This window comes from Panulirus ornatus, chromosome 9 (assembly GCF_036320965.1).
Source record: "Panulirus ornatus isolate Po-2019 chromosome 9, ASM3632096v1, whole genome shotgun sequence".
Classification (NCBI taxonomy): Eukaryota; Metazoa; Arthropoda; class Malacostraca; order Decapoda; family Palinuridae; genus Panulirus; species Panulirus ornatus.
The window spans coordinates 40,773,897-40,843,265 of NC_092232.1; the positions used below are offsets into that span (position 1 = coordinate 40,773,897).

The window sequence follows — 69,369 nt, forward strand, 5'->3', positions numbered from 1 at the left end:
CTCAAAAGAAAGTTAACCACCTTCCAACACCAAGATACTGGGGATGGTGTCGGCTTCCCAAAGTATGACGAAACGTAGTCAACACAGTAATTGTCTCGTGGTCAAAGAAAGCGAATCAGTGATGAGAAACGCTCAGTTACGTGCTAACGTTGTCTCCAACCAGGACAAAAGGCTAATGTGTCCTTACATAACCGACTCATTCTCACGTGAGCCTTGACCAAAACAAACGCAGTCAACCACACATGGCATCACAGCCTCGGTCGTTACAATTCTGCCGACCGAGTCATAATTTCCTCCGATCAGACAGACTGACTGACCTTCACCCGCTCGCGCCCAGCAGCACCAAACGTGTTCATATCATAGGAGCGCTAGACATACTTCAGTAGACTGCCGAGCCTTAGCTAGACAGACTACATCTTACTCAGGTTTATTGTCGTATTATCAACAGTGATAATCTCCTTCTCATGACAGAACTCTACATCATAAAGAACTTAGGGCATTTTTGTTCTTTGGCATCTCTTCACGTTAAAAGTTTCGATTAGTGGCTTCTTTTCAGGATAAGCCTATCACAATCTTTCTAGACAGCGGCGCGGAAGCAGATATTCATTATGATTTTATTCAGCCATTAATGTGCACCCGTCTTGTTCAATGCTCGGACTTTTACCCATCCCTTTAAAGTATCTCGAATGAAAATCTCGATGTAAGAGGTACTTTTCAAATGAGCATTCGCATAGGCGACTCGGTCATTACAATAACCCCTTACATTGTTCGTGGTGTAACTTTTCCTGCTGACTTGTCACACTAGGACACCACTCAATGGCACAACACAAGATCTGTCCTATTTATCATGTAAATGTTGTTTGCATTGATGATACTTTCCTCCCATAGTCCAAGAAACTCGCTCCGTGTCATTATTACATCTCCCACGCTCTGCTTCACGGTAGACAATACACATCATTTCTACATTTCCACTCATTGCCCTGGTAAACTGAAAACAAACATGACTTTGCATGGTGACACGTTAAACGAAGGTTCCAATCACCTTCTCGAACTTAGATGCATGACCACGGACTCGGACATGTCAGGGTAATCTCACTTACTGTCAAGGGACTATCGATGGACGCCTCTGCTCATGAGACTGCAGATAGAAAGGCCACCATATACATTGCCAATACGCGATCCACTCCTGTCCGTCTCCCCAGAAGTACTAAGCTTGTGGATTCTTCGTTTGATGTCGGGAATTCAAGACTGTTTGCAATGAGTTTAACATCGCTTAGTCCCAGGTTCAACTGATCCTCTACCACCTACTCCTACTCGTGGCTCGGCAGTACACGATTCGAAATCACACCTTACATACTTTCTAAGGTAGGATTAACCAAGCAAATGTTGACCAGTTAAGACTTAATTATTCAGTATAGGTCTACTACTGCCTTATCAGGAGAACCTCTCGGCAGAACTCATTTGGATGCTCACGCTATTAACTTAAGAGAAAGGAACACATCCCATTTACGTCCCAGCCTATCTGTTGACACACGCGCGCAGAGACGTACCAAACTTGTTCAGGACATGTTGAAAGATAATGTTATAGAGGAATCACGATCACCATGAAATTCACCACTTGTGATCGTTCCGAAAAAGGACGGAACTTTTAAACCATCATAGATTTTAGAAAAGTTAACAAGGTCACTTTGAAAGATTGTTTCCCATTACCAGTGGTATCAGAGCTTCTTCATAGCCTCGGTAACAATAAGATCTTTTCAACTGGATATATTGAGCAGTTTTGGCAGATTTCGTCGTCAGGAAAGCCTCCCCTGACTGCGTTCAGTACGTCATATGCATCATGCTCTTTGGTCTTCATTCCTCACCGATGGTCACCTCCTCAAGCTTAATGACTAACATTTTTCGTCACATGCTGGGCAAAGAAGTATTGGTTTATCTTGATACAATTGTCATGTCTCCGGACATTCCTTCTCATTTCAAAAGTCTTGGAGTATTCCTACGACTCAAGGATGCGGACCTAAGAATGAAGTTATCCAAATGCTTCTTTCTACAAACAAGAATTAATTGATTAGGTCACACCGTTGATGAAAACGGTGTTCAACCTAATGCAGATAAAGTAAAAACAATTGTAGAAAGGCCAGTTCCTTCCACAGTAGATAGTCAAATCCTTCCTTGGTTTAGAAAGATATTATCGAAGACTAATCGGTAATTTCACGAAGATCGCACACCCATTCCTTTTGAAACGGAGTTAGATTCCAGTGGACTACAGCGCAAGACAAGGCGTTTAACTTACTCAAGCAACACTTGATCGAGGCGCCTATCCTTCGATTCCCCAACTTTGAGAAGCCCTTCACTTTGCACACAGATGCTTGTAAACAGGGTCTTGGGCTGTACTTATGCAGGAGTACCATAGCTTATGCGAGTCGTTCATGTTCAGAGAGAATCGAGATGCTCAATAATCGAGTTCGAAGGCCTTGCAAAAGTTTGGGCACTCAAGCATTTTAGAGAATATATATATATATATATATATATATATATATATATATATATATATATATATATATATATATATATATATATATATATATGGTTACCTTATCTCAGTTTATACAGACCACAGAGCATTGTTAATCATTTTCCAACAGTATCCAACCGTCTGATGGAACAATTATTTGAGGCAGATTATCATTTAGTTCGTCTGAGTAACTGCCTGGCTTGGCAATATTCACTAGGTGAGCATGAATATTGCATGTGAATGTTTGTATGCGTTTCCGCAGCAATAAGATTGTTGTCTGATTTGTTGGGTTTTAGTTCATGTTGGCGTTTGTGCTTTTCTCTGCATCTTGTCACCTAATGTTTAAGATGAGTTCCTTTCTCTTGGGGCATCTCATGGCAATTGTCATATGATCTTTGAAGTTGAGGCAGTGTATCTCATTTGAGGAACAGTACGTCCAGATGTAACCTTCTTCCCGCATTCAGAGCGTCTCTAGTTGGTAACATTCATACTGGTCTTAGTATTGTAAAATAAATCTTTTTTGATGTATGATAGAATGCTCGTGGAAAATGGGAGTAATCCGTTTTCTTTTGCCATCTTGGCGATATCTGATTTGTAGAATGATTTTAATGATATTTGACTTTAGGGAATTTCAAGATATCTACAATTTTCCCTTGTGTGTATTTGTTTTGCCTCTTCTTCCTCGTGGTTATAAATGTGCTTGTCCACGGTGAAGACGACCACCGACCTGTTTGCTTTTAGTTCAGGTGGATTTTGTGGGAAGAAGCTTTCCTGTTCTAGTTCTACTTAGCTTTTTTCATATTTTTTTTTCTCCATCTCGATTCGTTGTTGGTGGTAGTGATGAAGGAATCAGGGATGGGGATGACGCGTTTCAAATGTCATTTCTGGCGAGCACTTCTAAAAGTTTGTCTCTCCTATACTTGGTTTTACCAGATTTACTCGACTCTATCTATCTTTACTCCTTACAGAACGAAAGATATTCGTACAAGGGGCCGGGGCCCGACTTTGCGTCAGCTTAATAGGGGTTGGCCTCCTTCCTACTGCCATCCTTTTCTAAAGTATGAGCCCGGCTGCTAACAGGCATCGCAACCCACAGAACAGCTTCCTAACCCTATCATCTAAACCTTGGATGCTATTCACTAGCCCTTCTAAGGGCCCCCATTGTGCGCCACTGGCCCAGGGTTCGACTTCAGGACTATTCCAAAGGGACTCTAATTGATGACCACAGACATGGGAGGTGGTGTGATGGGGTGGGTGTCGGGTGGTTGGCCGCCGTAAAGGAGGACGGTCACCCGGAAGTGAGCGTCCCAGTATACAGGTGGGGCGAATGTCGCGCCAAGAATGACTTCAGTTACGAGAGTGAGCACTGGCTACGGTAGGTGCGCGCGAGCAAGCCCACAGCAGCAGCCAACTAACAGTGCGATAGGCATCTGACACCGCGATCAGCAAATATGGTAGTAAAAACGGTGGCTGGGCTATGTAAAGGTCGTCAGTGACTCGGTGACTAGAGAGCGATCGACGAATCTGGCCAAAGAATTGACGTTTTAAGATCGTCGGACCTCTGCTTGGTCCGACACGGGCCTTTGCGCGTTGGTATGTCAGTGTCTTGTGTGTGTTCAAGGTCTTCTGAGATGCAGGCAACCTCTTTTGGAGATTGTGCTGGACGCGCTATTTTCATGTAGGGGTGGTTGAGTATTCAGCTATGGTCGGGAGCAGGTGTTCCATTTGGTTCTTTCAGCTCTTGTAAGTAGTGAGGCCGCTGATATTACATGGTCTTCCTCATTGACGTCTGGGACTCTTGCTTGGAGACTTCATGTCACTTGCCAGTCCAGCAAGTAGTGTTCCAGTGGTGCATTGACGGCTCCTGACAGTAGACGCAGTCTCTAATGACGACGTCAATTTTTTGCCAGCTACATTAGTACCCCAGTCGTAGACGGTGTAGATTTACTAAGGCTAGCCTTCTTATTCCTCTGTTGTTATGTGGTGGCTCCAATAACGTGGTCACCATGTACCACTTGGCTGACGGATCCGGCATTGTAGGCGTCCGGAGCCTTGCTTCTTTCTGTAGCTGGTGTTAGACCTTATGGAGGGTCAATCTAACGTGCACCTGGATATTGCTAGAGCGTATAGCTGCTTTAGCTCCCTCGTCTGCTGTCTCGTTCCCTACGTGGCTGGGGATCCAGTGTATGGTGACGGGACCTTCCTGTCGCTGTAGCTCTTCAAGTTGAGCGAGGATCGAGGTGAGAAGTTTAATGTCTTTTGGGCGCCTGTGTTGCAGCGCTTGCGCTGATGACTTGGTGTCCGTGTGTATTATCACGGGCTTTCAGTGCGTGGTGGTTGCGTGTTCCAGAGCTTTGGAGATGGTTACCAGCTCCGTCTGTAGCGTGAAGCAGCCATCTGACAGCCTCCAAAGGCGAGTATGAACTTGGGTGTGAGGGGCCGCCCCCGACCTTCCCTCATCTGTCTGGTCCACTGTGCCGTCTGTGAAATGCGCTACAGCTTCAGCAGATGTCTCCGGGCAACAGACTGGGGCCAACTTTTCTGTCCAAGTTGTATTACCTGTAGACTGTCCGCTCCTTACCTGAATACTGAGCTCCAGCTTTAACCATGGTTGACGAACATTAAAACGAGAAGCTTGAAAAATAGGAAATCAGGCCTTGAGGGCCGTGCATGGTGCTTCAGTGTGGACGAAATAATTAAACATGGATGGAAACAAGGATGTCCTTAGTATCCTTCAGAATCGACTAAATGAGACATGTCACCCTCAGGAACTGCCAACACAACACAGATGTCGCCAGTATCCGTCAGAACCAGCAGATGGTTGCGGACCAGCTAAGACATGCTTCTATCTTAAAAGCTTCCACGTGAGTAATAGAATTTTTGCACCACTTGGAGACCCTTCAAACACAACTCTCGGGTACTAAGAGCAGTTGCTTGAGCATGTGGCACAGCAGTACACTGGACGGGTCATGCTGGCTGTTGGAAACTGTCTTTGCCCTTCAGGCGGATTTTTTTTTTTTTTTTTACGCCATTTTGAAAGTTTTTGTTCCGTCAGATCATTGGTCAGATACACCGACTCATTCATCACTTGAACGACTGCGGTGCGTCAGTCCCAGGTACAACATCTGCCTGATAACCGCCAATTTGTCCTTTACAAAGCCTCCATATACAAGGTAGACCAGTCGTCATTCGCTTGATAACCATCCAATCACTTGGGAAGCAGGATGAAGATTCACCTGAAGAGGAAGCCGAACAAGCTTGCCTCCCCGAAACAAACTATAGATGTGGCGATTTCTGAGTCTCGGTCAGATGGAGGCCATCATCAGGTGTGGTGATAGGAGGAGAGTCCTCCAGCAGCAGTGTGTCACCAGATCCTCAGCTAGATGGAGGCCAAAATACAGAAACTTCTCAAAAACAACACGAAACATAAGGACCCGGTAAGCCCCCGCAATTATCACCTAAACGAAACGAAATTAAATAACTAAGACAAATGATGATTACATAAGATGGGGTAAGCAACCAGAAACAAGGACCTGGGAAGCACCCCATCCCCTCCCCACCACCACCACCACAAGAACAAACATCAATAAAGAACTACAAAATATTCAGCAACAGAAACTTATAAGTTACTTCCCTCGAGCAACGGAAATATCTGGTAATGTCCACTAATTGGGAAGAATGGCAACATGTACTAGCCTCTGTTCACACACATTCCTGGACCTGTGGTAACGGACCTCATGAAAGGGTTGCAGTTATGGTAGGTCAGGACACATTACCTACCAGCATACATATACCTTCCTTCAACTCATCTGGACATTGTGAGTTTGGTGAATGTGTTGGAGCAGCTATCGCTATCTACTCTTGGGCGATTTGAATGGCCGCCTCATTTGAGAGGCCACTGCAATCATGGCCAGAGGAAGTTTTGTGATCATACTTGTTGATAACATGAGGAACTGTACTCATCACCGGTTCAACTCATTTCTACATCCAAACTGGAACTCCCTCCAACATGGTCAACTGACGCTGAGCTGTACTTGACATTGCAAGTCATGGAAGACCTACATGGAAGCGACCATTTTCCCATCCCTGTAGAGAAGGTACATAGCATTCCAGAAAGTGGTATAGAGTGTTGGCGACTGGACTATACCGACTGAACTTGCTTGGCGCGTCTTGCTGTCATGCAGGACTTTGTCCACATTTTAAGTCTGCTTAAGAAGCCGTCGACCGCCTGACAGCAGACTCCTCGGGGAGATATCGTCAACCTTCTGTACCTTGGTGGTTGTGTGTCTACAAACTGTTAGAACAAGAAAAGCTGCATCAAGGGAGATGGAACGATGCCCTATCGATATCACTTTGGTTCATTTCTAAAGAACCCGTACCAAGCAAGGCAAGGTGGGTGGGTGGGTACTCAAGGAGGCCAGACGCGCTTCATGGATTTAATACATGTCCTCCATAAACTCTGAAATCGTAGGGAGATCATCGGCAAGCGTCCCGTACTGCATGAGTTTGATATTGCAAATAAAACTTGACTCCATGACAGATCTCTGGAACGTCGTAATCAGACGGTCCAGAGATCTGTCATGGAGTCGGAGAGTTTATGTGCCAGATTAGCCACCCAGAAGACAAGAACGAAAACCGGTTACCTTAGTTCCAAGATGGGATCAACACAACTCCCATACAACCTACGCTTTACCAAGAGGGAGATGGATTCTGCATTATGCAGCTGCCGCAAGACTGATGCAGGAGTTGATGATATTCCCAAGTGATTGATATCACATTCACCGGAGAACTCCCGGGACTACTGCTTGTTTCTGAGTAACGTGATTTTCCCGGAGGACGCAGTGGCAACAACATGGGAGAAACTACTGTTGTCTTCGTTCCAAGGCTGGCCAGGATGCTGCACTGACACACAACTGCAAACCCTCACGAGCTGTATCTGCAAACTCCATGAAGTAATGGTCAATATTAGGCTGATGTGGTTCGTAGAGAAAGCTGTCTCCATTCCGAATTAGATTTTGGAAAAATGAGATCTCTAACTGACGCCCTTTTTACATTAGAAGTTCAGACGAGAAGCTCCGTTCAACGGTATCACCCGTGGCAGTTTACTTAGACGTGGAAAAACTATTTGATACCACATGGAAGCATTTTGAGGGCGCTACGTGGTATTAGCTTGCTAGAGGCATTTCCTGCAGAGATTCCTTGCATGCGGGAAGTTCTGGGTTCGGGTGGGAACAGCATCTCGAACTAGACAGAATGGGTCCAGCAGGGATCTTTCCTACTCTTGCCAACGACAACACCGTCAAGGCTGTACCAAAGGGCGTCTCGTGCTATCTGTATGTAGATGACTTTACGCTATATTGCTCAGGAGGAAGTTTAGGTTGCGTACAAGAACGATCACAGTAAATCCAGTATCTCGCTGGGCCACGGTTGCAAGTTCTCTTCAGACGAAACTGTGACAGTTGTAATGTGACTGTTGTAATGTGACTGTTGTAATGTGACCGTTATAATGTGACTGTTGTAATGTGACTGTTGTAATGTGACTGTTATAATGTGACTGTTGTAATGCGACAGTTGTAATGTGATTGTTGTAATGTGACTGTTATAATGTGACTGTTGTAATGCGACTGTTGTAATGTGACTGTTATAATGTGACTGTTGTAATGCGACTGTTGTAATGTGACTGTTGTAATGCGACAGTTGTAATGTGATTGTTGTAATGTGACTGTTGTAATGCGTCAGTTGTAATGTGACAGTTGCTGTGACAGTTGTAATGTGATTGTTGTAATGTGACAGTTGTAATGTGACAGTTGTGATGTGACAGTTGCTGTGACAGTTGTAATGTGACTGTTGTAATGCGTCAGTTGTAATGTGACAGTTGCTGTGACAGTTGTAATGTGACTGTTGTAATGTGACAGTTGTAATGTGACAGTTGTGATGTGACAGTTGCAATGTGACTGTTGTAATGTGACTGTTGTAAAGTGACTGTTGTAATGTGACAGTTGTAATGTGACAGTTGTGATGTCATGAAATGAGGTATTTCCAGCCAACCATCTTAGGACCGGATCCTCTGTAGTTCGTTTAGGAGGTCAAGTTTTTGAGTGTAATATTTGATCGAAAACTAAATTGGCTGCTTCATATCTAAATTGGCTGCTTCATATCTAAATTGGCTGTTTCATATCTAAATTGGCTGCTTCATATCTAAATTGGCTGCCTCATATCTAAATTGGCTGCTTCATATCTAAATTGGCCGCTTCATATCCAAAAACTTGAAGGTCACACAAGCGCTCTGAACCCTGTGGCTACTTCTTCCCACAATGTGGAGGGCAGACCACACTATGTTCCTAAACCAAGCGCTAATCCGTAGCAACATGGAATATGGATGTCAGGTATTTTCGTCGTCGTTATCCATATTCCTCAGTATGTTGGATCCTGTACACAACGAAGCTCCAAAGATCTGCACTGGGGTCTTGCGATCTTCTCCAGCACAATCCTTAGGTATACAGAGTGGAGAACCACCTCCACAACTGCAATGTGAACTTGATTTACAATGATAAGTTAGAGATTCTTATTCTTCCGCTTGTAAGGCTGCGATCGACTTTAGAACGGATGCACTACTTTGGAGGGAGTATGTGTACTGTCTTAGGATTTTAATAGTGAGAAAGTCTCGGATCCCAACAAAGACCAATCTGGTGCAGACACACTGCACTGGAGGAGGGAAAACACGGAAGTGAAAATTGGGCAGAGATTCCTAGAACACATTTCAAAGCAGCAAGGTTCACTAAACTGAACAATGTGGAGGCTGTTCCAGGTAGCCTACCTCCTTCTCCATCGCTGAGAATTATGCCGTAATCTCACCTGTAAAGACAACCGAGGTATAAGATCACCAATATATAGTTATCTAGTCTGATTCTCGCAGTGTTATGCAACCCATCGACACATTAAACTGACCTCATCCAGTGGTGACGAAGCTGCACGTGTTCGTCGCGACACCAGAAGATATCTCAATGCTCGGTCGCTACTCGTGTTTGTGGGAGACGAATGAGTAGACCAGGAAGCAAAGGCGGCTGTAGCTACTTGCTGGGATGCTCGTTTTCCTCTCCAGCACAGCAGTATGAAGCCCCACCGTAGATGGAGAAAGACAACAAATTGCGAAGAATTATTAGCAGACCTTGGCAGCTGTGTGAAGAGGGTACTCTGCAGGCGACTAATGGAAGTGGGTCAAGCAAGGCTAAGGATGGTACACACAAGATTAACTCCTGGGCAACCAACCTACACTTGGTGAGGAGTGTCAGTTACCATTAACAATGGCTCATGTTGTGTGATGTTCGTAGCCTTAAGAAAATGTTCAACTTTTCCCTTGACACGAAAAATGTAATTAGTATAAGACTGTAACATTTTAAATTTGATTTTGCTGAAGGAAACCAAAATTTTACTCAAAGTATGAATAATTTTGAGTGGAATTCACCATTTCATTGTATTAAGACAAGATCGTGTCTTACATTAGAAGGGCTCAAGCTACAATCATAGTTTGATATTTTGAGGTTCATATTTGAATCCTCGCTGATTATCTTGTACATGTATGTCAGTGGCAGCCGAACAACACAGCTGTAATAACGTAACCCTAACAGTAACAATTCGTCAAAAAATGTAACTGCGATGTCTTTGTGGGAAGGTAAATTCAGACAATTATACAGAGAAAGAAACAGACTTATCATTGTTTATATTCTTTATGAAGGATTTTTCTTTTTTTGTTTAGGTTATATATATTAATAACGTTCTGTCTAAATGATACTGTGTGATGTAAAGATTCGCCAAGACTAAGCCTGGCACGGGTTTTCGGATGTGCCATAACTGGCACAGGTCTAGTGTGTGTGTGTGTGTGTGTGTGTGTGTGTGTGTGTGTGTGTGCGGGGCTGGCACAGGTAAGATGTGAGTGCTCGGAGTACCTTTACTGGCACAGGTCGGTCATGTGTTTTCTTGAATGTGACTAATTGCTTCATCCCAGATCAACTGTGATCAGTTCTGATGTTATGTAATGTATTGTTTAAGAAAAGACATAAAGAATATGTATAATATGTAAGATGTGATTGATATGTATAGACACGGAGCAGTTGATCGCTTACGTCACTGGGGATGAAGCTTTTCATATTATACATAGCACACATCATGCACACAACTGCCGTTTCAGTAATGGCACCACGAACACACACACACACACACACACACACACACACACCTGACCTCCGATAGTAATGGCACACCCGAGAAAGAGCGATCATTGACAAGAGGCCGCGCTGAGCTTAGTCTGGGTGAATCTCTGAACACACACGTGTGGGATGTGGGAAATCATTCCTGCTTATAAAACCATAAAATGGATAATGTGCTTAGGTGTATGTAGAATATAGTGACTTTTAGAAAATACTCTCACTAAACTTAAACTTGCATAAATAAGGAGGATCCCTGCCACCGCCAAGATCCAGCAGGGTCTCCACGCTCACCATCCTCCCACGTCTGTATAGGAAAGAGTCTGTTTTAGAGGGTATTTTCGTAAATATGACAGATCCCTGCGAGGTTTAGACCCTGCAAATCTTTCTACACATGGGACAAGATTGTCACCATACACTGGATCCCCAGCTACGTTGGGATCGAGGGCAACGAGACAGCAGACGAGGCAGCTAAAGCTTTAGCGATATCCAGGCGCATGTTCCAGTGAGCCTTCAAGTTAATCACCAGCTACAGAAAGCAGCAAGGCTCCGGACCAAGAGGAATCTCCAGGATGCCTACAATGCCGGATCCCTGTCAGCCAAGTGGTACATGGTGGCCACGTTATTGGAGCCACCATATAACGACAGAGACATGAGGTACTAATGTAGCTGGCAAAACATTGACAGCGTCATCAGAGACTGCGTCTACTGTCAGGAGCCGTCAGTGCACCACTGGAACACTACTTGGTGGACTGCCAAGTGACACAGTCTCCGCGCAAGAGTCCCTGATCTCAGTGAGGAAGACTATGTAATACCAGCGGCCCCACTACTTCACAAGATCCAAAAGAACCAAATGGAACACCTGCTCCAGGTCATAGCTGGATACCCACCACCTCCCCTTCCCACATGAAAACAGCGTGCCCAGCACCATCTCCAAAAGACACTTCCTGCATCTCGGAAGACCTTAAACACAGACACCGACATACCATGCTTTTACATAAAAACTAAGGAACGGGCCGCCAACAGGCAGAGGCCCGTGTCGGACCAAGCAGAGGTCCGACAGTCTTAAGAAAAAAAGAAAAAAAAATTGTGATGAGACGAAACTCCTGCAACAGCACTGTGTCACCAGAGCCTCTGCCAGACGGAGGCCATCATCAGGACAATGTATGGTGACGAGACGAGTCTTACACCAGCAGTCTCACCAAAGATACAGTGTCTGCCCTGGTACACTAAGCCACTCCCACACCAACGGCTGTACCAGTCAACCTTCTCTGACTTCGCTTGAATGTGCGTGTGCAACTGACGGTAATGTAATTCAGGAATGATTTTTTTGTTTGAGATGAAGCAGTTATTCCCACTTTACACAACACATACGTGTACCTAAAAGAACCCATTACTCTACATTTATACACAGGCCGACCTGGGCCGGCAATAGTATCCCCACGAGCTGTGTCAGTAATGGCAACCCGAGCTGGGCCAATAATGAAACCTCGAGCTCAAACACACCGACTAGAGGCTACATGATCCTAGTCAGGTCACACATTCCATGCATAGAGGTCGAGCACCTGATGCCTTGTGGCCAGGACGTTGAAGCGCAATCCATAAGAGTCACCCTGCAAGACCGTGACATCATCATCTATAACATCTACAAGAGCTAGAGGGGCCCTCTAAATGTCACGGAATTATTTGCATCGGCTGCGCACAACGCCACGCAGGAGATTTCAACGATCACCATCCCTTCCTCAATTCAGCAAACGCCACTAATGAAGACGGGCTGCACCTCTACCACACAATGCTTGACACGCCTGATATTACCCTCCTCAACAACGGCGACCCAACTCACATAAGGGGAGGGAGACTCGATCTTGCCTTCCTCTCCCGCTTCCTGAAAGATTCAGCTCGCTGGCAGCTGCACCCTTCACTCACCAGCGACTCTATCGGTCAACAAGCTCCCTCCGCCTCCACCACCGAGATGGAGATATAACACCGAAAAAGCAACTAGGAGCTCTTCAGAAACAAGATCCAAGCCTGGCAAGACGAGCAACAACAGCAGGTGGGCATCACTCACGGACGTAAATCGTCTTCACGAGGAGCTAGCCCGAGCCCTTCAGGAGGCTGCAGATCTGGCCATCCCCAAGACCAAGCCCTCAACCAGACGACACCAAGACCATTGGTACTATTGCAGCAGAGTGAAGGAGCTCAACAACAAGGTCAACAGGGCTAGAAAGAACCGATGCAAATAGACACCTCCTACAGGACACAATCCGGTACGCCAGAGAAGAGACCAGAAGCATCAGGAGAGCAAGCTGGCTCAAATGGTGCTCCGGGCTTAACGCGCACACCTCCCTCGGCGGGATGTGGGCCTAGATCAAGAGAGCATCTGGGACGACGGTACCGCCACCACCTGCCCACCCAAATCCCAGAGAGGAGGCAGAGAGGCTCGCGGGTCTCTTCTCCGAGCGAGCAGCCACAAACAACCTATCCATGCAGGCGGAAGATACACAGAAAAGACTTAAACAGGGGAGGACAGCACGCATAAGGGAGGCAAGCAGCAGGCAAGACACAACGGACAGGGCCTTCACTAAACAAGAATAGGAAAAGGCAATGAAAGGGAGGTAGGGACACGGCACCAGGGGCCGACAGAATAACCTATCCCATGCTGCGCCACGCTGGACACGAGGCACTGCTGCAGGTCATCAACACCTCGTGGACACCACAGAAACTTCCACCGGAATGGGAAATGGCAGACATCCAACCCATTCCCAAGCCCAGAAAGCCAGAGAAACCACGACCCATCTCCCTCCTTAGTTGCATCAACAAGACGGCTGAGAGGATGGTTCTCAACAGGCTCCAGTGGAAAGTCGGTTCCATTCATCCCCTTATCTTCGCCTACACAGAGAACACCAGGACAGTTACCAACATAGTGGAGATACTAATCATAATTGACAGCAAACGGGCTGTAGTCGTCTTCCTGGATCTAGAAAAAGCCTTCGAGCTCGCCAGTCCGCTGGGGATACTAGAGACTCTAGCTGAGAAGGGAGTCCAGGGCAGGCTCATCGGGTGGATTCAGGACTACCTGATGCATCGCGTGGAACGAGTACGATTCCAAGAAGTCGCCTCGTCGTACAAGCCCCTCGAGAATGGCACCCCACAAGGAGGCATCCTCAGCCCAACACTTCAATCAACATCCTGATGGAGAACCTTGTGAAGCTCCCCTTCAGGCCTACAGCTAAGCTCCTCTACTACGCTGATGATCTCCAGCTGATAGTGCGAGGGCGCAGGAGAGTCAATAACGCCCAACAGGCGCTTAAGCTGATTGAAAATGAGTGCAACAGACTGGGGCTCAAGATCAACCCCAACGAGACAAGGGCGATGGCCTTCTGCTCCACGAGACCAGACAGGATGCTTTCTCTTCAGGAAACGCCGGTAACCTGGGCCGACACCCACCAGTGTCTTGGAGTGTGGTTTGACTAAAAACTCTGTTTCAGGACGCAGCTTTAGTATCTCCGACAGAGAACGAGAAAGAGAAAACCTAATGAGGTCGCTGACTAGCCTAGCCGCTGAGGCAAACATGGAGGTGCTCAGGACCTGCTACACCGCCGCCATCAGATCTCCGGTAGACCACTGTGATCCAGCACTCATTGACCTGAGGGATGACCAAGTGACCAACATGGAGCTCATCCAAAATGCTCTCAAGACCATGCTGGGAGCTCCCTTGTGGACCAGGATCTGCAACCTACAGATTGAAACTGGACTGCCACCCCTAGCAGCAAGAGTCAAACAGATAACAGTGGCGACTCTAGCCAGGATCTGCAGGTCGAGCAAGCCCTCCACCACGAAAGTCAAAATTCGGGCCGCCTATCACCGAGACCAAAGGACGCGAGGAACCTCCTGGTCGCACGTGGCGGCCAGTATCATCCACGCCTACCGAGCGGAGACATCCACACTGCAGACGGAAGACGCACCACACCATTGGTAAAGTTTACCACCTCCATGGGACCCTCCACCAGCCACCTTCGCAGTCACTGTATTAGGAGACAAAATGTCTAGCCTCCAGCAGGAAGACATCTGAAGACCGAGTCTGAGAGCCATGACCACTGAGACGCCTGCTGGAGCTGTGGCATACTTCACAGACGGATCAGTGGCTAGACATATGAGGGAAGGTCGGGAGCGGCCTTCCACACACAAGGTCATACTCGCCTCTGGAGGCTGTGAGATGGCTGCTCCGCACTACAAACGGAGCCAACAGCCATCTCCAAAGCCCTGGATCATGCAGCCACCACGCACTCGAAGCCCGTGATAATACACACGGACTCCAAGTCATCAGTTCAAGCGCTGCAACACAGCCGCCCAAAGGACATCAAGCTTGTCACCTCGATCCTCGCTCAACTCCAAGAGCTGCAGCGACAGGGACGCCCCGTCACTATACACTGGATCCACAATCACGTGGGGGTCGAGGGTAACGAGACAGCAGACGAGGCAGCTAAAGCAGCTACACGCTTCAAAAACATCCAGGTGCACAATCCAGTGAGCCTGCAACAAATGAAGCACCAGCTACAAAAAGCAGCAAGGCTCCGGATCAAGAAGAATCTCCTAGACGCCTACAATGCCTGATCCATGTCAGCCAAGTGGCACATGGTGGCCACGTCATTGGAGCCACCATATAACGACAGACATGAGCAGGAATACCCTAGTCATTCTACACCGTCTACGACTGGAGTACCAATGCAGCTGGCAAAGAACTGAAGGCGTCATCAAGGACTGCGTCTACTGCCAGGAGCCGTTAACGCGCCCACTGGAACTGTCAAGTGACACAAAGTCTCCGTGAAAGAGTCCCTGATTTCAGTGAGGAAGACCACATACTACCAGCGGCCTCACTATTTCAGAGGATTCAAAGAAACCATGAGACACCTACAACAGACCATAAGGGAATTCCCACCTCCCAAGTGAGAATAAATCAAGACTAGAAACTAGGGAACGGGCCTCCAATAGGCAAAGGCCCGTGTCGGACCAACAGGTCCGACGATCTTCACAACAACAACCCGATCTGGGCCAGTAATGGCACTCTGACCACGTACATACGACCCATGCCAGTAATGGGCCACCCGAGAACAGGGTGTCATTATAAAAGCCCATATGCCAAGCTTGGTCCTGGTCAATTTTTCACACCTTGTAATTATCTTTGTGTACCAACATATTCCCTGTAGCATTACGCCTTGGCGTGCACAGCTGCACTGAGAGAATATACAGTATAGCAGGTTATTAGTGGCACTGTGAAGCTGTTGCTGTTATGAAGGTACCCTGCTGACAAAAGCTGGATCGTCTACAGAGCATCATCATTCTCCACGTTGATGAGGACAACTTCAATAAGAGGTCTATGACGGCAGATGTTTCTGATGACTATGAAAGTGTTCCGTGCCAAGCAGGGCGTCCTGCCTCTTGTAACAAACTTGATATAGCCATCCTGTACGTGATAACCCGCTGGGCCAAGAATATAATACATGCAGATCACCATCCTGCTACGCAAGTACCTGGAAAGACGCTTAAAATGAGCAATATAGAAGATAGTAGTAACTACCATGCCAGTAACACAAGGACCTGGCTGGGCTTTCCCGCAATGGAATCGTCCTCGAATACATATATATATATATATATATATATATATATATATATATATATATCTATATCTATATATATATATATATATATATGAATTTCTGAAATAGAATATTTTAATGTGTATTAAGAGCACTGAATAACCTTAGAAGCTGCAGTGCTTGACTTATAAGCCTAAATTCTATAATCCAATCCAGAAGCAGACTCGAATTGTGTCAGCAGTGACACACTAGGGAAAATGAGTTCACATCCAGAGAACTGTCGGACTATGACCTTATCTTCTCGCTCTCTGAATTTTTCCCTGATCTTGAAATGCAATTGATATGCATTCCTGAGATAGTTGCATTATGTAGTGCTTATTTGGTTCCTTTTAACACTTGAGATATTATCGTTATTAACTTGCAAATAGTTTTTGAAAACTTGAAAATACAATTGGCGTGTGTTTGTGAAGACTGGCCTGAACTAAGCCTTTCACGTGCTGTTGTTAAATACAACCCTTTCCCAGGGTGTTATAACTGGCATAAGTGGTACGTGTGTTATTACTAGCACAGGGAAGGTGTGTGCTTTCGCGTTGCCTTTACTGGCACAGACCAGGTGTGTGTTCTCAAGTTGTCAGTGCTTACATCTGGTCGTGTGTGTTTTCGAGTTACACAGGTCGGCTTTTGTAGTGTATCAGTCTCCTTAAGTTGGTTTACAAATATTTAATTTCAATATTGCAGTAAAGTTAGATTTATTAATATTAATGACTTTTGATATACGCATAGAAATAATTTCGAATTTATATTTTTACAGCTTAATTAATTAAGTATTTACATAAAAGTTCAGAATAAAATTAATGGTCATCAGTATAGCGTGGTGTGGGTGATGGTGTATGATGGCGAAGCATACTTACCTGGCACAGGAGATACCATGATCACGAAGGTGGTTCTCCCAGGGCGAGGCTCACCATTGCACTACGGTGGTGCTGACCCTTGCGATTAACCCAAAAGTGGTTAACTCGAGTGTGTAATTTTTACAGTCGGGGGACTGCGTTCGCGCTATCCCCCTTAATAAGAATCTCTGAATATTCACAGGGGTGAATCGTGTAGGAGATTTAATTGGCGAGGATGTTGTACTTAGGGGTGATATGGATGATGCTAGTGGGCTGCATCATAGCTTATGAAGCGGTCAGGGGAAACCACAGAAAGGTGTGGTGGGGATTGGCTGTGGATAAGAGCCTCTGGTGTCTGCATTATCCATGGCACCAGAGCAGTGATTCTCAACCCTTCCTCTATCATTGACCCCCTCGGCTTGATGCAAATTATAACAGCCAGCATAAATGCACGGAAAAAGATGGAAACACCTTTATTGGTAAAGTTTTGCATGAAACAAACTTTGATAAAGGAAACAAATATACAGTCGACTTATATCAAACAAGAACAACCAGAAATACCAGAATCATGATCAATGTGAACTCTGTCCAGTCATTATATCAACCAGTTTATATATTTAGAGAACCTGTTGATGACTACGCTACCTACTCTCAGGTCGTCATCGGCTACTCGAGTAGAGAAACCAGATTCACATAAATATGTGGTGACAGAGGCAACAAGCTCTGTGAGGGTACGCTCAGTAGGAATGAATCTGAGTATCATCCAGAGATCAACACCAACTCTCAAATTCTTCCTGAAGACCACTAGAGGACTGAAGATCAATCAACTCCTCTTTTACCGGGCCATCATCATATCTGACAGTGTTAAAAGGTCTTAATGTCCGTATTTGTGTACGAATCATGTCTTCTGGCAGGTAGACAGTGAAGTGATGCTTCTGTGTGTTAGCATGTTCTGTGATGATGATGACGGATATAAATCAAGATAGATGTCACGCATTTTTTAAATGTTTCTCTGAAGCTTTGTAACTCTTTACCCTGTCATGTCTTTCCCAGTAACTATGAGCTGGCTCATTCTAAGAGACAGGTTTTTCGTTTCAATCCCCCCCAACACACACACACACACACACACACACACACCACCTCCTTTCATTAACGTCTGTGTTTCAATTACACCTCCTTTCATTAACGTCTGTGTTTCAATTAAGGTCAGATGAAATACAGAGAAGAGGAAAATCAGTCCTAGGGTTTGTGAGGAAATTCATTAATTCATGCATTTGTTGGGTTTAACTGCCTGCAACCCTTGTTGATTTTTGACTGAATATAGTTCCTACATAATATCATAAGTGCCGTCTAAACCTATAGGGGGGAAAATGATAAGTAAATGACAATAAAAGATAAAAGATATAGATATTGGAATAAAAAGTAGGTAAGTGGGTATTGTGTCAACGTGACAGCAAACACCACCCAGTCGGAACAACATTCACTGGTGCAGCTGCCAGGACTGCGAAAAAGGTAGGATAGATTAGAGATAGTCCTTCACCATAGCATGAAATACATACATAAGTTAGTAATATAAACATCGGTAAATCGTCAGCTCGACACCATAACGGAACCAGCTTCAAACCGAACCACCCTTGCTCTGGGCCAACAGCATAATGAGCAAGTGCTCCTCCCATCAGGCAATCAGCCCAACGTAGAAGCAGTAACACTCCAAAGTCAGCCCCAGCAGAGTCGAACCGACGAACCACCTTGTATCATCATTATTGCGCTCACGCAACCCATTTCGGCAATCTGGTGTCCACCAAGGAACTCTTACTATGTTTTTTGGATATTGTAGGGGTATTAGGAATAGAGGCCTCAGCAGCCCTGAGGATGGTATTGGTTACATTATTGACCTTTGTGTCAATGTCATCTCCGGATATGTCTAGGTTAGGTTCGTCTTGAGAATGACCCCCAATCTGCTTTCTTATGATTAAATCTAAACTGAGGCGATCTGATAGTATTGTTGCATGTATAAGAATGACAGATTGGGAAGTGATCACTTCCCAAGGAGTCGTCATAAGTACCCCAGGTGATGTCATTTAGTATATCTGGGGATGACAGATATAGGTCCATGGATGATGTTTCCAGTTCAAGCATCTACACGAGTTCCACTACCATCGTTCAGAAGAGCGAGATTAGATTTGACGATATAATTTACCGTGTGTTTCCCACGAGAGTCTGTCCGTATACTTCCTCACTGATGATGATGATGATCGTTGATATCTCGGAATGAATTTTTCATGAGGTAATTAACTGAGAAGTGAGGTGAACTCCTCATAAAGTGCATTGGAACCGGGACAGTAAATTGAACAAATGGCCAGATACGTGGTTAAATTTTACTTTACATGTGACGGCTTCTGAAGTAGAATTCGTCACTCCTGTATGGGGTAAGCTTTGGTGTACATAAAAGGCTACCCCATGATCGTCATCTCTTCTATACTGGTGATAGTTATCTAAAACAGAACAGTCGTGTTCAGATTGGTCTCTTGTAGACAAATTATGGATGGCCGATACATTGCAAGGAATAGTGACAGTTGTGCTTGCTTCTTCCTAAGACCTCTCCAGTTCCACTGAATGATATCGAATGCGTTGGTTTAAGATTTCTTTAGCCGGCCAGTTTTTTGAGCACCTCCCCCCCCCCCCCCCTTTCTTTTCTGGACTTCGGCGAGTCCGAGGTGGAACGTGATCGGCTCCTGATAGTGGAGACGGCGTTATCATCCAATGACTCCACTGAGAACGACTCAGTCGAGGTAGCCTCCCTCACTGGAGCCATAGGAAAGACGACGTGCGACATAGTTTTTTGCAAGTTTTGTAAATTTCATCTTGTCCTCTTTCATATTTTTGGGTTTGAGATCGCCGGACCTCTGCTTGGTCTGACAGGGGCCTCAGCCTGTTGGCGGCCCGTTCCCTGGTTTTTATGTCGGTGTCTTGTGTGTGTGCTTAAAGTTTGAGATGCAGGCAACTTCTTAGGAGATAGTGCTGGGCGCGCTATTTTCATGTGGCGTGAGGGTGGGTCGTTGGGGGTGGGGGGGGGGTTCAGCTATGGTCGGGAGCAGGTGTTCCATTTGGTTCTTTTTGATCTTGTAAAGTAGTGTGACCGCTGGTATTACATAGTCTTCCTCAGTGAGGTCAGGGACTCTTGCGTGGAGACTGTCACTTGGCAGTCAGCATTTAGTGTTCATGTAGACGCAGTCTCTGATGACTCCATTAATGTTTTGTCAGATACGTTGGTATCCTAGTCGTAGACGGTGGAGATTGACTAGGGTTTTCCTTCTCTTGCCTCTTTCGTTATATGGTGGCTCCAATAACGTGGGCGAAAAGAGCAGGTGGCTTTGGAGTACGATTCTTTGTCGGGAGAATCGTCAGTATGTCTGATTCTTTAAGGATTCGTTTGGAGTGGTGGAGCGTGGCAATTGTGACCATGACCGGCTTACATTTCAATGCCATAGCATAGGACTCATTAGGTTTGGGAGTCTCGTGAGTCTCCTTCATCCTCTTCCTTGCTTTAACATATGAAATGTTTTCCTTTGCCTTAACTGCGCAGACTTGCTTCTCAAACTTGTACCGAGGACATTCTCGGTACGAGCTTGGGTGGTTGCCACCATATTAACGCATAGTACCACCTTGGCCGTACAATTGTCAGCAACATGGTCCTCGCTGGCACATTTTCAACAATGGGATGAAAGAGTACAAGATTTTTCACCGTGGCCATACCTTTGGCATTTGAAAGGTTTTGGTAAAGTCTTACAGCTACCTTAACATAACTTATGGCAATATATTTCGGTAGTCTGGACTTGAATGTTAAAATGATAAGGGAGTTCTTCGTCGGTCTCCGTTAATGAATTTGGTGATAAATTGAGCAGCAATCACTTCATCTGCAAGTTCCTTTACAATGTCGTCCTCACTCATGTCCATGACATCAGAAGATTACTCGTCTGCATGAATTCATGGTCACCGGAATGGAAGCTACAACATCATGTTAATGGAACTTTCTTAGCTTCAGTATGTCCGTATCTAGACGACTTCGATAAGATTGTTACCACTAGCGAGTTTCCTTACCATTTCAACAGCACCAGCCTGGCCATCATCACTTTCTTGATGAGAAAGGGGTTGAGGGAAGGTAGAGTTGTTGAACTGGTCGCGTGTATCATGATCACGAATTCAGCAGTTTTATTTTGTCACGTATAGGTCGGTTACTACCACTATCCCCTACGGGAGTAGTGAGTGGATTACAAGAGGGGGCTTCCATCCCACATTCTGGCTAGGGTGGCGTACCATCCCAAAGAATGCTTTAGACACCTTACCTCTGCAAAATAAAGGCAGCTGATCAGACAGAAGAACGTCCCAAAGCAGGGCTGAACGCACCAGGCCGGGTCGGGTCGAGTTCTCATGAGGTTTTTTCTCAATTGGTCGCACAATTCTGTTCCACCAGCACCAACCTTTGTAAGATGTACCAATGGTCCAGAAACACCGGTAAACACTAGCTCGCTTCTAAACACAGATAAATTGATATATACACATATAATTCAGGGGGAAGGGAGGGATAAATGCTTTACTAAGCTATAAGCTAAGCTAAAAATATGGTAAATTAGGGAAACCTTTTATCAGTAGATATAAAGTGAATAGATTATTGTCGTACTCTGTAAGGGTATACCAATAATTTGCTTAAAGAAAAATCGTTTACTCCTCTATATTGGAAATTATTTGATGATTTTTTTTTTTCAAATGGTCTTCAAATGTTTGTTTCTATCAGAATCGTGTAAGCTGGCAACATTTCTACGGAACAGTTGCTAAATATGTGCTATTCTGATTGATTAATGTCTGAAAGACCAATATTTTCATTTGGAATGTAGTCACTATACAATACTTGTAATACGCAATGCTTACCTGGAAGTTAAAAGGATGGAATAGAAATCTTTTTTCTAAAAACCACATTTTTAATTTACATATGTGATTTAAGCCAGTCCCCCATGCCAGGCTTGTATGAGAGAGAGAGAGAGAGAGAGAGAGAGAGAGAGAGAGAGAGAGAGAGAGAGAGAGAGAGAGAGAGAGAGAGGATATTCTGCGTGTCCATGAACCTTTATATATATACTTGAAAATATTTTCAAACAGTCATTTGAAATTTTGACTGCATAGGGAAATGGAAGCACTTGTCGAGAGGGAAATCACACCTCGAGTTTACAGGAGCCCTAGACTGAGTGTAGCTGGCCCTTGGGAACGGATGTGCTGTTCATAGTGTGCCAGTATGTAGGATGATGCAAATTTAATATCTTGTTGATTTCAAAATTACAATAAGATTAGGTTTACAAATATTGTACATATAAATTGTTCTTTAAAATAAGCAAAAATGCCTTTATTTTTTCTTAAATTCTTTTGCAATTACATAAGAATTGAAAATATAATTAACGGTCATCAGTATAGTTTGGTGTGGCTTGTGGTGTTCGATGGAGAAGCATACTTACCTGGCACAGGAGATACCATGATCACGAAGGTGGTTCTCCCAGGGCGAGGCTCACCATTGCACTACGGTGGTGCTGACCCTTGCGATTAACCCAAAAGTGGTTAACTCGAGTGCGTAATTTTTACAAGTGGGGGACTGCGTTCGCGCTATCCCCCTTAAAAAATAGCAATGAATATTTATTTTACTTGGTGTTGAAAGGTACCATCATCCTCGCCGGCAACACTCAGGAGGATGAGAGTCGTGCTCGAGAAAAGTGAATTGCAGGAATGTTGTACAAAGGGACGACTTGCTGTCAGGGGAAATCACAGAAAGGTCTAGGGCTTGGCTCTGGTGTCGGCATTATCCATGCTAGCTACAGAACATATGTGACCAAATGAAGCCATTTTTATGTTATTTACGCTCCCTTGCTACGCGAGAAACTGCAACCAAATAAACCAAAATCCATTCAGTAGAGGTAGGGATGGTAAGGGTTTCATGGTAGGGTAGGGGGAGGCTTGGGTACCGTCAGTAGAGGTAGGGGTATCATGGTAGGGTAGGGAGAACCCTGGGCAGGAATAGTAGGGGGAGCCTTAGGTATCGTTAGTAGAGGCAGGGATGGTAGGGGTTTCATGGTAGGGGAGCCCTAGGAACAGTAAGTAGATACAGGAATGGTAGGAGTTTCATGGTATGTTAGGGGGAGCTCCTGGCTACCGTCAGTAGAAGCAGGGACGGTAGAGCGTCAATGGTAGGGTTGGGGAGCCCTGGGTACCGTCAGTAGAGGCAGGGATGGTAGGGGTTTCATGGTAGGGTAGGGAAGCCCCTGGCTACCGTCAGTAGAAGCAGGGAAGGTAAAGGTGTCATGGTAGGGTCGGGGAGCACTGGGTACCGTCAGAAGAGGCAGGGTTGGTAGGGCGTCCATGGTAGGGTTGGGGAGCCCTGGGTACCGTCAGTAAACGCAGGGATGGCGCAGGTGCATGCACGGGCAAATGAACTTATTGGAGGTAAGTTTAAGGAGTTGCAGCGCGAAGGATTAAAGGTGAAAAACGGATCTATAATATCACGAAAGTTGTCACATTGGTGAGGAATATGGAGGGGGGGGGGGGTTGATAATCTGTTCCAGATGAGTGAGAGTGAAGAGCGCGAGGGTGTCAATCCCCCAACCATCCGTGTGAGAGTAATTCAGCCATTGCCTGTGGTTTGTTTAAGATCGTCGGACCTCTGCTTGGTCGGACACGGGCCTTTGCCGATCTATACAATACAATAAATAAAATTTGGGGGAGGGAATGGGGGAAGTGCTTCACTAAGCTAAAAGCTAAGCCAAGAGAGAAAAAAAAAAGGTGAATAAGGAAAACCCTTTTGCCAGTTCTTCTTAATGTCTTTTGGGCGGCTGTGTTGCAGCGCTTGCACTGTTGACTTGGAGTCCGTGTAATAACAGGCTTCGAGTGCTCCCTGTTCCAGGGCTTTGGAGATGGCTTCCAGCTCCGTCTGTAGTGTGGAGCAGCCATCTAACAGCCTCCAAAGACAAGTATGCCCCTGGGTGTGGAAGGCCGCCCCCGACCTTCCCTTATCTGTCTGGTCCACTAATTCGTCTGTGGAATATGCTACAGATGTCTCGATGACCATAGCTTTAAAAGCCAGTGTCTCAGGTCTTCCTGCTGGAAGCTGGACTTCTTGCTGTGACTGCGAGGGTGGCTGGTGGAGGGTTCCATGGAGTCGGTACACTGTACCGGTGGTGAGGTGTATCCTCCGTCTCCAGTGTGGATACTGCCACTTGAAAGGCTTGGATAGCATTGACTGCCTCGTGCGTCCAGGAGGTTCCTCTCACTCTGTGCTCAACAATACGTACAAACAGGGAAGCAGAAAGCGAAACAGAGGAAGATCGTGGTAGTTGGGAGACAGCCCTTGAGCCACTAATATCAAAGTTTGGGGACTCATGGTCCTTCAGGCGTGGAACGGGTGTGTTGATGTTGAAATAAGCACAAATACCACCTTTGAAACGGAATGAGTATAGGTTATAGATGAACATGAGAATGAAACTAGTGAGAACATCGAGACAATTGGTATAGTGAAGAGAAAAAGAGGTTTGTCAGATTGGAAAGGAGAGTGAGTGAGCCCTTCTCTTTGGAAGTGAGTAAAGCAGGAATCAGGAGATTCTTAGCACCCGACGATGCCAGGACTAGAGGCTACATGTTCGTTGGACTGTATAATGATTACTTTTAAAAGCGACTGAGCAGTAAGGATATGGCAAGGAAACTTATGTGAAGATAATAAGATGAAGCTTGAGTAGGTGTATGGCGCTTGTAGGGTGGAGATGGTAGGACTAAACCTCAGAATTCTCTCTCCTTCCAGGGTCAGCATCTTGAATTGGAAAACAAATACTGATGTCTGAATGAATGAATGACAGGTTGTCAGTGAACCCACACATACAGATGTGAGGGAAGAAACAGAACCAAGGATCAGGGTCATGAGGTCCATCTACTGTGCTCTAGCTTTAGCCACGCTTGAGGAACATCAGAACGAAGGATGGAAAATAATCCAAAATCAGGACCTGACGGTCATGCATGGTGCTTCTGTGGAAATTATGAACGTGTTAACCAGGTTAGCTTCACTACTTCATCAAGAGATCTATGACAACCGAATGTTCATGGTTATGACAGTGTCCTGTGACAGGCAGGGCGACCTGGCTCATATGCCAGATATTCAAGATATAATACAGCCAGAAAGATGGGGAGCGCTAAATAGCTATAGATGCTCCAGTGCTTCGCTTATAAGCCTAAAGTTTATCATTCAATTCAGTCTAGAAAGATGGAGGAGTATCCCCTTCACCTCTAATATCCTATGGTCGACGTTTTCCTTCCTAATCTTGTATTGACAGGTATAACTTTATATTCTGGTGTAAATGTCTGACACAAGTGTGACCATTTTACATTTATAACAAACGTACGGCTTTTATCGTGGTTTGTTCATCAATAGACATATAATGAATACCAGCTCACTCTGGTCGCTACTTATGAAGTGTGTATATATGTACTTGTATGTGTGTGAAGGGCAGAATAAACAATAATCATGTGGGTATATATGCTTTGTGTGTGTGTGTGAAAGGGTCCGACTAAACAGTAATCGTGTGTTCAATATCTTGGTGTATACACTCACCATTAAGAACATTTTTAAACAATTTCGCTACCAGAAATGAAGATGAGGTAAATTATGGAAAATGTCAAAGTTTATCTTTTTTACAATTTTTTTTTCTCATATGAACAGTCTCCTTAAAAGACGTTTTAAAAAGCTTTTTTTATCCTTTCTGAAATAAACTCAGCTCAATCTCAGATACAGTTTGTTTCGTTATTCTTGGATGTATACAATAAAGTAGAAATGTTCTGGTATGCTTTTATTGTCTTGAAGTTGAAGCTACTTGAAGTCATCAGGAGTCATGAGTTGGGTTCTGAAAATGATGATGTTGAGTATCGCTTCTCGGCCTTTTGGCTAAGATCAAAGTGTAGTATCTGTTCTTATCAGCTTAATATCTGATACGATCCCCATGTGGGATCCACGATATTAAACTGATTTTTGGATCATGGCGAAGTGCTAGGGGCTTGCTCCACCTTTGCCGCGGATCGGCCCGGTATTGCAGTACCTCCGGGATTGGTCCACTCCCTTCGGGGAGACTAAGCCTTTCATTTGGGAAAATAAATTGGTCATTGAAAGATCACATGATTAAAGTTCAATATTAAGAATTTTTATTGCTCCATAAACTGTTTAATCCAAGTTCCTTTATTAGCTTCATTGTGTTATGAACTCGAATATGTAATTTTTTTAAATCTATTTTCATAATGTTTCATCTGTTTTCGTAAAATCATAGTGTGTGACTATATTTACAGGATGAGACGTAAATTACCTAGGAACGAAAATATTGAAAGAATGTGTTGACATGTAAATAAAATTACATAAAAGAAACAAACAGAAGAAACATTAGGAAAATAGATTTAAGATGAGGATTTGTGACCAACAGAGAGGTTCCCTTGCCATCAGAAGATTGCTTCATTACAAAGCTTCGTTAACAGTAAAGGACATTTTTTGTAGATAGCCTGAGTGCATTATGTTCACTTAATGATAATAATACTGTTTATTGTAAACTGATAAAACAGTGGATGGATATATGTTCTTTGAGAAAGAAGGAATGTAGTAATATAAATGAAATTGTTGACAGATTGGCAAAAGAATCAGTCTATAAAGAAAGCGTAAATACTAAAAGCAAAATGAGTTTAAATGAGTTAAATGGATTAGATGGAAAAGACAGGAATGGGAGGTACAAAAGATGCGAGAAATTTTATAACATGGAGTTTTCATTACACAGGTTTCACAAAATCAAATGTAACTTACGGCAGAGACGTATATTAGATATCAAATATTGTGGGGAGTTTGTTGTTAGAGATTGAGATTCAAAATATTTTTCTCGTAAGCAATACATCAAAGGACATGTGGCACCATGCTGGCTGATACATCCACCCATAGCTGATCAGGGAAAGTCCTCACTTTCCAATGATTTATTCTTAACATCGTCGACCTCTGCTTGGTCTGACACGGGGCTTTTAGCCTGTTGCCGTTGCGTTCCCAGGTTTTTAAGCATGGTATGTCGGTGTCTCGTGTGTGTTCAAGGTTTTCTGAGATAAAGTCAGTCTCTTTTGGAGATTATGCTAGGCGCTCTATTTTCATCTGGTTCTTTTGGGTCTTGTAGAGGCCGCTGGTGTTCCTCACTGAAGTCAGAGACTCTTTCTCGGAAACTTTGTGTCACTTGAGTCCAGCATGTAGTGCATTGACGGCTCCTGACAGTAGACGCAGTCTCTGATGACGCCGTCAATGTTTTGCAAGCTACATTGGTACCCCAGTCGTAGACGGAGTAGATTGACCAAGGTTTTTCCCATGCCTCTGTCGTTATATTGTCACAGGCTCCAATAACGTGATCATGTACCACTTGGCTGACAGGGATTCGGCATTGTAGGCGTCCAGGAGATTCCTCTTTTTCCGGAGCCTTGCTGTTTTCTGAAGCTGGTTATTGACTTGTTGAAGGTTCACTTTAACATGCACCTGGATATTGATAAAGCGTATAGCTCCTTTAGCTGCCTCGTCTGCTGTCCTGTTCCACTCGATCCTCACGTGGTTGGGGATCCAGTGTATGGTGACGGAACGTCCCTGTCGCTGTAGCTCTTCAAGTTATGCGAGGATCGAGGTAACAAGTTTGATGTCATCTTTTGGGCGGCTGTGTTGCAGCTTGCACCGATGGCTTGGATTCCGTGTGTATTATCACGGGCTTTGAGTGCATGGTGGCTGCGTGTTCCAGAGCTTTGGGGATGGCTACCAGCTCCGTTTGTAGTGTGGAGGAGCCATCTGACAGTTTCCAAAGGCAAGTATGAACTTGGGTGTGGAAGGCCGCCCCCGACCTTCACTCATCTGTCTAGTCCGCTGTGCCGTCTGTGAAATATCTTCAGTAGATGTCTCGGTGACCATGGCTCTCAAAGCCAGTGTCTCGGGTCTTCCTGTTGGAGGTTAGAATTATTGTCTCTCTATGCTGTGACACTAAAGGTCACCGGCGTTCCCTGAATGGAGAGCATCATGTCTGGGCTCGTGGAGCAGAGGGCCATCGATCTTGTTTTGGTAGGGTTGATCTTGAGGCCCAGTCTGTTGCACTCTTTTTCAACCAGCTTGAGCGTGTGTTGAGCGTTGGCGAATCTCATGCACCCTCGCACTATCAGAGGGAGATCATCGGCGTAGCAGAGGAGCTTAACTATAGCCCTGAGGGGGAGCTTCACTGAGTTCTTCATCAGGACGTTGAAGTGTTGGGCTGAGGATGCCTCTTTGTGGGGTGCCATTTTCAATGGTCTTGTGTGACGAGGAGACTCCTTGCAATCGTACTCATTCTTGGCGGTGAGGTAAGTAGTCCTGGATTCACCCGATGAGTTTCCCCTGGACTCCATTCTCAGTCCCTTCATATCGCCAGCGGACTGGCTGGTTGGTTTTGCTGTCGAAGGTGCTCAGTATCTCCACTATATTGTTTGTTGACCCGGTGTTTTCTGTGTAGGCGAAGATATGTGGTGAACGTTGAAATCCCCAAGGTACAGGATATTAGCTTGCGGGCGAGAGGATGTCACGGCCTTGTGTCAGAAGTTTAGACAGTCCAAGAAAGATCAACAATACGTAGAAATAGGAAAGCAGTAAACGAAACAAAGGAAGGGTGTTTTAGTTGGGGGACAGACCTTGAGCCATTAACATCAAAGTTCAGGAACTCCGGTCCTTGAGGCGTGCATCAGGTGTTGGAATGAGCACAAACACTACCTCTGAAGCGGAATTGTGAGTGGAGGTTATAGTTGGACATGAGAATGAGGCTATTGAGAAAATCAGTAGATAATTGGGTCTCACAGAGATGGTGTTGGTATAGTGAAGAGAAAAAGAGATTTGTCGGATTGGAAAGGTTGTGGGAGGAGCCGATACTACTACTGAGTGAGCCCTCCTCGTTGGAAGTAAAGTCGAGCAGGAATCAGGAGATTCTTAGCAACCCACGATGCCGGGGACTAGAGGATATATGTTCCTTGGACTGTATCATGATTACCTTTAACAGCGAATGAGCAGCCGGGAGATGGTAAGGGAATTCATGAGAAGAAAATAAGATGAAGCTTGTGTAGGTGTATGGCGCTTGTAGGGTGAAGATGGTGAGACTAACCCTCACGATTATCTCTCCTTCCAGGGTCAGCATCTTGAATAGGTAAACAAATACTGATGTCTGAATGAATGAATGACAGGTTGTCAGTGAACCCACACATACAGATGTGAGGGAAGAAACAGAACCAAGGATCAGGGTCATGAGGTCCATCTACTGTGCCCTAACCTTAGCCATGTTTGAGGAACATCAGAACAAAAGATGAAAAATACACCAAAATCAGGACCTGACGGTCATGCATGGTGCTTCTGTAGACATTATGAACGTTTTAACCAGGTTAGCTTCACTACTTCATCAAGAGATCTATGACGACCGATAGTTCATGGTTATGACAGTGTCCCGTGACAGGCAGGGAGACCTGGCTGATATGCCAAACATTCATTATATAATACAACTAGAAAGATGGGGAGCGCTAAATAGCTTTAGATGTTCCAGAGCTTGGCTTATAAGCCTAAAGTTTATCATTCAATACAGTCCAGAAAGATGGGGTAGTATCCCTACAATTCTGATATCCTCTGGTCGACGTTTTCCTTCCTAATCTTGTGTTGACAGGTATAACTTTATATCCTGGTGTAAATGACTGACACAAGTGTGACCATTTTACATTTATAACAAACGTACCGCTTTTATCGTTGTTTGTTCCTCAATAGACATATGATGGTCATTACTTATGAAGTGTGTATATATATGTACTTGTATGTGTGTGAAAGGGGTCCGACCCAACAATAATCATGTGGGTATATATATACTGTGTGTGTGTGTGTGTGTGTGTGTGTGAAAGGGTCAGACTAAATAATAATCATGTGCTCAATACCTTGGCGTATACACTCACCATTAAGACATTTTTAAACAATTTCATTACTGAAATTGAAGATGAGGTAAATTATGGAAAGTCTTAAAAATGATCTTTATTTGGATTTTTTTTTTTTCATATGAACAGTCTCCTTAAAGACGTTTTAAAAAGCTTTTATATCCTTCCTAAAATAAACCCAACCCAATCTCAGATACAGTTTGTTTCGTAATTCTTGGATGTATACAATAGAGTAAGTAGAAATGCTCTGGTATGCTTTTATTGTCTTGAAGTTAAAGCCGCTTGAAGTCATCAGGAGTTATGAGTTGGGTTCTGAAAGTGAATATGTCAAGTATCGCTTCTCGGCCTTTTGGCTAAGATCAAAGTGTAGTATCTGTTCTTATCAGCTTAATATCTGATACGATCCCCATGTGGGATCCACGATATTAAACTGATTTTTGGATCATGGCGAAGTGCTAGGGGCTTGCTCCACCTTTGCCGCGGATCGGCCCGGTATTGCAGTACCTCCGGGATTGGTCCACTCCCTTCGGGGAAACTAAGACTTTCATGTGGAGAGATAAAAAATTGGTCATTGAAAGTTCACATGATTAAAGTTCAATGTTAAGAATCTGTATTACTCCATTAACTGTTTAATCCAAGTTCCTTTATTAGCAACTCGAATATGTAATCTTAAATTATCATGTTTCATCTATTTTCGTAAAACCATTTTAGTGTGTGAATATATATATAGGATGAATGAGACGTAGATTACCAAGGTAGGAAAATATTGAAAGGAGAATGTGCTGGCTTGTAATTAAACTTACATAAAAGAAACATTAGGAAAATAGATTTAAGATGAAGATTTGTGACCAACAGAGAGGTTCCCTTGCCTTTAGAAGATTGCTTCATTACAAAGCTTCGTTAACAGTAAAGGACATTTTTTGTAGATAGCCTGAGTGCATTACGTTCACTTAATAATAACAATACTGTTTATTGTAAACTGATAAAACAGTGGATGGATATATGTTCTTTGAGAGAGAAGGAATGTAGTAATATAAATGAAATTGTTGACAGATTGGCAAAAGAGACAGCCCATAAAGAAAACATAAATACTGAAATCATATGAGTTTAAATTAATTAAATGGATAACTAGGGAGAAAAGACAGGAATGGGAGATACAAGAGATGCGAGAAATTTTATAACAAGGAATTGATAGAATGACGCATTACACAGGTTTCACAAAATCAAATGTAACTTACGGCAGAGACGTATATTAGATATCAAATATTGTGGGGAGTTTGTTGTTAGAGATTGAGATTCAAAATATTTTTCTCGTAAGTAATACATCAAAGGACATGTGGCACCATGCTGGCTGATACATCCACCCATAGCTGATCAGGGAAAGTCCTCACTTTCCAATGATTTATTCTTAACATCGACGACCTCTGCTTGGTCTGACACGGGGCTTTTAGCCTGTTGGTGTTCCGTTCCCAGGTTTTTAAGCATGGTATGTCGGTGTCTCGTGTGTGTTCAAGGTTTTCTGAGATGAAGTCAGTCTCTTTTGGAGATGACGCTGGGCGCTCTATTTTCATCTGGTTCTTTTGGGTCTTGTAGAGGCCGCTGGTGTTCCTCACTGAAGTCAGAGACTCTTTCTCGGAAACTTTGTGTCACTTGGCAGTCCAGCACGTAATGTTCCAGTGGTGCATTGATGGCTTCTGACAATAAACGCAGTCTGTGACTCCGTCAATTTTGACGGTTCCTGACAGTAGACGCAGTCTCTGATGACGCCGTCAGTGTTTTGCAAGCTACATTGGTACCCCAGTCGTAGACGGAGTAGATTGACCAGGGTTTTTCCCATGCCTCTGTCGTTATATTGTGGCTCCAATAACGTGATCATGTACCACTTGGCTGACAGGGATTCGGCATTGTAGGCGTCCAGGAGATTCCTCTTTTTTCCGGAGCCTTGCTGCTTTCTGAAGCTGGTGATTGACTTATTGAAGGTTCACTTTAACATGCACCTGGATATTGATAAAGCATATAGCTGCTTTAGCTGCCTCGTCTGCTGTCCTGTTCCACTCGATCCCCAAGTGGCTGGGGATCCAGTGTATAGTGATGAGACGTCCCTGTCGCTGTAGCTCTTTCAAGTTGAGCAAGGATCGAGGTAACAAGTTTGATGTCATCTTTTGGGCGGCTGTGTTGCACGCTTGCACTGATGGCTTAGAATCCGTGTGCATTTTCACGGGCTTTGAGTGCGTGGTGGCTGCGTGTTCCAGAGCTTTGGAGATTGCTACTAGCTCCGTCTGTAGTGTGGAGGAGGTGGAGGAGCCATCTGACAGTTTCCAAAGGCGAGTATGAACTTGGGTGTGGAAGGCCGCCCCGACCTTCACTCATATGTCTGGTCCACTGTGCCGTCTGTTAAATGTCTTCAGTAGATGTCTCGGTGACCATGGCTCTCAAAGCTAGTGTCTCGGGTCTTCCTGTTAGAGGTTGGAATTATTGTCTCCCAATACTGTGACTGTGAAGGTGGCTAGTGGAGGGTCCCATGTAGGCCGCACACGGTACCGGTGGTGTGGTGTATCCGTCTCCAGTGTGGATGTTGCCGCTTGAAAGGCTTGGATGGTGTTGGCTGCCTAGTGCGCCCAGGAGGTTCCTTGCGCTTTGTGGTCTAAGTGGAGGGCGTTCCGGACTTTAGCCTTAGTGGTTAAGGATTTGTCTGACCTGCAGATCTTACCTGGAGTCGCCGTTGTCGTCTGCTTGTCCATTGCTGCTCGGGGTGGCAGCCCAGTCTCCAACTGCAGGTTGCAGGTCCTGGTCCATATGGGAGCTCTCACCATAGTCCTGAGTGCATCATTTTGGATGACCATGTTGGGAACTCATGAGAAGAAAATGAGATGAAGCTTAAGTAGGTGTATGGCGATTGTAAAGTGAAGATGGTAGGACTAACTCTCACGATTGTCTCTCCTTCCAGGGTCAGCATCTTGAATAGGTAAACAAATACTGATGTCTGAATGAATGAATGACAGGTTGTCACTGAACCCACACATACAGATGTGAGGGAAGGAACAGAACCAAGGATCAGGGTCATGAGATACCTTTACAGACTAGGACTGAACTTCCTATGCTTAGGTTATAATACATCCAGACTGACCGCTCCCCACTTCAAGCTACTTGAGGAACATCAGAACGAAAGATGGAAAATAATCCAAAATCAGGACCTGGCGGTCATGCATGATGCTTCTGAAGACATGATCGTGTTGACCAGGTCAGCTTCACTACTTCATCAAGAGATCTATGGCGACCGATTGTTCATGGTTATGACAGTGTTCCGTACCAGGAAGGGCCACCTGGCTCGTATGCCAAACAGTCGACATAATACAGGTAGAAAGTTGGGTGGCGCTGAATATCTTTAGATCTTTAAGTGCTTGGCTTATAAGCCTAAAGTTTATAATACAATCCAGTCCTAAAAGATGGGAGAGTCTCCCCTTCACCCCTGATATACTATGGTCGACGTTTTCCTTCCTAAGCTTGTGTTGACAGGTATAACTATATTCTGATGTAATTGTGTTTGACACAAATGTGACCATTTTACATTCATAGAACCATACGACTTTTATCGTGGTTTGTTCTTCAATAGACTTGTAACGAATTCTACCCCCCTCCCCCAAACACACACACACACACACTGGTCATTTCTTATATGTATATATTTACTTGTGTGCGTGTAGAAAGGTGCGACTAAACAAGAATCATGTGGGTATATATACTTTGTTTGTGTGTAAGGGTCCGACTAAACAATGATCATGTGTTCAGTATCATGGTGTATACACTCACCATCAAGACATTGTTAAACATAATTTCGTAGCTAAAATTAAATATGAGGTAGATTATAGAGATTTAAAAATATCTTTTTTCTCTGGTAATTTTTTTTTCTCAAATGAAGTCTCTATCAAAGACGTTTCAAAAAGCTTTTATATCCTTCCTAAAATAAACCCAACCCAATCTCAGGTACAGTTTGTTTCGTTATTCTTGGATGTATACAATAGAGTAAGTAGAAATATTCTGGTATGCTTTTATTGTCTTGAAGTTGAAGCTACTTGAAGTCATCAGGAGTTATGAGTTGGATTCTGAAAATGATGATGTTGAGTATCGCTTCTCGGCCTTTTGGCTAAGATCAAAGTGTAGTATCTGTTCTTATCAGCTTAATATCTGATACGATCCCCATGTGGGATCCACGATATTAAACTGATTTTTGGATCATGGCGAAGTGCTAGGGGCTTGCTCCACCTTTGCCGCGGATCGGCCCGGTATTGCAGTACCTCCGGGATTGGTCCACTCCCTTCGGGGAGACTAAGACTTTCATGTGGGGAGATAACAAATTGGTCATTGAAAGTTCGATGTTAAGAATCTGTATTCTCCATAAACTGTTTAATCCAAGTTCCTTTATTAGATTCCTTGTATCATGAACTCGAATATGTAATCTTCAATCTATTTTCATAATGTTTCATCTGTTTTCGTAAAACCACTTTAGTGTGTGAATATATATAGGATGAATGAGGCGTAAATTACCAAGGAAGGAAAATACTGAAAGGAGAATGTGCTGGCTTGTAAGTAAACTTACATAAAAGAAACAGACAGAAGAAACATTAGGAAAATAGATTCAAGAGGAGGATTTGTGACCAACAGAGAGGTTCCCTTACCTTCAGAAGATTGCTTCATTACAAGGCTTCGTTAACAGTAAAGGACATTTTTGCAAATAGCCCGAGTGCACTATTTTCACTTAATAATAACTATCCTGTTCATTGTAAACTGATAACACTGTGGATGGATATATGTTCTTTGAGAGAGAAGGAATGTAGTAATATAAATGAAATTGTTGACAGATTGGCAAAAGACAGCCTTTGAAGAAAGCGTAAATACTGAAAGCAATAACTTTAATGGATAAATATTTAGTAAGAAAAGACAGGAATGGGAGATAGAAAAGATGCGAGAAATTTTATAACAGAGAATTGATAGTATGACGCATTACAAAGATGTTTCACAAAATCAAATGTAACTTACGGCAGAGCATCACCTGAAGAAGATAATGTGAGACGTATGTGAATGAGATTACAAATATTGTGGGGAGTTTGTTGTTAGAGAATCAGATTAAAAATATTTTTCATGCAAGTAATAAATCAAAGGACATGTGCCAGTATGCTGGCTGATACAGCCACTCACAACAGACAAGGGAAAGTCCTCACAATAGAGCTCATCATCATGACTGTTTACATTCAAATCTGATTATAGATGTTTGATTTTTTAAATCCTTTTGATCGTCGGACCTCTGCTTGGTCCGACACGGGCCTCTGCCTGTTGGCGGCCCGTTCCCTGTTTTTATGCAAGGTATGACGGTGTCTTGTGTGTGTTCAAGGTCTTCCGAGTTGCAGTCAATCTCTTTTTAGGAAATGGTGCTGGGCGCTCTATTTTCTCATCTGGTTCTTTTGGGTCTTTTAGAGGCCGTTGTTCTTCCTCATTGAAGTCGGAAACTCTAGCGCGGAGACTGTGTCACTTGGCAGTCCAGCATGTAGTGTACCAGTGGTGTGTTGACGGCGCCTGGTAGTTGATGCAGTCTCTGATGACGTCATTTTTTTTTTTTTTTTGCCAGTCGTTGACTGTGTAGATTAACTAGGGTTATATGGTGACTCCAATAACGTGGCCTCCATGTGCCACTTGGCTAAAAGGGATCCGGCATTGTATTCATCCAGAAGATTCCTCTTGGTCCGGAGTTTTGCTGCTTTCTGTAGCTCGTGTTCGACTTTATGGAGGGTCAGTTTAAGATGCTCCTGGATATTGCTAGAGCGTATACCTGCTTTAGCTGCTTCATCTGCTCTCTCGTTCCCCACGTGGGTGGGGATCCAGTGTATGGTGACGGGACGTCCCGGTCGCTGTAGCTCTTCAAGTTGAGCGAGGATCGAGGTGACAAGACATGATGTCTTTTGGGCGGCTGTGTTGCAGCGTTTGCACTGATGACTTGGAGACCGTGTGTATTATCACGGGCTTCGAGTGCGTGGTGGCTGTGTGTTCTAGAGCTTTGGAGATGGTTACAAGCTCTGTCTGCAGTGTCGAGTAGCCATCTGACAGCCTCCAGAGGCGAGTACGACCTTTGGTGTGGAAGGCCGGCCCCGAACTTCCCTCATCTGTCTGGTTCACTGTGCCGTCTGTGAAATATCTTCAATAGATGTCTCAGTGGCCATGGATCTAAAATCCAGTGTTTGAGCTCAGGTCTCCCAATGCTGTGACTGTGAAGGTGGATGGTGGAGGGTTCCATGGAGGCGATACATTGTGCCGGTGGTGTGGTGTATCCTCCGTCTCAAGTGTGGATACTGCCACTTGAAAGGTTTGGATGGCATTGGCTGTCTCGTACGTCCATTAGGTTCCTCGCATCCTGTGGTCGAAGTGGAGGGCGTTCCGGACTTTGGCCATCGTGGCTGAGGGCTTGTCTGACCTGCAGATCTTAGCCAGAGTCACCGTTGTCGTCTGCTAGTCCCTTCCTGCTAGTAGGTGGCAGCCCAGTCTCCATCTGCAGGTTACAGATCCTGGTCCATATGCGAGCTTCCAGCATTGTCCTGTGTGCATCATTTTGGATGTCCTCCATGTTAGTCACCTGGTCCTCTCTGAGGTCAGTGAGTGCTGGAGCACAGCAGTCTACCAGCGATCTGATGGTGGGGGTGTAGTATGTCTTGAGTACCTCAATGTTAGCCCCAGCATCTAGGGTAGTCAGCGACATGATGTTTCCTGTTACTCGTTTGTTTTTGTAGTTACTGAAGCTGCGTCCTGACGCCGAGGTTTTGGTCAAACCACACTACAACACATTGGTGGGTGTCGACTCAGGTCACCGGCGTTTCCTGAATGGAGAGCATCCTGTCTGGCCTCGTGGAGCAGAGGGCCATCGATCTTGTTTTGGTAGGGTTGATCTTGAGGCCCAGTTTGTTGCACTCTTTTTCAACCAGGTTGAGTACGTGTTGGGCATTGGCGAATCTCATGCGCTCTGGCACTATCAGCTGATCATCAGCGTAGCAGAGAAGCTTAACTGTAGGTCTGAAGGGGACGTTAAAGAGTATTCGGCTGAGGATGCTTCCTTGTGGGGTGCCATTTTCAAGGGTCTTGTATGACGAGGCGATTCCTTGTAGTCGTACTCGTTCTTGGCTGTGCGTTACGTTAGTCATGATTACACCTGATGAGCCTCCTGTGGAATCCATTCTCAGTTAGTCTCTTCATATCGCCAGCGGACTGGCTAGCTGGAAGACCGCTATAGGCGCGTTGCTGTGAATGGTGCTTAGTATCTCCTCTGTTATTTGTTGACCCGGTGTTTTCTGTGTAGGTGAAGATATATGGTGAACATTGAAATCCCCATGAGAGATGATATCGGCTTGTGGGTGAGAGGAATTCACAGCCTCTTGCAAGATGTTTAGGTAGTTGAAGAAAGATTCACAGTTGGTAGAAATAGGAAAGTAGTAAGCGATACAAATGAAGGGCGTGGTAGTTGGGAGACACACCTTGAGCCACTGACATCAAAGTTTGGGGACTCCAGTCCTTCAGTCGTGGAACGGGTGTGTTGATTTTGGAATAAGAACAAACCGGAATCGAGTAGAGGTTATAGCTGAACATGAGAATGAGACTAGTGAGAACATCGAGACAATTGGGTCTCGCAGAGATGGTGCTGGTACAGTGAAGAGAAAAAAAGGTTTGTCAGATTGGAAATGTTGTGGGAGGGGCCGGTACTACTGAGTGGGCCCTCCTCGTTGATAGTAGAGGCAAGCAGGAATCAGGAGATTCTTAGCAACTCACGATGCCAGGAATAGAGGATATATGTTCGTTGGACTGTATCAACATTACCTTTAAAAGCGATTGAGCAGCCGGGAGATGGTAAGGGAACTCATGAGAAGAAAATAAGATGAAGCTTGAGTAGGTGTATGGCGCTTGTTGGGTGAAGATGGTAGGACTACCTCTCACGATTGTCTCTCCTTCCAGGGTCAGCATCTTGAATAGGTAAACAAATACTGATGTCTGAATGAATGAATGACAGGTTGTCAGTGAACCCACACATACAGATGTGAGGGAAGGAAGAGAACCAAGGATCAGGGTCATGAGGTCCATCTACTGTGTTCTAGCCTTAGCCACGCTTCAGGAACATCAGAACGAAGGATGGAAAATAATCCAAAATCAGGACCTGACGGTCATGCATGGTGCTTCTGCAGACATGAACGTGTTGATCATGTCAGCTTTACTACTTCATCAAGAGATCTATGACGACCAATTGTTCATGGTTATGACAGTGTACCGTGACAGGCAGGGCGACCTGTCTCGTATGCCAGAAATTCAAGACATAATACAGCTAGGAAGATGGGGAGCGCTGAATAGCTTTAGATGCCTCCAGTGCTTGGCTTATAAGCCTTAAGTTTATAATCCAATCCGGTCGAGAAAGATGGGGGAGTATCTCCTACAACTCTGATATACTATGGTCGACGTTTTCCTTCCTAAGCTTGTGTTGACAGGTATAACTTTATATTTTGGTGAAAATATCTGACAAAAGTTTGATCATTTTACATTAATAGCAAATGTACGGCTTATATCGTGGTTTGTTCAATAGACTTATAAGGAATACCCCCTCACTCTGGTAATTACTTATGAAGTGTGTGTGTATATACTTTTGAGTGTGTGAAAGGATCGAACTAAACAATAAACATGTCTTCAATATCTTGGTGTATACACTTAACTAAACAATAAACATGCCTTCAATATCTTGGTGTATACACTTAAGACATTTTTAAACAATTTATTTACTAAAATTGAAGAGGTAAATAATTGAAATTGTCTTAGTAATATCTTTTTCCTTGGGTAATTTTTTTTCTCATATGAAGTCTCCTTAAAGACGTTTCAAAAAGCTTTTATATTCTTACTAAAATAAACTCAGCCCAATCTCAGATACAGTTAGTTTCGTTATTTTTGGATGTATACAATAGAGTAAGTAGAAATGTTCTGGTATGTTTTTACTGTCTTGAAGCTGCTTAAAGTCATCAGGAGTCATGAGTTAGGTCCAGAAAATGATGAAGGCGAGTATCATTCATGCAAGAACTGATAAAATAGGGTTTCCCTTATTCACCATTTTTTCTTGTTTAGCTTAGTATAGAAATTATTTCCCCGATTGCCTACCCAAATCTTATATTTTATATTTGTGTGTGTTAACTCTTTATGTTCACAGCGAGGCAAATGAGTGTTTAACGGTGTTTCTGGACCACTGGTACATCTCACGAAGGCTGGTTGGACAGAATTGTGCGCTCATGTGAGAGGTGACAGCAAGAGAACTCAACCCAGCTTGATACGTCCGGCCTCACTTTGGGGCGCTTTTCTGTCTGATCAGCTGGCTTTTTTTTTTTTTTTTTTCAAAGGAGGAGGTAAGGTGTTAAAAGTACCTTTTGTGTGGGGTGGTACGACATCCAAAAATCTGGGGCCTAGCGCCACTGGTATGGACTCTATAGGCCAACCACTACTTCCGTAGGAGGTACTGGTGGTAACCGACCCATGCTGGACATAAAGTCCAAAAATGCTGAATTTGTAATGTTACATGCGACCACTTCAACAACTCTAGCTTCCCTCAACATATTCCTCATCAAGAAAGTGATTGATGGCCAGGCTGGTGTTGTTGAAATGGTAAGGAAACTGGCTAGTGGTGACCTTCTTGTCAAAGTCATTAAATCAAGTTGCAGACTTACTTAAGCTAAGAAAGTTCCATTCATATGATGTGGCTTCCATTCCGGTGTCCATGAATTCATGCAGAGGAGTCATCTTCTGTCCTGATGTCATGGGCATGCAGACGACATAGAAGGAACTTACAGACGAAGCAGTGATCACTGCTCGATTTATTATGAAACTTATTGACGGCGAGCGACGCAGAACCCCCGTCATCACTCTTTACATTCGGAAACTCCAAATTGCCAAAAGATATTGCTGTAGGTTATGTTAAGGTAGCTGTGAGACCTTATATACCAAACCCCTTCCGATGTTTCAAATGCCAAAGGTTATGGTGAAAAGTCTTGTACTCTTTCATCTCGATGTGGAAAGTGTGCCAGCGAGGACCATGTTGCTGACAATTGTACGGCCAAGGTGATACTATGCGTTAACTGTGGTGGCAACCACCCAAGCTCGTACCGAGAATTTCCTCGGTACAAGTTTGAGAAGGAATTCTGCGCACTGAAGGCAAAGGAAAACATTTAATATGGTGAAGCAAGGAAGAGGGTGAAGGAGACTCACGAGACTCCCAAACCTAATAATGTAAGCCGGTCATGGTCACAATTGCCACACACACAACGCGAACTACTGAACCACGCTCCACCACTCCAGACGAATCAGACCGACACTGACTCTGACGATACTACCGACAAAGACTCAAAAGCCACCTGCTCTGTTCGCCCCAAAAATGTGAAAGAAGACAAGACAAATTTTGGGAAACTTTCAAAAGAAACAATGTCGCACGTCGTCGTTCATGTGGCTCCAGTGAGGTCTTCCTCGATGAAGTCTTCCTCGGTGGAATCAATGGACAACAATTCCGTCTCCACTATCAGGAGCCGATCCCGTTCCCGCTTGGACTCGCCCAAGTCCAAAAAAAGGGCTCACAAAGCAGGCCGGCTAAAGAAATCTTAAACCAACGCGTTCAGTATCATTAAGTGGAATTGTAGAGGTCATAGGAATAAGCAAGCACAACTGTCACTGTTGCTTGCATTATATTGGCCATCCGTTATTTGTCTACAACTGCACAGTCAAAGATTGTGCCGTTTTAGATAACTATCACCCGTATAGAAGAGATGAAGATCATGGGGTAGCCTTTTATGTACACCAAAGCTTACCCCATACAGGAGTGACTTTAAATTCTACTTTAGAAGCTGTCGCATGTAGAGTAAAATTCAATAACACGTACCTGGCCATTTGTTCATGAGTTCAATTGGCTTTTTAGTCAATTACCCCACACAAAACTAATTCTTGGAGACTTTAACGCTCATCATCATCAGTGGGGAAGTATACGGACAGACTCTCGTGGGAAACAAATGGTAAATTATATCGTCAAATCTAATCTCGCTCTTCTGAACGATGGTAGTGGAACTCGTGTAGATGCTTGAACTGGAAACATCTCATCCATGGACCTATATCTGTCATCCCCAGATATACTAAATGACATCACTTGGGGTACTTATGACGACTCCTTGGGAAGTGATCACTTCCCAATCTGTCATTCTTATACATGCAACAATACTATCAGACCGTCTCCGTTTAGATTTGATTATAAGAAAGCAGATTGGGGGCCATTCTCAAGACAAACCGTCCTAGATATATTGACATAAAGGTCAATATTGGTCAATATTGTAACTAATACCATCCTCAGGGTTGCTGTGGCCTCTATTCCTAAGATCCCTACAATATCCACAAAGCATAGAATTCCTTGGTGGACATCAGATTGCCGAAATGCACTGCGCGAGCGCAATAGGAGATATAGGATTTTCGAAAAAGAGCCTCAGATAACTTCATTGCATCTAAACAAGCGAGGGATCAAGCAGGAACAACAAAAAGATAAGCCAAAGTAGACTCCTGGCGTGGCTATGTTTAAACTGTCAATAAGGACACACCAAGCAGTCAGGTCTGGCCCACAATTACGAAGATGACAAAAGATACAAACAACCATCTATCCCCAAACTTACCACGCAAGATGGCACCATAGACGACCCAGTTGACACAGGCAACGGTATCGCCAGGAGATTCTCAGACATAAGTAGCTCGGCCAATTACGATCGACGATTTTTACACCACAAACGTTAGGCCGAGCAGACAGTGACTGACTTTGCCAGAGAAGATGAAAATATACCATACGATAATACATTTACTCTTAAGGAATTACTTCTTGCCCTGAAATCCTTACGGGATGACCCAGCACCTCAGTCAGGCTAACCTAAGCTGTTAGCATTGTACAATGAGATTTGGACGTCTCGAACGTTTCCAAACTCATGGCACTTTGCGCACGTCATCCCCATCCCGAAAGGTTCCGGACGCCTTACGAACATCAATTCGTTTCGGCCAATTGCATTGACGAGCTGCATTTGCAAGGTCATGGAAAGAATGGTTGAAATAATTTTTTTTTATTAGAATCGCAGAACTTATAAAATAATCAACAGCGTGAATTCCGTAAACACAGACGCACAATGGATCATTTAATAAATTTAGAACATAGCATTTCTGGTGGGTCATTGCAACATTTACGGCAATGAACAGGAAGACCGGTTGGCTAAGTCGACCTCAGAAGTGGAGGAGTTCGTTCCGATCCCTCGGGATCTGGGGTCCATCCTTTCTTTGGGAAAGAATTCAATATTTCTCTGTGGCAAAGTCAGTGGACCAGTCTGACTATAGCAAGAAAATGTAAACCACAAGTAGCGGACTGGACGACCTCGTACAGGAAGACTAGGAGAGAGGAAGTCGTCCTGGCCCGTCTACGTCTCAATTGTACCTACAGCACCCACCTACATCCATATATGAACCGAAACTTTCCAGCAAGATGTGAAACCTGCCGAACAATGTTGACAACAGATTACCTCATGCAGTGCAAGAACTACCAGGAAAAGAGAAAAGTTTAACAAATCATTTAAGAAAAACCACCATATACCATCTCCTTGGTAATGACATCAATATAATCAACAAATTGATTATCTTTCTCAAGGAAACGGAAATAATGAAGATGATGATAAGGGGGTTCGTTGGTTCGACTCTGTGCAGGAGCTGGTTTCGGGATGTGGCTGCTTTCGCTCTGGGCTGGTTGTGTGGTGGGCGAAGCAATTTGCTCATATGCTGCTGGCCTGGATCGGGGGTGGTTCGGCTTGGAGCTGGTTCTGTTATGGTGTCCAGCTGACGGGTTGCCGGTGTTGATAATACTAACTTATGTACATACCAAGGTGAAGGACTATCTCTAATCTGTCCTATCTTTTCGCAATCCTTCTGGCAGCTGCACCAGTGGATGTTGTGCCTACTGGGTGGTGTTTATTGCCACGTTGACAATACCCACTCACCTACTTTTATTCCTAATTTTTCTTAATTTCCTACAGAACTAGATAGGACTTATAAGTACTGATAAAAGTATTATGTAGGGACTTTATAAAGTCAAAAATCAAACAGGGATGCAGGTCTAACGACCTTACTTATAGGCCGGTGGTCGCTAAACCCAACAAAACAAACAGTCTGAGTATCGCTTCTCGGCCTTTTGGCTAAGATCAAAGTGTAGTATCTGTTCTTATCAGCTTAATATCTGATACGATCCCCATGTGAGATCCACGATATTAAACTGATTTTTGGATCATGGCGAAGTGCTAGGGGCTTGCTCCACCTTTGCCGCGGATCGGCCCGGTATTGCAGTACCTCCGGGATTGGTCCACTCCCTTCGGGGAGACTAAGACTTTCATGCGGGAAAATAACAAATTGGTCATAGGAAGTTCACATGATTAAGTTCAATGTTAAGAATTGTATTCTCCATAAACTGTTTAATCCAAGTTCCTTTGTTAGAGTCCTTTTGTTATGAACTCGAATATGTAATCTTAGATGTATTTTCATAAAGTTTCATCTGTTTTCGTAAAACCACTTTAGTGTGTGAATATATATAGAATGAATGAGATGTAAATTACCAAGGAAGGAAAATATTGAAAGGAGAATGTGTTGGCTTGTAATTAAACTTACATAAAAGAGTTTGGTAAAGTGTGTGGAAGAAGAAAGTTGAGAGTAAATGTGAATAAGAGCAAGGTTATTAGGTACAGTAGGGGTGAGGGTCAAGTCAATTGGGAGGTGAGTTTGAATGGGGAAAAACTGGAGGAAGTGAAGTGTTTTAGATATCTGGGAGTGGATCTGTCAGCGGATGGAACCATGGAAGCGGAAGTGGATCATAGGGTGGGGGAGGGGGCGAAAATTTTGGGAGCCTTGAAAAATGTGTGGAAGTCGAGAACATTATCTCGGAAAGCAAAAATGGGTATGTTTGAGGGAATAGTGGTTCCAACAATGTTGTATGGTTGCGAGGCGTGGGCTATGGATAGAGATGTGCGCAGGAGGATGGATGTGCTGGAAATGAGATGTTTGAGGACAATGTGTGGTGTGAGGTGGTTTGATCGAGTAAGTAACGTAAGGGTAAGAGAGATGTGTGGAAATAAAAAGAGCGTGGTTGAGAGAGCAGAAGAGGGTGTTTTGAAATGGTTTGGGCACATGGAGAGAATGAGTGAGGAGAGATTGACCAAGAGGATATATGTGTCGGAGGTGGAGGGAACGAGGAGAAGAGGGAGACCAAATTGGAGGTGGAAAGATGGAGTGAAAAAGATTTTGTGTGATCGGGGCCTGAACATGCAGGAGGGTGAAAGGAGGGCAAGGAATAGAGTGAATTGGAGTCATGTGGTATACAGGGGTTGACGTGCTGTCAGTGGATTGAATCAAGGCATGTGAAGCGTCTGGGGTAAACCATGGAAAGCTGTGTAGGTATGTATATTTGCGTGTGTGGACGTGTGTATGTACATGTGTATGGGGGGGGGGGGGTTGGGCCATTTCTTTCGTCTGTTTCCTTGCGCTACCTCGCAAACGCGGGAGACAGCGACAAAGTATAAAAAAAAAAAAAAAAAAAAAAAAAAAAAAAGAAACAAACAGAAGAAACATTAGGAAAATAGATTTAAGATGAGGATTTGTGACCAACAGAGAGGTTCCCTTGCCATCAGAAGATTGCTTCATTACAAAGCTTCGTTAACAGTAAGGGACATTTTTGTAGATAGCCTGAGTGCATTATGTTTACTTAATAATAAGAATCCTGTTTATTGTAAACTGATAAAACAGTGGATAGATATATGTTCTTTGAGAGAGAAGGAATGTAGTAATATAAATGAAATAGCTATCATTGGCAAAAGAGACAGCCTATAAAGAAATCATAAATACTGAAAGCATACGAGTTTAAATGAATTAAATGGATGATTAGGAAGACAGGAATGGGAGATACAAAAGATGCGAGAAATTTTATAACAAGGAATTGATAGTATGAAGCATTAAACAGGTTTCACAAAATCAAATGTAACTTACGGCAGAGCATTACCTAAAGTAGATATGTGACGAGACTACAAATATTGCGGGGAGTTTATTGTAAGAGATTCAGATTCAAAATATTTTTCGCCTAAGTAATATATCAAAGGACATGTGCCACCATGCTGGCTGATACAACCACCCACAACTGACCAAGAAAAGTCCTCACAAGAGTACTCGACATCTTCATTGATTGGTTACATTCAAATCTGATATTTATCTCTTTAGATCGTCGGACCTCTGCTTGGTCTGACACGAGCCTTTTTGCCTGTTGGCAGCCCGTTCCCAGGGTTTTAAGCATAGTATGTCGGTGTCTCGTGTGTGTTCAAGGTTTTCTGAGATGACGTCAGTCTCTTTTGGAGATGATGCTGGGCGCTCTATTTTCATCTGGTTCTTTTGGGTCTTGTAGAGGCAGCTGGTGTTCTTCATTGAAATCAGGGACGCTTGCGCGGAGACTGTGTCACTTTGCAATCCAGCATGTAGTGTTCCGGTGGTGTGTTGACGGCTCCTGACAGTAGACGCAGTCTCTGATGAAGCCGTCAATGTTTTGCCAGCTACATTGGTACCCTAGTCGTAAACGGTGTAGATTGACTAGGGTTTTTCTTATGCCCTCTGTCGTTATGTGGTGGCTCCAATAACGTGGACGCCATGTACCACTTGGCTGATAGGATCCAGCATTGTAGGCATCCAAGATGCCGGAGGATTGATGCTCTATGTAGCTCGTGTTTGACTTTATGGAGGCTCAATTTAACATGCACCTGGATATTGCTAGAGCATATAGCTGCTTTAGCTGCCTCGTCTGCTCTCTCGTTCCCCACGTGGCTGGGGATCCAGTGTATGGTGATGGGACGTCCCTTCCGCTTTATCTCTTAAACTTGAGCGAGGATCGAGGTGACAAGTTTAATGTCTTCTGGGAGGCTGTGTTGCAGCGCTTGCACTGATGGCTTGGAGTCCGTGTTCATTATCACGGGCTTTGAGTGCGTGGTGGCTGCGTGTTCCAGAGCTTTGGAGATGGTTATCAGCTCCGTCTGTAGTGTGGAGCAGCCATCTGACAGTCTCCAAAGGCGAGTATGACCTTGTGTGTGGAAGGCCGCCCCCGACCATCCCTCATCTGTCTGGTCCACTGTGCCGTCTGTGAAATATCTTCAGCTGATGTTTCGGTGACTATGGCTATAAAAGCGTGTTCTCAGGACTTCCTATCTCCCAATGCTGTGACTGCGAGGCTGGCTGGTGGAAGGTCCCATGGAGGCGGTACACTGTACCGGTCTTCAGTGTGGATGCTGCCACTTGAAAGGCTTGGATGCCTCATACGTCCATTAGGTTCCTCGCATCCTGTGGTCGAAGTGGAGGGCGTTCCGGACTTTGGCCATCGTGGTTGAGGGCTTGTCTGACCTGCAGATCTTAGCCAGAGTCACCGTTGTCGTCTGCTAGTCCCTTCCTGCTAGTAGGTGGCAGCCCAGTCTCCATCTGCAGGTTACAGATCCTGGTCCACATGGGAGCTCCCAGCATTGTCCGAGTGCATCATTTTGGATGTCCTCCATGTTAGTCACCTGGCCAGTGAGTGCTGGAGCACAGTAGTCTACCAGCGATATGATGGTGGCTGTGTAGTATGTCTTGAGTACCTCCATGTTAGCCCCGGCATATGGGTAGTCAGCGACACGATTTTTCCTGTTATTTGTTCGTTTTCTTAGTTTCTGAAGCTGCGTCCTGACGCCGAGGTTTCGGTCAAACCACACTACAACACATTGGTGGGTGTCGACTCAGGTCACCGGCGTTCCCTGAATGGAGAGCATCCTGTCTGGTCTCGTGGAGCAGAGGGCCATCGATCTTGTTTTGGTAGGGTTGATCTTGAGGCCCAGTCTATTGCACTCTTTTTCAACCAGCTTAAGCGCGTGTTGGGTGTTGGCGAATCTCATGCGCCCTCGCACTATCAGGTGGAGATCATGGGCGTAGCAGAGAAGCTTAACTGTAGGACTGACGGGGAGCTTTACTAAGTTCTCCATCACGACGTTGAAGTGTTGGGCTAAGGATTCCTCCCTGTGGGGTGCCATTTTCAAGGGTCTTGTATGACAAGACAACTCCGTGAAATCACACTCGTTCTTGGCAGTGCGCTAGGTTAGTCCTGAATCCACCTGATGGGCTAACCCTGGACTCCATTCTCAGTTAGTCTCTTCATATCACAACCGGACTGGCTACCTGGAAGACCACTATAGGCGGTCTGCTGTCGATGGTGTTAAGTATCTCCGCTATGTTGTTTTTCAAGCAGGTGTTTTCTGTGTAGGCGAAGATATGTGGTGAACGTTGAAATCCCCAAGATACAGGATATTGGCTTGCGGGTGCGAGCATGTCACGGCCTCGTGTCAGAAGTTTAGATAATTGAAGAAAGATCAACAATACGTAGAAATAGGAAAGCAGTAAACGAAACAAGGGAAGGGCGTGGTAGTTGGGAGACGGACCTTGAGCCATTAACATCAAAGTTTGGGGACTCCGGTCTTCAGGCGTGGAACGGGTGTGTTGATGTTGGAATAAGCACAAACATAACCTCTGAACCGGAAATGAGTGGAGGTTATAGCTGAACATGATAATGAGACTAGTGAGAACATTAAGAGACAATAGGGTCTCACAGAGATGTTGGTATAAAGAACAGAAAAAGAGGAGATTTGTCGGGTTGGAAAGGTTGTGGGAGGGGCTGGCACTAGTACTGTGCAAATCCTTCTCCTTGTTGAAAGTAGAGTCGAGAAGGAACCAGGAGATTCTTAGCACCCCACGATGCCAGGAATAGAGGCTACATGTTCGTTGGACTGTATCACGTTTACTTTTAAAAGCGACTGAGTCGCCAGGAGATGGCAAGGAGACTTATGTGAAAAAAAATATGAAGCTTGAGTAGGTGTATGGCGTTTGTAGGGTGAAGATGGTAGGACTAACTCTCACGATTGTCTCTCCTTCCAGGGTCAGCATCTTGAATAGGTAAACAAATACTGATATCTGAATGAATGAATGACAGGTTGTCAGTGAACCCACACATACAGATATGAGGGAAGAAACAGAAACAAGGATCAGGGTCATGAGGTCCACCTACTGTGCTCTAGCCTTAGCCACGGTTGAGGAACATCAGAATGGAGGATGGAAAACAATCCAAAATCAGGACCTGACGGTCATGCATGGTGCTTCTGCAGACATTATGAACGTGTTAACCAGGTTAGCTTCACTACTTCATCAAGAGATCTATGACAACCGATTGTTCATGGTTATGACAGTGTCCCGTGACAGGCAGGTCGACCTGGCTCATATGTCAAACAGTCAAGACATAATACAGCTAGAAAGATGGGGAGCGCTAAATAGCTTTAGATGCTCCAGTGGTTGGCTTATAAGCCTAAAGTTTATCATTCAATCCATTCCAGAAAGATGGGGGAGTATCCCCTTCATCTATGATACACTATGGTCGACGTTTTCCTTCCTAAGCTTGTGTTGACAGGTATAACTTTATATTTTGGTGTAAATGTCTGACACAAGTGTGACCATTTTACATTTGTAACAAACGTACGGCTTTTATCGTGGTTTGTTCCTCAATAGACATATAATGAATACCAGCTCACTCTGGTCATTAGTTATGAAGTGTGTATATATGTACTTGCATGTGAAAGGGGTCCGACTAAACAATAATCATGTGGGTGTATATACTTTGTGTGTGTTTGTGTGTGTGTAACAGGGTCCAACTAAACAATAAACATGTCTTCAATATCTTGGTGTACACACTCACCACTAGGACATTTTTAAAACAATTTCTTTACTAAAATCAAAGATGAGCAAAATTACGCATTTTGTTTTAAAAATACTTTTTTCTTTGATATTTTTTTCTCATATGAACAGTCTCCTTAAAGACGTTTTAAAAAGCTTTTATACCCTTAATAAAATAAACCCAGCTCAATCTCAGATAGTTTGTTTCGTTATTCTTGGGTGTATACAATAGAGTAAGTAGAAATGTTCTGGTATGCTTTTATTCTCTTGAAGTTGAAGCTGCTTGAAGTCATTAAGAGTCATGAGTTGGGTTCTGAAAATGATGTCGAGTATCGCTTGTCAGCCTTTTGGCTGAGATCAGAGTGCAGTATCTGTTCTTATCAGCTTAATATCTGATACGATCCCCATGTGGGATCCACGATATTAAACTGATTTTTGGATCATGGCGAAGTGCTAGGGGCTTGCTCCACCTTTTGCCGCGGATCGGCCTGGTATTGCAGTACCTCCGGGATTGGTCCACTCCCTTCGGGGAGACTAAGACTTGCATGTGGGGAGATAACAAATTGGTCATTGAAAGTTCACATGATTAAAGTTCAATGTTAAGAATCTGTAGCGCTCCATGGACTGTTTAATCCAAGTTCCTTTATTAGATTCCTTGTGTTATGAATTCGAATATGTAATCTTAAATGTTTTTTCATAATGTTTCATCTGTTTTCGTAAAACCACTTTAGTGTGTGAATATGTATAGAATGAATGAGACGTAAATAACCAAGGAAGGAAAATATTGAAAGGAGAATGTGCTGGCTTGTAATTAAACTTACATAAAAGAAACAAACAGAAGAAACATTAGGAAAATAGATTTAAGATGGGGATTTGTGACCAACAGAGAGGTTCCCTTGCCATCAGAAGATTGCTTCATTACAAGGCTTCGTTAACAGTAAGGGACATTTTTTTGAATAGCCTGAGTGCATTATGTTCACTTAATAATAACTATCCTGTTCATTGTAAACTGATAACACAGTGGATGGATATATGTTCTTTGAGAGAGAAGGAATGTAGTAATATAAATGAAATTGCTGTCATTGGCAAAAGAGACAGCCTATAAAGAAAGCGTAAATACTGAAAGCATGTGAGTTTAAATTCATTAAATTGATGATTAGGAAGAAAAGACAGGAATGGGAGATACAAAAGATGCGAGAAATTTTATAACAGAGAATTGATAGTGTGACGCATTACACAGGTTTCACAAAATCAAATGTAACTTACGGCAGAGCATCACTTAAAGTAGATAATCTGATGATACGTATATCAGTTTACAAATATTGGGGGAGTTTATTGTAAGAGATTCAGATTCAAAATATTTTTCGCCTAAGTAATATATCAAAGGACATGTGGCAACATGCTGGCTGATACACCCACCCACAACAGACCAGAGAAAGTCCTTACAATAGTACTCGACATCATCATGACTGTTTACATTCAAATCTGATAATAATTTTTTTTTCCTGTTTTCGATCGTCTGACCTCTGCTTGGTATGACGGAGGGGCTTTGCCTGTTGGCGTTCCGTTCCCAGGTTTTTAAGCACGGTATGTCGGTGTCTTGCGTGTGTTGAAGGTCTTCTGAGATGAAGTCAGTCTTTTGGAGATGGTGCTGGGCGCTCTATTTTCATCTGGTTCTTTGGGTCTTCTAGAGGCCGCTGGTCACTTGACAGTCCAGCATATAGTGTTCCAGTGGTGCATTGACGGCTCCTGACAGTAGACGCAGTCTCTGATGACGCCGTCAACGTCTTGCCAGCTACATTGGTAACCCAGTCGCAAACGGTGTAGATTTACTAAGGTTCTCCTGCTCATGCCTCTGTCGTTATATGGTAGCTACAATAACATGGCAACCATGTACCACTTAGCTGACAGGGATCCGGCATTGTAAGCATCCAGGAGATTTCTCTTGGTCCGGAGTCTTGCTGCTTTCTGTAGCTAGTGATTGACTTGTTGAAGGCTCGCTTTAACATGCACCTGGATGTTGATAAAGCGTACAGATGATTTAGCTGTCTTGTCTGCCGTCTCGTTCCCCACGTGGTTGGGGATCCAGTGTATGATGACGGGACGTCCCTGTCGCTGTAGATCTTAAAGTTGAATAAGGATCGAGGTAACAAGCTTTAATGTTGTCTTTTGGCCGGCTGTGTTGCAGCGCTTGCAGTGATGACTTGGAGTCCGTGTGTATTATTACAGGCTTCGAGTGCGTGGTGGCTGCGTGTTCCAGGGGTTTGGAGATAGCTACCAGCTCGTCTGTAGTGTGGAGCAGACATCTGACAGCCTCCAGAGGCGAGTATGAAATGTGTGTGGAAGGCCGCCCCCGACCTTCCCTCATTTATCTGGTTCACTGAGCCCCAAACGAAGGTGCCTGTAGGGGCCGGCTGACATCAGGTGGCGGCCTATTTGGTGAGTGGAGGGGGTGCACCCTTTTTGTCCGCTTGGGCAGCCCGGGTTCCACGCGTGGTGTTAACTTTCGCAGTTGGCACATTTGAACATTACTTTCTCGCCCTTTTTGAGTTTTTTGAGGCACAGTTCTGTGTTGTGCCTTATTTCACATATGGCTCGTATGTCCTTGTAGGAGCACCTTGACTGGTGGAGCCCGAACCTCGTATTTGCCAAAGAGTTTTAAGTCTATGTGGCTCACTATGGGCCCATAATGGGTGTTGATAACCTACAGAGTCTGTGCCGTCTTGTCTGTCAGCGAAGTGCAGCGCTTCGCCTTCAGAACCTTGGGGTGGTTTTCCAGGGGATCCAAGGGCAGTTAATAGTATGGGGTACTTAAGTACCACAGATTTCGTCTCTTTCACGGCCGGCTTAAGTTAGGTGGCTGTGCTTGAGTCCTTTAGGACGACATCCAGGGCGATGGCTGAGGGGGCGTCTTTGGGTTGGAGAATCATCTCCCCCTTAGGTTAGGTTAGGTTAGGTTAGGTTAGGTTTGATCGTGATCCTAGCATTAAGCAACGTTTTCTCTAAGCCCGAGATGGTTCCATAGGGCGTTGTTGCCTCTCTGGTCACAATTTGGAACTCAGGAAGCGCCAGATTGAGCTTGTTGTGGCGGTGGTGTTTGTCGTCGTTGTGGTGGTGGTGTTGGTCGTCGTTTTGGCGGTGGTGTTGGTCGTCATTGTGGCGGTGGTGTTGGTCGTCGTTGTGGTGGTGGTGTTGGTCGTCGTTGTGGTGGTGGTGTTGGTCGTCGTTTTGGCGGTGGTGTTGGTCGTCGTTGTGTTGGTGGTGTTGGTTGTCGTTGTGGTGTGGAGTTGGTCGTCGTTGTGGTGGTGGTATTTGTCGTCGTTTTGGTGGTGGAGTTGGTCGTCGTTGCGGTGGTGTTGGTCGTCGTTGCGGTGGTGGTATTTGTCGTCGTTGTGGTGGTGGTGTTTGTCGTCTTTGTGGTGGTGGTGTTGGTCGTCGTTGTGGTGGTGGTGTTGGTCGTCGTTGTGGTGTGGAGTTGGTCGTCGTTGTGGTGGTAGTGTTGGTCGTCGTTGTGGTGTGGAGTTGGTCGTCGTTGTGGTGGTGGTGTTGGTCGTCGTTGTGGTGTGGAGTTGGTCGTCGTTGTGGTGTGGAGTTGGTCGTCGTTGTGGTGGTGGTGTTGGTCGTCGTTGCGGTGGTCGGGGCACTTGGGGCGACCTGGGAAACGCAGTATCCGAGGAGTTACGGCGGCGTTTTCTTATCTCCCGTTTTCTATTTCCCACTGGGATCCATCCCTGTTGGTGTCAGTGGTGGTGGCTTGGCTGGTAGCTGGGATCGAGTTGATGGTCGCAGTATTGGCCGTGTTCAGAGAAGGGGCGTCGGTGTTCGCTTGTAGAAAGAACCTCGTTGCAGGGATCACGGTCTCCTCCACACCCAGACGTCGCAGATGGGGGTCCCGGTTTGGAAAGCGTAAGCCCTCCATGCCGGCCAGTCAGGTGATGTCCCGACCAGCTGGGTCTGTGTGTTTCATCACACAACGGTTGGAAGCTTACACTCTCGAACGCTTATATGAACACCTTATCTGCTGTAATCCACACTTATAGTCCGATGTTCAAGCCTGTATCACTAGACTTCAGTTTTTGGTCAGTATACAATGTTTCACTGTATACCACTAGATATCATGGTAACCAAGCATAAGATTTTCGCCCGTAAGTTCTCTGCAAAACACCTACAGGCGAGCACCACTCCAGTGCAAGTCGGCCCGTATGGATCCATTGCGTTAGGTGGCTGGCCCGGGTGATTTTCCCTCTGGGATAGGTCGTCTGTTCTTGACACTTCCTTGCTGGCGCGTAGGGTTGCGGGTGCGATTGGGAAAATGTATATATATTTAGTGCATGTTCGTCGTTTCTCATGTTAGTGAATTAGTGACAGGCAGGACGAAAAAGAAAAAAACATTTGCTCTCTGCGTCGGTCGTCCAATAGGCTTTGTCAGTCGTTGTCGAACCTCTGCTTGGTCCGACACGGGCCTTTGCCTGTTGGCGGCCCGTTCCCAAGTTTTTATTCATGGTATGTCGGTGTCGTGTGTGTGTGTGTGTGTGTGTGTGTGTTCAAGGTCTTCCCAATTGCAGGTAGCTTCTTGTGGAGATTGTGCTGGATGCGCTATTTTCATGTGGGGGTGGTGGGCATTCAGCTATGGTTGGGAGAAGGTGTTCCATTTGGTTCTTTCGGGTCTTGTAAAGTAGTGAGGCCGCTGGTATTACATGGTCTTCCTCAGTGAAGTCTGGGACTCTTGCGCGGAGACTTTGTGTCACTTCGCAGTTCAGATTTTTCGATCAAAATTCCGTGAATAATTTGTGAACTCATTGTAAACATGAGGCTTTCTTGTGATTCAGCGGTTCTCGTTCGTGTTTTCTTCTCTGATAGCTCGAACTGTGTATTAGAGAAAAGAAAAGAAAAAGAAAACGTTGCACTACAGTTAAAAGAAGCTTTCTCGCAGTAGTTTCGGGGCAAATGTATATGAAGAATTTAAGCGATGGCAGCAGTGGAGAGAGAGAGAGAGAGAGAGAGAGAGAGAGAGAGAGAGAGAGAGAGAGAGAGAGAGAGAGAGAGAGAGAGAAGTTGACAACAGTGGATAGAGACTTCGTATAGATTGATAAAGTGGAAGGAGAGCTCGGAAAGTAAGCAGGAGTGGGGGTTGCCTGGTTTTTAAAGGTTCACTGCAGTGGAATGGGTATTTCAGATGTTTTCTGTAGCAGTGGGTTGAGAACAGGAAATTATTTTAAGTAGAATGACACCTTGGAAGGGTTTGCAGCAGTTATTGGAAACACTGTAGGGTTGGCAGAGGTGGGTTAACAACTCCGAATGGTTGGCTTCCGTAGGTTTGATTTCCGAAGGGTTGGCTGCCTTGGCTTTGACAGCTCTCAAGGGTTGGCAGCAGCATATGGGTGTGGGTGTGTGTGTGTGTGTGTGGGTGTGTGTGTGTGTGTCAGAAGGGTTGCTAGAAAGGAGTACAAACTTTGTGCAGGTGTTCATGGAAAAAAATATTTATCAAATATTACTGAATATCAGTAGACCAAAGCCATTGCACATGCGCATTCATAATAACTAACCTCCATGACTGTATGACGACTGGAAACTGAACATCTAAATTCACTTTATATCAATATCAAAGAAAAAATAGTGTATGCTCTTATTACATTTTCACATATTCTTCTTATCGTGAATCATGCACATTTTATTGGGTTAAATAACAACAGAAACACCAATAACACCACTCCCTAGTGTACTGTTTTATTCAGTCACTGATGCTAACCCTTGCAAGTTGTGTACTCATTTTTGCCAACCTTTCTGAGTTATCCATATGCTGCTGCCAACCCTTCAGAGTTATCAAAGCAAAGGCAGCCAACCCTTCGGAAATCAAACCTACGGAAGCCAACCATTCGGAGTTGTTAACCCACCTCTGCCAACCATACAGTGTTTCCAATAATTGCTGCAAACCCTTCCAAGGTGTCATTCTACTTAAAATATTTTCATGTTCTCAACCCACCGCTACAGAAAACATTCGAAATACCTATTTCACTGCAGTGAACCTTTAAAAACCAGGCAACCCCCACTCCTGTTCACCTTCCGAGCTCTCCTTCCACTGTTTTCAATCTATCCAAAGTCTCTATCCACTGTTGTCAACCCTCTCTCTCTCTCTCTCTCTCTCTCTCTCTCTCTCTCTCTCTCTCTCTCTCTCTCCACTGCTGCCATCGCTTAAAGTGTCCATATACACTTGCTCCGAAACTATTGAGAGAAATCTTCTCTTAAATGTAGTGCAACGATTTTTTTTTTCATTTTTTCTAATACACATTTGAGGCTTTCAGAGAAGAAAACACGAACAAGAAACGTTGAAGGTGGATATGCGAGTTACAAGAAAGCCTCAATGTTTACAGTGAGTTCACAAATTATTCACAGGTTGTTTATAGAAAAACTTGGCTGTATATGTGAAATGTATTTGATTCTTTGCTGTTCATGATATTGAATACTGACGTCTTTAAAGGTGAATCACATTTTTCCCGTGATCAGGACTCTGTACATAGCATTTTTCCTGTCATGCTGAAGCACAACAATTTACTCAATACAGAAATCAACGTTAAACCTTTTCATCAGTTCTCAATCTTGTAATGCATTAGCACTAGAGGTTATCAGCATGAATGCTCGTAATCTACCACACACTACCTCTAATCTAGTGCACGTCTCCTGCCTTGCCAGAAGCAAGGTTAGAGAAGGACTGAGGTGTAAATTTGTACCGCTGCTTAACGGGAAAAGATAACAACCGGTCATAACCGACTGTTTGACAATGGAACTTCTCCTGCACAAGCTTACTGTTTAAGATTTAAGTTTCTAGTTCGTGTTTGCTCGTATCTGTCATATCATGATCACAATATTTCCTTATTGGTTTTCATCTGCAAAAGCAAATTTCTGGAGTCTCCACGAGCGTAAACACAAGATTCTAAGTCGGCATATATAAACCAGAACGATGTCACTTATTTGATATGCTTATGTGTGAAAATAGTTATGCACGTAAACATTTAATCGAACACTGGAAAACACAAACGGTGACATGCAATAAATCGGGCACCACACCAGTAAACACTTCCTTCCCCTACAGTCCAAACCGCTATTATGAAGTATGATTACACACAAACATACATATTGCATTTAAACTATATATAACTTTCTCTGTTTATATACTTTAACATCGAAATGTTGTTGTTAAGATCGTCGGACCTGTTGGTCCGAAACGGGCCTTTGTCTATTGGAGGCCCGTTCCCTGGTTTCTAGTCTTGATTTATTCTCACTTGGGAGGTGGGAATTACCTTATGGTCTGTTGTAGGTGTCCCATATGGTTTCTTTGAATCCTCTGAAATAGTGAGGCCGCTGGTAGTACGTGGTCTTCCTCACGGAGACTTTGTGTCACTTGACAGTCCAGCATGTAGTGTTCCAGTGGGCGCGTTGATGGCTCCTGAGAGTAGACGCAGTCCTTGATGACGCCGTCAGTTCTTTGCTAGCTGCATTGGTACCCCAGTCGTAGACGGTGTAGAATGACTAGGGTATTCCTGCTCATGTCTCTGTCGTTATATGGTGGCTCCAATGACGTGGCCACCATGTACCACTTGGCTGACATGGACCCGGCATTGTAGGCGTCTAGGAGATTCTTCTTGATCCGGAGCCTTGCTGCTTTTTGTAGCTGGTGCTTCATTTGTTGCAGGTTCACTGGAGCGTGCACCTGGATGTTATTAAAGCGTGTAGCTGCTTTAGCTGCCTCGTCTGCTGTCTCGTTTCCCTCGATCCCCACGTGGCTGTGGATCTAGAGTCGATGTCGCTGCAGCTCTTGGAGTTGAGCGAGGATCGAGGTGACAAGCTTGATGTTGTCCTTTGGGCGGCTGTGTTGCAGCGCTTGCACTGATGACTTGGAGTCCGTGTGTATTATCACGGGCTTCGAGTGCGTGGTTACTGCATGTTCCAGGGATTTGGAGATGGCTGTTAGCTCCGTTTGTAGTGCGGAGCAGCCATCTCACAGCCTCCAAAGGCGAGTATGACCTTGTTTGTGGAAGCCCGTTCCCGACCCTCCCTCAGCTGTTTGGTCCACTGATCCGTCTGTGAAGTATGCCACAGCTCCAGCAGGCGTCTCAGTGGCCATGGCTCTCAGACTCAGTCTTCTGATGATCTTCCTGCTGGACGCTAGACTTTTTGTCTCCTAATGCAGTGACTGCGAAGGTGGCTGGTCGAGGGTTCCATGGAGGTGGTAAACTATACCGATGGTGTGGTGCGTCTTCCGTCTGCAGTGTGGATGTCTCCGCTCGGTATGCGTGGATGATACTGGCCGCCACGTGCGACCAGGAGGTTCCTCGCGTCCTTTGGTCTCGGTGATAGGCGGCCCGGATTTTGACTTTCGTGGTGGAGGGCTTGCTCGACCTGCAGATCCTGGCTAGGGTCGCCACTGTTATCTGTTTGACTCTTGCTGCTAGGGGTGGCAGTCCAGTTTCAATCTGTAGGTCGCAGATCCTGCTCCACAAGGGAGCTCCCAGCATGGTCTTGAGAGCATTGTTTTGTATGACCTCTATGTTGGTCGCTTGGTCATCCCTCAGGTCAATGAGTGCTGGATCACAGTGGTCCACCAGCGATCTGATGGCGGCAGTGTAGTAGGTCCTGAGCACCTCCATGTTTGCCTCAGCGGCTAGGCTAGTCAACGACCTCATTAGGTTTTCTCTTTCTCGTTCTCTGTCGGAGATACTGAAGCTGCGTCCTGAAACAGAGCTTTTAGTCAAACCACACTCCAAGACACTGGTTGGTGTCGGCCCAGGTTACCGGCGTTCCCTGAGGAGAAAGCATCCTGTCTGGTCTCGTGGAGCAGAGGGCCATCGCTCTTGTCTCGTTGGGGTTGATCTTGAGCCCCAGTCTGTTGCACTCATCTTCAATCAGCTTAAGCGCCTGTTGGGCGTTATTGACTCTCCTGCGCCCTCGCACTATCAGCTGGAGATCATCAGCGTAGTAGAGGAGCTTAGCTGTAGGCCTGAAGGGGAGCTTCACAAGGTTCACCATCAGGATGTTGATTGAAGTGTTGGGCTGAGGATGCCTCCTTGTGGGGTGCCATTCTCGAGGGGCTTGTATGACGAGGCGACTTCTTGGAATCGTACTCGTTCCAGGCGATGCATCAGGTAGTCCTGAATCCACCCAATGAGCCTGCCCTGGACTCCCTTCTCAGCTAGAGTCTCTAGTATCACCAGCGGACTGGCGTGCTCGAAGGCTTTTTCTAGATCCAGGAAGACGACTACAGCCCGTTTGCTGTCAATAATGCTTAGTATCTCCACTATGTTGGTAACTGTCCTGGTGTTCTCTGTGTAGGCGAAGATATGGAGATGTATGGGGCCGACTGGAGCCTGTTGAGAACCATCCTCTCAGCCGTCTTGTTGATGCAACTGAGGAGGGAGATGGGTCGTGGTTTCTCTGGTTCTCTGGGCTTGGGAATGGGCTGGATGTCTGCCTTTTCCCATTCCGGTGGAAGTTTCTGTGGTGTCCACGAGGTGTTGATGACCTGCAGCATTGCCTCGTGTCCAGCGTAGCATGGAATAGGTTATTCTGTCGGCCCCTAGTACCGTGTCCCTACTCCCTTTCATTGCCTTTTCCAATTCTTGTTTAGTGAAAGCCATGTCCGTTGTGTCTTGCCTGCTGCTTGCCTCCCTTATGCGTGTTGTCCTCCCCTGTTTAAGTCTTTTCTGTGTATCTTCCGCCTGTGTGGGTAGGTTGTTTGTGGCTGCTCGCTCGGAGAAGAGACCCGCGAGCCTCTCTGCCTCCTCTCTGGGACTGGCGTGGGCAGGTGGTGGCGGTACCGTCGTGCCAGATGCTCTCTTGATCTGGGCCCACATCCTGCCGAGGGAGGTGTGCGCGTTCAGTCCGGAGCACCATTTGAGCCAGCTTGCTCTCCTAATGCTTCTGGTCTTTTCTCTGGTGTGTCGGACTGTGTCCTGTAGGAGGTGTCTATTTGCATCGGTGAGGTGTTCTCTTTTATGGTTCTTTCTAGCCCTGTTGACCTTGTTGTTGAGCTCCTTCACTCTGCTGCAATAGTACCAATGGTCTTGGTGTCGTCTGGCTGAGGGCTTGGTCTTGGGGATGGCCAGATCTCCAGCCTCCTGAAGGGCTCGGGCTAGCTCCTCGTGAAGACGATTTACGTCCGTGAGTGATGCCCACCTGCTGTTGTTGCTCGTCTTGCCAGGCTTGGATCTTGTTTCTGAAGAGCTCCTAGTTGCTTTTTCGGTGTTGTATCTCCATCTCGGTGGTGGAGGCGGAGGGAGCTTGTTGACCGATAGAGTGGTCAGCGTGGCAAAATGGTCGCTGGTGAGTGAAGGGTGCAGCTGCCAGCGAGCTGAGTCTTTCAGGAAGTGGTAGAGGAATGCAAGATCGAGTCTCCCTCCCCTTATGTGAGTTGGGTCGCCGTTGTTGAGGAGGGTAATATCAGGCGTGTCAAGCATTGTGTGGTAGAGGTGCAGCCCGTCTTCATTAGTGGCGTTTGCTGAATTGAGGAAGGGATGGTGAGCGTTGAAATCTCCTCCTACCAGCGTGGCGTTGTGCGCAGCCGATGCAAATAATTCCGTGACATTTAGAGAGCCCCTCTAGCTCTTGTAGATGTTATAGATGACGATGTCACGGTCTTGCAGGGTGACTCTTTTGGCTTGCGCTTCAACGTCGTGGCCACAAGGCATCAGGTGCTCGACCTCTATGCTTGGAATGTGTGACCTGACTAGGATCATGTAGCCTCTGGTCGGTGCCTGATCAGTTTTCTGTACACCTTGTACCCACTAAAGCAGAAGCAGCGGTGTTCTTGGAGGGTCTCGAAGGAGTATGATGTCTAGACCTTCACTTTGCGCTGCTGCATGGAGGAGGTGTGTTTTATTCCTTATTCCCTGGATGTTCCACGAGAGGATCCTAAGGGAGGTGCTGCTGTCCAATTGTGAGCTGGACCTTGTTGGGTTTTCATGGTCGGGGGTCCCACCTCTGTGACCAGCTCTATGAGGTCCATCTCGACTTCTTGTCGGGGTTTCTTGTTGACCTCTTGGCTGAGGGGTTAGGTGGACTTCGGTGGGCCTCTGGGTTTTCCCTTGCTTGCGGATGCGGTTGTTTTCTCTCTTGGGGGTGGAGTGCACCTCGGCCTTAACTTGTATCTGCTCCGGCGCGGGAGTGAAGTCGTTGGTTGGTAGGGAGAGCTGGGTTGCCTGGATCTTGTGGCCCAGCAGTGTTACTAGATCTTCCGCAAAGTCGCTCAAGACCTTGCTTAGGTCTGACACGTGGATTATGCCACTCGGGGTCGGCAGTTCGTTCTTCGCCGATGTCTTAGGTGGTGCAGGCAGTCTCACCTGCGTGGCAGCAGGGGACAACTTGAGGAGTGCAGGGAAGTGCTCTGCATTCCGTGGGGCCGAGGGCTGCTCCATCTGCTGGCCCCAAACGAAGTTCCCTGTAATGGTGGTGGTGGTGGGGGGGTGGGGGGGGGGGGCGCTGACATGCGGTGGTGGTCTGTTTGGTGGGTGGAGGGGGCGCAGGCTTGGTGGCGTGCACCCTTTTGGTTCGCTCGGGGCAGCCCGGGTTCCATGTAAGGTGTTTTCCCTGGCAGTTGGCGCATTTGGGCGATACCTTTTCGCCCTGTTTCAGCTTAGCGAGGCACAGTTCCGTGTTGTGCCTCATTGCACATATGGCGCATACGTCCTTGTTTGAGCACCTTGACTGGTGGTGCCCGAACCTCTGGCAGCGGTAGCATCTCAGGGGTTCCGGAACATAAGGTCGCACCTCGTATCTGCCCCACACTTTCAATCGATGTGGCTCGGTGTTGGGCCATAATGGGTTATTATAACCTGCCAAGTCTGGACGGTCTTGTCTGTGAGCGGACTGTAGCGCTCCGCCTTCAGAAGCTTGGGGTGGTTTTCTAAGGGATCCAGGGGCAATTCTCTGGGGTACTTGAGTACCACCGATATTGTTTGCTTCACGGCCGGGTCCAATTTGGTGGCAGCGGTTGAGTCCTTTAGAAGGACATCCAGGGCGCTGGCTGAGGCGTATTTGGGGTGAAGAATCATCATCCCCTTGAGTTGTGCCTGACAGAGAATCTGGCATTTGGCAGCTTTTTCTCCAAGCTGGAAATGGTCCCATAGGCCGTTGTTGCTTCTGTGGTCGCTAACCGGAACTTGGAAGGTGCCGGAGTTGGTCGTCGTAGAGGCGGTGGAGTTGGTCATCATTGTGGCGGTGGAGTTGGTCATCATTGTGGCGGTGGAGTTGGTCATCATTGTGGCGGTGGAGTTGGTCATCATTGTGGCGGTGGAGTTGGTCATCATTGTGGCGGTGGAGTTGGTCATCATTGTGGCGGTGGAGTTGGTCATCATTGTGGCGGTGGAGTTGGTCATCATTGTGGCGGTGGAGTTGGTCGTCATTGTGGCGGTGGAGTTGGTCATCATTGTGGCGGTGGAGTTGGTCGTCATTGTGGCGGTGGAGTTGGTCATCATTGTGGCGGTGGAGTTGGTCATCATTGTGGCGGTGGAGTTGGTCATCATTGTGGCGGTGGAGTTGGTCGTCATTGTGGCGGTGGAGTTGGTCGTCATTGTGGCGGTGGAGTTGGTCGTCATTGTGGCGGTGGAGTTGGTCGTTATTGTGGCGGTGGAGTTGGTCATCATTGTGGCGGTGGAGTTGGTCGTTATTGTGGCGGTGGAGTTGGTCGTTATTGTGGCGGTGGAGTTGGTCGTTATTGTGGCGGTGGAGTTGGTCATCATTGTGGGGGTGGAGTTGGTCGTTATTGTGGCGGTGGAGTTGGTCGTCATTGTGGCGGTGGAGTTGGTCGTTATTGTGGCGGTGGAGTTGGTCATCATTGTGGCGGTGGAGTTGGTCGTCATTGTGGCGGTGGAGTTGGTCGTCATTGTGGCGGTGGAGTTGGTCGTCATTGTGGCGGTGGAGTTGGTCGTTATTGTGGCGGTGGAGTTGGTCATCATTGTGGCGGTGGAGTTGGTCGTTATTGTGGCGGTGGAGTTGGTCGTCATTGTGGCGGTGGAGTTGGTCGTCATTGTGGCGGTGGAGGTGGTCGTCGTTGTGGCGGTGGTGTTGGTCGTTGGTGTGACGGTCAGAGCACTTGGGGCTTACTGGGAAACGTAGTTTCCCGAGAAGTTACGGCGGCGTTTCATTTCTCGTTTTCTTTTTACAACAGAAATCCAACTCTGTTGGTCGGCAGTGTCGGTGACAGTGGGGTGGTCGAAGACCCGAGTCGATGATCACGGCGTCAGCCGCGTTCATAGAAGGGGCGCCGGCGCTCGCCCGCGGAGCCTAGTTGTGGGGATCCCGGTTCCCTCTATACTCCTGACGTCGGAGGCGGGGGTCCAGGTTTGAGGAGCGTGAGCTCTCCATACCGGCCAGTAGAGTGATGCGCCCGGCCAGCTGGGGCCGTGGGTTCTAGTCTTCACAGGAATTATTCACGAACACTTACACTGTCACTTGACGGCACTCGATCACTGCTGCAGTCCACACTCGCAGTCTAAACACTACACTGGTCACTGTTATAATTGGCACTTATGTTTCTACGTTCGGGTCATGTTTCTACGTTCGGGTCTTTTTCAATATTCTCATAGTCAGTGGGTGGCTGCTAGACTCTCGTCTAAGGGCCCCTAGACTTTTTTCTTTCTTTTTTATAGCAACTGGACTCGCGAGTTCGTGTCTGTGCTGTTGGCCAGGCTCCTAGACTGAGTGGGGGAAACTTGTGTTGGTGTTAATGGAAAAACAATAATCAAATAACACTGGATATTCGAAGATGATTTTCAAACTGCAACAGCATTTGCGCATGCGCATTCATAATGACTAACAGCCATGACTATATGACAGCAAACTGAACATTCAAATTCACATAATTACAATATTAAAGAAAAAATGTTTATGCTCGTATTACTTTTTCACATTTTCTTATCGTGAATCATGCCCATTTTCTTGGCTTAAACAATCAGAGATACCAATTACACCATTCCCTAACGTACTGTTTTATTGAGTCACTAACGTCAACCCTTCCAAGTTGTGTACTCATTTCTGCCAACCCTTCCGAGTTATCCATATGCTGCTGCCAACCCTTCGGAGTAATCAAACCCACCTCCGCCAACCCTACAGAGTTTTCTAATAAACACTGTAAACACTTAAGAGGCGTCTTTCTACTCAACCGTTGCTTGTTCTCAACCCAACGATAGAGAACACTTCCGAAATACCCATTCCAAAGCAATAAACCTTTCAAAACTATGCAACCCCACTGCTCCTTACCTTCCGAGCTCTCCTTCCACTGTTTTCAATCTTTGACCAATCTCCATCTTCTGATGTCTACCCTTTCGAACTCTCTATCCACTGCTGTAATCGCTCAAGTTGTCCATATATATTTGCTACGAAACTATTGCGAGAATTCAACTCTTAATTGTAGTGCAACGATTTAAGATCTTTTTTTTCTAATACACATCCGAGGCTTTCAGAGAAGAATGTATGAAAGAGAACGACTAAAGGTTGTGCATAAGTGAGTCACACCAAAGCTTGACATAGTGCCTTCCTCCGTCACCTTCTTCAGGGCTTGTTCATATCATAATATAAAAGGTTCTGTTTGTAGTTTTTAGACCTTAAGAAAAATATTATTTTCCCAACGTATGAAAAAAATAGCAGTCGTTATACTCCATGCTTTCCACGAGTTCTCAAATTATTCACAGCAATTATATCGAAAAACATGGCCATATATGTGAAAGGTATCTCATCCTTTCTTATGCATGATATCGACTTTTGATGATGTATTCCTTAAAAGTTAATCGCAATTTTCTCATGATCAGGATGAGTATAAAAGAAAAAATTGATGCCCACAGCGTTTTTATAGTCACGCTGAAACATACAGTATTTAGACTGTAGAGAAATCAGCGTTAAAGCTTCTTATCACTTCGCTGTCTTGTAATGCACTAGCACTAGAGGTTATCAGCATGAATGATCGTAATCTATCACACACTACCTCTAATTTAGTGCGCGTCTCCAACCTCTTGCCAGAAGGAAAGTCAGAGAAGGACTGAGGTGTAAACTTGCACGGCTGCTTAACGGGAAAAGATAACAACAGGTCATAACCGACCGTTTGACAATGGAATTTCTTAAGCTCACTGTTTAAGATTTAACTTATTTAGTTCGCGTTGGCTTGTATCTGTCATACCACTATCACAATATTTGCTTATTGGTTTCCATCCACGAAAACAAATTTCTGGAATGTCCACGAACGTAAACACAAGATTCAAAGTAGGCATACATACAACAGAACGATGTCACTTATTTCAGATGCTTATTTTATATATATATATATATATATATATATATATATATATACAAACCTCCAACAGTCAGGATCGAATCCGGGACCCCTGTGTAAGAGGCAGGGATGCTAACCGCTAGGCTATGGGCCTGACTAATAGGATATAACTCGGTACTCGAATACCCTTCGTCTCACAATGGTGAGCAACGGGGTCTTCACCGGTTATTTCCCAACAGGCGCTCATAGCCAGCAGATAGCATTTTACCGAAACTAACTGTACAACGCGGAGGTATATGAATACGAACACAGTGCATAGAAACGCGCACCTTCATAGAACATACAAACCTCCAATAGCCAGGATCGAGCCCGGAACCCCTGTGCAAAAGGCGGCAATGCCGCGTTGTAGAGTTAGGTTCGGTAAAATGCTATCTGCTGGCTATGTGCGCCTGTTGGGGAAACAACCTGTGTAGACCCCGTTGCTCACCAATGTGAGACGAAGGGTATTCGAGTACTTAGTATTCGAATAGTTATTTCCTATCAGCCAGGCCCATAGCCAAGCGGTTAGCATTCCCGCCTCTTGCACAGGGGTCCTGGGTTCGATCCTGGCTGTTGGAGGTTTGTATGTTCTATGAAGGTGCGCGTTCTATGAACTATGTTCGTATTCATATACCTCCGAGTTGTACAGTTAGCTTAGGTAAAATGCTATCTGTTGGCTGTGTGCGCCTGTTGGGAAATAACCGGTCTAGACCCCGTTGCTCACCATTGTAAGACGAAGGGTATTCGAGTACTTAGTATTCGAATAGTTATTTCCTATTAGCCAAGCCCATAGCCTAGCGGTTTGAATTCCCGCCTCTTGTACAGGGATCCCAGGTTCGATCCTGGCTCTTGGAGGTTTGTATGTTCTATGAAGGTGCGCGTTGCAATGCACTATGTTCGTATATATATATATATATATATTTTGCTTTGTCGCTGTCTCCCGCGTTTGCGAGGTAGCGCAAGGAAACAGACGAAAGAATTGGCCCAACCCACCCCCATACACATGTATATACATACGTCCACACACGCAAATATACATACCTACACAGCTTCCCCAGACGCTTCACATGCCCTGTTTTAATCCACTGACAGCACGTCAACCCCGGTATACCACATCGATCCAATTCACTCTATTACTTGCCCTCCTTTCACCCTCCTGCATGTTCAGGCCCCGATCACACAAAATCTTTTTCACTCCATCTTTACACCTCCAAATTGGTCTCCCACTTCTCCTCGTTCCCTCCACCTCCGACACATATATCCTCTTGGTCAATCTTTCCTCACTCATTCTCTCCATGTGCCCAAACCATTTCAAAACACCCTCTTCTGCTCTCTCAACCACGCTCTTTTTATTTCCACACATCTCTCTTACCCTTACGTTACTTACTCGATCAAACCACCTCACACCACACATTGTCCTCAAACATCTCATTTCCAGCACAGCCATCCTCCTGCGCACAACTCTGTCCATAGCCCACGCCTCGCAACCATACAACATTGTTGGAACCACTATTCCTTCAAACATACCCATTTTTGCTTTCCTAGATAATGTTCTCGACTTCCACACATTCTTCAAGGCTCCCAGGATTTTCGCCCCCTCCCCCACCCTATGATTCACTTCCGCTTCCATGGTTCCATCCGCTGCCAGATGCACTCCCAGATATCTAAAACACTTTACTTCCTCCAGTTTTTCTCCATTCAAACTTACATCCCAATTGACTTGATCCTCAACCCTACTGTACCTAATTACCTTGCTCTTATTCACATTTACTCTTGAATTTCTTCTTTCACACACTTTACCAAACTCAGTCGCCAGCTTCTGCAGTTTCTCACATGAATCAGGCACCAGCGCTGTATCATCAGCGAACAACAACTGACTCACTTCCCAAGCTCTCTCATCCACAACAGACTTCATACTTGCCCCTCTTTCCAAAACTCTTGCATTCACCTCCCTAACAACCCCATCCTAAACAAATTAAAGAACCATGGAGACATCACACACCCCTGCCGCAAACCTACATTCACTGTATATGGTGAGGTGCCTGAGGATTGGCGGAATGCGTGCATAGTGCCAATGTACAAAGGCAAAGGGGATAAGAGTGAGTGCTCAAATTACAGAGGTATAAGTTTGTTGAGTATTCCTGGTAAATTATATGGGAGGGTATTGATTGAGAGGGTGAAGGCATGTACAGAGCATCAGATTGGGGAAGAGCAGTGTGGTTTCAGAAGTGGTAGAGGATGTGTGGATCAGGTGTTTGCTTTGAAGAATGTATGTGAGAAATACTTAGAAAAGCAAATGGATTTGTATGTAGCATTTATGGATCTGGAGAAGGCATATGATAGAGTTGATAGAGATGCTCTGTGGAAGGTATTAAGAATATATGGTGTGGGAGGCAAGTTGTTAGAAGCAGTGAAAAGTTTTTATCGAGGATGTAAGGCATGTGTACGTGTAGGAAGAGAGGAAAGTGATTGGTTCTCAGTGAATGCAGGTTTGCGGCAGGGGTGTGTGATGTCTCCATGGTTGTTTAATTTGTTTATGGATGGGGTTGTTAGGGAGGTGAATGCAAGAGTTTTGGAAAGAGGGGCAAGTATGAAGTCTGTTGTGGATGAGAGAGCTTGGGAAGTGAGTCAGTTGTTGTTCGCTGATGATACAGCGCTGGTGGCTGATTCATGTGAGAAACTGCAGAAGCTGGCGACTGAGTTTGGTAAAGTGTGTGAAAGAAGAAAGTTAAGAGTAAATGTGAATAAGAGGAAGGTTATTAGGTACAGTAGGGTTGAGGTTCAAGTCAATTGGGATGTAAGTTTGAATGGAGAAACACTGGAGGAAGTAAAGTGTTTTAGATATCTGGGAGTGGATCTGGCAGCGGATGGAACCATGGAAGCGGAAGTGGATCATAGGGTGGGGGAGGGGGCGAAAATCCTGGGAGCCTTGAAGAATGTGTGGAAGTCGAGAACATTATCTAGGAAAGCAAAAATGGGTATGTTTCAAGGAATAGTGGTTCCAACAATGTTGTATGGTTGCGAGGCGTGGGCTATGGACAGAGTTGTGCGCAGAAGGATGGATGTGCTGGAAATGAGATGTTTGAGGACAATGTGTGGTGTGAGGTGGTTTGATCGAGTAAGTAACGTAAGGGTAAGAGAGATGTGTGGAAATAAAAAGAGCGTGGTTGAGAGAGCAGAAGAGGGTGTTTTGAAATGGTTTGGGCACATGGAGAGAATGAGTGAGGAAAGATTGACCAAGAGGATATATGTGTCGGAGGTGGAGGGAACGAGGAGAAGTGGGAGACCAAATTGGAGGTGTAAAGATGGAGTGAAAAAGATTTTGTGTGATCGGGGCCTGAACATGAAGGAGGGTGAAAGGAGGGCAAGTAATAGAGTGAATTGGATCGATGTGGTATACCGGGGTTGACGTGCTGTCAGTGGATTGAATCAGGGCATGTGAAGCGTCTGGGGTAAACCATGGAAAGCTGTGTAGGCATGTATATTTGCGTGTGTGGACGTATGTATATACATGTGTATGGGGGTGGGTTGGGCCATTTCTTTCGTCTGTTTCCTTGCGCTACCTCGCAAACGCGGGAGACAGCGACAAGGCAAAAAAAAAAAAAAATATATATGTATAAATATATATATATATATACATATATATATATATATATATATATATATATATATATATATATATATATATATATATATATATATATATATATATATATATATAGCTACTTTGCTAATCTCTTTGCCATTTCTTTCGTCTGTTTCCTTGCGCTACCTCGCAAACGCGGGAGACAGCGACAAAGTATAAAAAAAAAAAAAAAAATATATATATATTGAGTATTCCTGGTAAATTATATGGGAGGATATTGATTGAGAGGGTGAAGGCATGTACAGAGCATCAGATTGGGGAAGAGCAGTGTGGTTTCAGAAGTGGTAGAGGATGTGTGGATCAGGTGTTTGTTTTGAAGAATGTATGTGAGAAATACTTAGAAAAGCAAATGGATTTGTATGTAGCATTTATGGATCTGGAGAAGGCATATGATAGAGTTGATAGAGATGCTCTGTGGAAGGTATTAAGAATATATGGTGTGGGAGGCAAGTTGTTAGAAGCAGTGAAAAGTTTTTATCGAGGATGTAAGGCATGTGTACGTGTAGGAAGAGAGGAAAGTGATTGGTTCTCAGTGAATGCAGGTTTGCGGCAGGGGTGTGTGATGTCTCCATGGTTGTTTAATTTGTTTATGGATGGGGTTGTTAGGGAGGTGAATGCAAGAGTTTTGGAAAGAGGGGCAAGTATGAAGTCTGTTGTGGATGAGAGAGCTTGGGAAGTGAGTCAGTTGTTGTTCGCTGATGATACAGCGCTGGTGGCTGATTCTTGTGAGAAACTGCAGAAGCTGGCGACTGAGTTTGGTAAAGTGTGTGAAAGAAGAAAGTTAAGAGTAAATGTGAATAAGAGGAAGGTTATTAGGTACAGTAGGGTTGAGGATCAAGTCAATTGGGATGTAAGTTTGAATGGAGAAAAACTGGAGGAAGTAAAGTGTTTTAGATATCTGGGAGTGGATCTGGCAGCGGATGGAACCATGGAAGCGGAAGTGGATCATAGGGTGGGGTAGGGGGCGAAAATCCTGGGAGCCTTGAAGAATGTGTGGAAGTCGAGAACATTATCTAGGAAAGCAAAAATGGGTATGTTTCAAGGAATAGTGGTTCCAACAATGTTGTATGGTTGCGAGGCGTGTTCTATGGACAGAGTTATGCGCAGAAGGATGGATGTGCTGGAAATGAGATGTTTGAGGACAATGTGTGGTGTGAGGTGGTTTGATCGAGTAAGTAACGTAAGGGTAAGAGAGATGTGTGGAAATAAAAAGAGCGTGGTTGAGAGAGCAGAAGAGGGTGTTTTGAAATGGTTTGGGCACATGGAGAGAATGAGTGAGGAAAGATTGACCAAGAGGATATATGTGTCGGAGGTGGAGGGAACGAGGAGAAGTGGGAGACCAAATTGGAGGTGTAAAGATGGAGTGAAAAAGATTTTGTGTGA

At 45.1% G+C, this 69,369-nt stretch overlaps 7 non-coding genes across 7 annotated transcripts; all 7 read left to right on the top strand.

Moving 5' to 3' along the window:
* The first annotated feature begins 17,219 nt into the window (after positions 1-17,219).
* On the top strand, positions 17,220-17,382 carry LOC139750462 (U1 spliceosomal RNA). Its single transcript, XR_011713153.1, has one exon. It is a non-coding gene; the product is annotated as a U1 spliceosomal RNA (small nuclear RNA).
* Positions 17,383-22,702: 5,320 nt separating this feature from the next.
* On the top strand, positions 22,703-22,865 carry LOC139750496 (U1 spliceosomal RNA). Its single transcript, XR_011713185.1, has one exon. It is a non-coding gene; the product is annotated as a U1 spliceosomal RNA (small nuclear RNA).
* Positions 22,866-26,151: 3,286 nt separating this feature from the next.
* On the top strand, positions 26,152-26,344 carry LOC139750467 (U2 spliceosomal RNA). The gene has a single exon (XR_011713157.1). It is a non-coding gene; the product is annotated as a U2 spliceosomal RNA (small nuclear RNA).
* Positions 26,345-30,544: 4,200 nt separating this feature from the next.
* On the top strand, positions 30,545-30,737 carry LOC139750468 (U2 spliceosomal RNA). Its single transcript, XR_011713158.1, has one exon. It is a non-coding gene; the product is annotated as a U2 spliceosomal RNA (small nuclear RNA).
* A 3,598-nt stretch (positions 30,738-34,335) lies between these two features.
* LOC139750469 (U2 spliceosomal RNA) lies at positions 34,336-34,528 on the top strand. Its single transcript, XR_011713159.1, has one exon. It is a non-coding gene; the product is annotated as a U2 spliceosomal RNA (small nuclear RNA).
* Positions 34,529-43,450: 8,922 nt separating this feature from the next.
* LOC139750488 (U2 spliceosomal RNA) lies at positions 43,451-43,643 on the top strand. Its single transcript, XR_011713178.1, has one exon. It is a non-coding gene; the product is annotated as a U2 spliceosomal RNA (small nuclear RNA).
* Positions 43,644-49,376: 5,733 nt separating this feature from the next.
* LOC139750490 (U2 spliceosomal RNA) lies at positions 49,377-49,570 on the top strand. The gene has a single exon (XR_011713180.1). It is a non-coding gene; the product is annotated as a U2 spliceosomal RNA (small nuclear RNA).
* Positions 49,571-69,369: the final 19,799 nt, after the last annotated feature.